Consider the following 72,089-nt stretch of genomic DNA (forward strand, 5'->3'; position numbering starts at 1 on the left):
CCCAGCTGATCGGCAATGGGGGAAGCACACACCCAGCTGATCGGCAATGGGGGAAGCACACACCCAGCTGATCGGCAATGGGGGGATGGACACACCCAGCTGATCGGCAATGGCGGGAAGCACACACCCAGCTGATCGGCAATGGGGGGAAGCACACTCCCAGCTGATCGGCAATGGCGGGAAGCACACACCCAGCTGATCGGCAATGGGGGGAAGGACACACACAGCTGATCAGCAATGGGGGGAAGGACACACCCAGCTGATCGGCAATGGGGGGAAGCACACACCCAGCTGATCGGCAAAGGGGGGAAGCACACACCCAGCTGATCGGCAATGCGGGGAAGCACACACCCAGATGATCGGCAAAGCGGGGAAGCACACACCCAGCTGATCGGCAATGGGGGGAAGCACACTTTCAGCTGATCGGCAATGGTTGGAAGGACACTCCCAGCTGATCGGCAATGCGGGGAAGCACACTCCCAGCTGATCAGCAATGGGAGCAAGCACACACCCAGCTGATCGGCAATGGGGGAAGCACACACCCAGCTGATCGGCAATGGGGGGAAGCACACACCCAGCTGATCGGCAATGGGGGGAAGCACACACCCTGCTGATCGGCAATGGGGGAAGCACACACCCAGCTGATCGGCAATGGGGGAAGCACACACCCAGCTGATCGGCAATGCGGGGAAGCACACACCCAGCTGATCGGCAATGCGGGGAAGCACACACCCAGCTGATCGGCAATGGGGGGAAGCACACACCCAGCTGATCGGCAATGCGGGGAAGCACACACCCAGCTGATCGGCATTGGGGGGAAGCACACACCCAGCTGATTGGCAATGGGGGGAAGCACACACCCAGCTGATCGACAATGCGGGGAAGGACAGACCCAGCTGATCGGCAATGGGGGGAAGCACACACCCAGCTGATCGGCAATGGGGGGAAGGACAGACCCAGCTGATCGGCAATGGGGGGAAGCACACACGCAGCTGATCGGCAATGGGGGGAGGCACACACCCAGCTGATCGGCAATGCGGGGAAGCACACACCCAACTGATCGGCAATGGGGGGAAGGACAGAACCAGCTGATCGGCAATGCGGGTAAAGACACACCCAGCTGATCGGCAATACGGGGAAAGCACACACCCAGCTGATCGGCAATGGGGGGAAGCACACTCCCAGCTGATCGGCAATGGGGGGCAGCACACACCCAGCTGATCGGCAATGGGGGGGATGCACACTCCCAGCTGATCGGCAATGGGGGGAGGCACATTCCCAGCTGATCGGCAATGGGGGGAAGCACACACCCAGCTGATCGGCAATGGGGGGAAGCACACACCCACCTGATCGGCAATGCGGGGAAGGACACACCCAGCTGATCGGCAATGGGGGAAAGGGCACACCCAGCTGATCGGCAATGGGGGGAAGCACACACCCAGCTGATCGGCAATGGGGGGAAGCACACACCCTGCTGATCGGCAATGGGGGGAAGCACACACCCAGCTGATCGGCAATGGGGGGAAGCACACAGCCAGCTGATCGGCAATGTGGGGAAGCACACTCCCGGCTGATCGGCAATGGGGGGAAGCAGACGCCCAGCTGATCGGCAATGGGGGGAAGCACACACCCAGCTGATCGGCAATGGGGGGAAGCACACACCCAGCTGATCGGCAATGGGGGAAGCACACACCCAGCTGATCGGCAATGCGGGGAAGCACACACCCAGCTGATCGGCAATGGGGGGAAGGACAGACCCAGCTGATCGGCAATGGGGAGAGGCACACTCCCGGCTGATCGGCAATGGGGGGAAGCACACACCCAGCTGATCGGCAATGGGGGAAGCACACACTCAGCTGATCGGCAATGGGGGGAGTCACACCCACCCACCGATAGTCCTGGTCATGCAGAATGGTAAATCAGGGTGAGGCTGGCTGGGGAGGGTCAGTTTTACCGGCAGTGTGAGGAGAGATATGCCGTGTGGGTGGGGTTTCCTCTCAGGGTTTAATGAATTGAAGAATTGAACTAAAGGGAACTTTCAGCACATTCTTCAGCTGCTGCCTGAACTGAGTCTGTGTCACAGCGTAAATCGCAGTGTTTGTGCAGCAACTCAGGAGCTGCAGCATGAAGCCCAATTCCTGAACATAAAAATCTAACCACACAGACCGATACCCCAGATTGTACATCCGGCTCCATATAGAATAAAGCATTAACGTTGACCATAACAGGATGATGTTGGCGGAGATAATGAAGAGTAAAATGATGGATTTTCTGCGACTCTCCATCTCTGGGTCTCTGGCACTGTGCCCACTGCTGTGAGCCCGGAGTCTCCTGCGGGCCCTGCTGCTCAGGACAATGTGTCTGACGGTGAGAACATTGAGCAGCAGAATCAGGGCGAATGGAACACCCGGGGTTAGAATGTGGTGGAGGAACTCGATTGTTGTCCAGACCGGAGATTCCATAACACCCTCTGTGACATCACAAAACCAGGGGGCGTTCCCCAGCCGATACCGACCGGCCAGCATCACCCCCCAGGAAATGTCCTTCAGACAGCTCAGCACAGCCACTGTTCCCAGAACCACAGCCGCAGTTTTCTCGCTGCAATATTTACTTTTCAGCCTCGGGCAACAAATGGCCACAAATCGATCAAAGGTGAAAGTGACGGTGAACCAGACAGAACAGTCAGTGGCTGCAAAAAGCAGGGCGGCGTGGATATTACACACGGGGATGGACATCAGGAAATAAAACTGTTCCTTAAAAACAATGGGAATGTGTCTGAATATCAGGTCGAGGATAACGACCAGTAGATCCCCCACTGCCATGGCCAACAGGTAACAAGTCACACATTTGGACAGCCCACAGTTTCTTCTCTTCAGGACCACAATTGTGATGAGGTTCACTGTGAGGAAGGGAAATACACAATGAAATTACACATCAGCCTGGGAAAGACATCACAAGTATGGTCGGTGTGGTGTTGAGGGAGTCAAATAAATATATACTAATACACACACTCACACATACAGAGACAGTAACACACTCACACACAGACAGTAATGCACTCACACACACACTCATATACTCACACTCACACACTGACACTGACAAACACACAGACACTAACACACACACACACACTCACAGACCACTCACACAGACACTAACACACTCACACGCACATACAGAGACAGTAATACACTCACACTTACACAGACACTAACACACACTGACACACACATACAGAGACAGTAATACCCTCACACTCACACAGACAGTAACAGACACACCGACACACATACAGTAATACACTCACACACACACACGGACAGAGACAGTTATGCATTCACACTCACACAGACACTGAACCACACACATGCATACAGTAACACACTCGCATACACACACAGACAGAGACAGTAATACACTCACATACTCTGACACACACTCACACACATCCAGAGGCAGTAATACACTCACACACACACAGACACTAACACACACATACACACATACAGAGACAGTAATACACTCACGAACACATACAGAGACAGTAATACACTCACACTCACACATACAGAGACAGCAATACACTCGCATACCCACACAGACACTAACATACTCTCACACACATACAGTAATACACTCACACACACACAAGCAGATACAGCAATACACTCACATTCACACAGATACTAACACACACACAGTAATGCACACACACGCACAGACAGAGACTGTAATGCACTCACACAGAGACTAACACACTCACACACTCATACAGAGACAGTAATACACACACACTCACACACACACATGCAGAGACAGTAATACACTCACACTCACACAGACACTAACACACTCACACACACATGCAGAGACAGCAATACACTCACACAGACACTAACACACTCACACACACACATACAAAGACAGTAATACACTCACACTCACACAGACACTAACACACTCACACAGAGACAGTAATATACTCAGGCACAAAGGCACTAATACACACTCACAGAGACACTAATGCACACACTCACGCAAACAGACACAAAGACGCACACTCACTGACACTGATACACTAATACAAACACTCACAGAAACAGAGACACTAATACACACGCTCAAAGACACACAGAGAAACTAATACACACACTCACGCAAACAGACACAAAGACGCACACTCACTGACACGCAGATACACTAATACAAACTCACAGACACACACAGACACTAATACACACACACACAGACAATAATTCACACACACAGACACATAGAGAAAGAAATATACACACTCACAGACACACACTGACACTAATACACACACACACACTGACACTGATAAACACACTCACAGGCACAGAGACAATAATACACATACTCACACACAGACTCTAATAAACACTCACAGACAGACTGCAACACTAATACACACACTCACACACAGATACACTAATACACACAATCACTGACTCACACAGACATTAATACATCCACACACAGACAGACAGAGACACGAATATACACACACAGAAACTAATAGACACACTCACAGCCGCACACAAAGACTCTAATACACACATTCACACACACACACAAATACACACACTCTCAGACACACAGATAGAACATAGAACACAGAACATTACAGTGCAGTCCAGGCCCTTCAGCCCTCGATGTTGCGCCGACCTGTAGATAGACTAATACACACACGCACTGACACGCAGATTCACTAATACATACGCACAGGCACACACACATGCACAGTAATACACACAAGCACTAATGCACACACACACAGACAGAAAGACACACACTCACAGACACACACAGGGACACAAATACACACTCACACAGAGACAGTAATACACACACACACACAGTCACACACGCAAACACAAATACACACACTCACAGACACACAGATAGACCCTAATACACACACTCACTCACACACACAAAGACACCAATGGGCACAATCTCACACACAGATGCACTAATACACATCCACTCACAGACCTAAACAGAGACTCTAATACACACACACACTCACACACAGACACTAATACACACACACAGATACACTAATGCACACACTCACAGACAAACACACAGACAGCAATACGCACACTCACACACAGAAACACTAATACACACACTCACACAAAACAGACACACACAGGGACACTAATTCACACTCACAGACACAGAGACACAAATACACACACACTCACACAGAGACAATAATACACACACTCACAGACACAAACACAGACATTAATACACCCACTCACACACATAGACACGAATACAGACACACAAAGACACAGGCAGAGGCACGAATACACAAACTCATAAACACACACAGCCACACACAGACACTAATACACACACTCAACGACACACAGAGACACTAATACACACACTCACTGACAAGCAGATACACTAATACATACTCAGACACACACACACAAAGACACACACAAACAGACACACACACATGCACACTAATACACACACTCTCACACACAAGCACTAATGCACACACTCACAGGCACACATAGACACTAATCCACATGCACACACAGACGCTATTACACACACTCACTGATACACAGAGACAGTAATATACACACTCAGAGACACAGACACAATAATACACATACTCACCCACAGGCACTAATACACACTCACAGACTCACAGATGCACTAATACACACACTCACAGACACACACAGACATGAATACACACACACACAGGCGCACTAATACACACACTCACAGTCACACACATACACTAATACACACACTCACAGACACCCAGAGACACTAATTCACACACTCACTGACACACAGAGACACTAATGTACACACTTACAGACCCAGAGACACAAAACTCACACACACAGAAATACACAGATACATTGATAGATAAATTGAAACACACAGGGACACTAATACACACAATCACACACACACACTAATGCACACACTCACAGACAAACAGAGGCACCAATACACACACTCACAGACACACTAATACATACACTCACAGACTCAAACAGACAGTAGCACACACACTCACAGACACACAGAAACACTAATACACACACTCACAAACACACAGAGGCACTAATACGCACACTCACAGACACACAAATACACACACTTACATACACACAGAGACACTAACGCACTCTCAGACACAGAGATACTAACGCACTCTCAGACACAGAGACACTAATACACACACTCACAGACACACATAGAGACACTAATACACACACACACACTTATTCACATTCTCACAGACACACAGAGACATACATCCACACACCCACAGGCACATGGAGACTCTAATGCACACACTCTCACACACACACACAGACACTGTCATGTGCGAGTACCTGTAAGAAATGGATGTTTATAAATGGGTGTGTATATAAATATCTATAGTGAAGTACCTTACAGAAATGGGTGTTTATTACTGCAGTGATGTCAGAGATTGGGTGGAGATGGGCTGTCTGTCCGCTTTTTCTTTCATTTTGGCTGTTTGCTCCAGGGTGTGTTTTAGATTTGTTTTCAGTGTTGGAGCTGAAGCCAGACAGAGCATTTGTACTGTTGATCTCTCTGCCATGAGAAACTATCCCTTGATCATTTGGTGAATTCAGAATTATAAATGTTCTCAGTAGTGAATGTAAACCTAATATCCCTCTGGTAAAATGTGTCTGAAGTCTTCTGGATGTCAAAAGGACAGCTTACGGAATACTTAGTGTTGTATTCTTTGGGGGTTGAATTTGAATTAATGGTTCCTAAGTTGTTCACTGTATGTTTTAAAAAGGTTAACTTGAGTTTATAGAATAAACATTGTTTTGCTTCGAAAAATACGTTTCCATTTCTGCTGTACCACACTGTAGTGTGGGCCATGTGCTCCCCATAACACAATCTATTAACATTTGTGGGTCAGGGGAACTCCAAGATACACTTTGTGGTTCTCTAAACCCTGGCCCATAACACAAATACACACACTCACAGACACACAGAGACACTAATACACACATTCACATACACACAGAGACACTAATACACACACTCACAGATACACCGAGACACTAATACACACACTCGCAGACACACAGAGACACTAATACACACACTCACATACACACAGAGACACTAACACACATTCACAGACACACAGAGACACTAATACACACACTCGCAGACACACAATTACACACACTCACATACACACAAAGACACACACTCACAGTCACACAGAGACACTAATACACACTCGCAAACACAGAGACGCTGACACACACACTCACAGTCACGCAGAGACACGAATATTCACACACGCTCCCAGACACTAAGACAGGCACTCACTGACACACAGAGACACTAATATACCCAGTCTCAGATACACACAGAGACACTAATCAACTCACTCACACAACTCAGAAACTAATGCACACACTCACATACACTAATACATACACACAGACACACACATGCACTAATGCACAAACTCAAAGATACACACAGAGACACTAATACACACACACAGAGAAACTAATACAACCACTCACACACAGACACTAATACACACACACACTGACATGCAGGTAAACTAATACACACACTCACACAAACACAGACACTAATAAACACACACAGACACACACAGACACACACATATACTAACGCACAAACTCATACACACACAGAGACACTAATACACACACACAGACACACAGAGTCACGCATACACCACTCACACACAGACACTAATACACTCACTCACTGGCACGCAGATGCATTAAAATACACACTCGCACAACACACAGAGACACTAATACACACACACGCACATATAGTAATACACACACTCAAAGACACAGACACTAACACACAAACTCACAAACACACACAGCCACACACATACACTAATGCACAAACCCAAAGACGCACACAGAGACACAGACACACACACACACACACAGACACTAAAACACACACACACAGACACACTAATACACTCACTCACCGACACATAGATACACTAATACACACTTACAGACACACATACAGTCACTAATACACACATTCACACACATAGACACTAATACACGGATTGGAAATTAGCAAACGTGACACCACTGTTTAAAAAAGGAGGTAGGCAGAAAGCGGGTAATTATAGGCCAGTGAGCTTAACTTCGGTAGGAGGGAAGATGCTGCAATCTATCATCAAGGAAGAAATAGCGAGGCATCTGGATGGAAATTGTCCCATTGGGCAGATGCAGCATGGGTTCATAATGGGCAGGTCGTGCCTAACTAATTTAGTGGAATTTTTGAGGACATGACCAGTGCGGTAGATAACGGGGAGCCAATGGATGTGGTATATCTGGATTTCCAGAATACCATTGACAAGGTGCCACACAAAAGGTTACTGCATAAGATAAAGATGCATGGCATTAAGGGGAAAGTAGTAGCATGGATAGAGGATTGGTTACTTGATGGAAAGCAAAGAGTGGGGATTAATGGGTGTTTCTCTGCTTGGCAATCAGTAGCTAGTGGTGTCCCTCAGGGATCAGTGTTGGGCCCACAATTGTTCACAATTTACATAGATGATTTGGAGTTGGGGACAAAGGGCAATGTGTCCAAGTTTGCAGACGACACTAAGATGAGTGGTAAAGCAAAAAGTGCAGAGGATACTGGAAGTCTGCAGAGGGATTTGGATAGGCTAAGTGAATGGGCTAGGGTCTGGCAGATGGAATACAATGTTGACAAATGTGAGGTTATCCATTTTGGTAGGAATAATAGCAAAAGGGATTATTATTTAAATGATAAAATATTAAAACATGCTGCTCTGCTGAGAGACCTGGGTGTGCTAGTGCATGAGTTGCAAATAGTTGGTTTACAGGTGCAACAGGTGATTAAGAAGGCAAATGGAATTTTGTCCTTCATTGCTAGAGGGATGGAGTTCAAGACTAGGGAGGTTATGCTGCAATTGTATAAGGTGTTAGTGAGGCCACACCTGGAGTATTGTGTTCAGTTTTGGTCTCCTTACTTGAGAAAGGCCGTACTGGCACTGGAGGGTGTGCAGAGGAGATTCACTAGGTTAATCCCAGAGCTGAAGGGGTTGGATTACGAGGAGAGGGTGAGTAGACTGGGACTGTACTCGTTGGAATTTAGAAGGATGAGGGGGGATCTTATAGAAACATATAAGATTATGAAGGGAATAGATAGGATAGATGCGGGCAGGTTGTTTCCACTGGCGGGTTAAAGCAGAACTAGGGGGCATAGCCTCAAAATAAGGGGAAGTAGATTTAGGACTGAGTTTAGGAGGAACGTCTTCACCCAAAGGGTTGTGAATCTATGGAATTCCTTGCCCAGTGAAGCAGTTGAGGCTCCTTCACTAAATGTTTTTAAGATAAAGATAGATAGTTTTTTGAAGAATAAAGGGATTAAGGGTTATGGTGTTCGGGCCGGAAAGTGGAGCTGAGTCCACAATAGATCAGCCATGATCTCATTGAATGGTGGAGCAGGCTCGAGGGGCCAGATGGCCTACTCCTGCTCCTAGTTCTTATGTTCTCACAGACACACGCTGGCACTAATACACACTCACAGGCTCAAAGAAACACTAATACACACTTGCAGACACACAGAGACACTAATACACACTCACAGAAACACACACAGACACTAAGACACACACACAGACCCTAATACACCCACTCACAGACACAAACTGGCACCAATACACACAGACATTAACACACACACACCAGATACTAATACACACTCTAACGATGCACAGAGACAGTAATATACACACTCACAGACACAGGTAGACTCGAATGCATACACTCACACACAGCGACACTAATACACACAGTCACACACACATGCACTAATACACGCACTAACACACACACACACACATAAACTAATACACGCACTCACTGATACACAGAGACAACAATATACACACTCACAGACACAGGGAGATTGTAATGCACACACACAGACACACAGAGACACTAATACACACACTCACAGACACGAATACACACACCACACATACACTAATACACAGACACTAATACACAGACTCACAGTCACACGCAGACACTAATACACACACTAACACACAGAGACACTAATACACATTCACAGACACACAGATACACTAATACACCAACTCACACACAGAGAGGCACTAGTACACAGCTCTAAGACTGACAGAGACACTAGTACACAGCTCACAGACTGACAGAGACACTAATACACAAACACACACACATTACACACATTAATAGAGACACTCACACACATAGCCACAAACGCACTCACACAAACAGACACTAATGCACACATTCTCACACACACTCAGACACACACAGACACTAACACGCACTCACACACACAGAGACACTAGTACACACACTCACTGACACATAGATACACTAATACACACTCACAGACACACATACAGACACTAATACACACACTCACATACACAGACAACAATACACGCACTAACAGACAGACAGACACTGGCACCAATACACACATACACACTCACACACATAGACACTAATACACACACTCACAAACTCACACTGGCACTAATACACACACACATACACTAACGCACAGACACAGATAGCAATACACACACAGTGATACACAGAGACAATAATATACACACTCACAGACACAGGGAGACTCTAATGCATACACTCACACACACACACAGCGACACTAATACACACACAGAGACACTAAGACACATTCACAGACACACAGATACACTAATACAGACACTCACACACAGAGAGACACTAGTACACAGCTCACGGACCGACAGAGACATTAATACACAAACACACACACACTAATAGAGACACTCACACACATAGACACTAATACACTCTCACACACAGTCTAATGCCCACATTCTCACACACACACCGACACTCACAGATACACTAATATACACAGAAATACAGACACACACAGACTCTAATACACGCACTCAAACGTCCCTCCACACACACACCACCCTCCACACACACACTACGTCCTCGACAGACACTACCCCCCCCACACACACTAACCCCCTCAACCACAGACATACTAACCCCCACAGACACTAACCCACCCCCACACACACGAACCCCCCACACACACACACTCCCCCACCCCAGACATACTAACCCTCCCACACACACACTAACCCCCACACACACACACTAACCCCCCCACACACACACACTAACCCCCCACACACACACTAATCCTCCCTCACACACACTAACCCCCCCACACGCACTAACCCCTCCATACACTGACCCCACACCACACACACTGACCCCCTTCCACACACACACTAACCCCCCCACACACACTAACACCCCCACTCATACTAACACCCACACACACTGTTCCCCCTCCCACCCACACACACTAAACCACACCCACACACCCTGACACACACTAATCCCACACATACACACTAACCCCCCACACACACTCCCCCACCCCACACACACTAACCCCCCACACACACACTCCCCCACCCCACACACACTAAACCACCCCCACACACCCCACACACACTAACCCCCCACACACACACTAACCCCCACCACACACACACTAACCCCCCCCCCCACACACACTCCCCCACCCCACACACACTAACCCTCCCACACACATTCCCCCACCCCACACACACTAACCCCCCAAACACATTCCCCCACCGCAGACACACTAACCTCCCACACACACACTAACCCCCACCACACACACTAACCCCCCCACACACACTAACCCTCCCACACACACACTAACCCCCACCACACACACACTAACCCCCACCACACACACACTAACCCCCACCACACACACACTAACCCCCAACACACACACACGAACCCCCCCCAGACACACTAACCCTCCCACACACACACTAACCCCCACCACACACACACTAACCCCCCCAGACATACTCACCCTCCCACACACACACTAACCCCCACCACACACACACTAACCCTCCCACACACACACACTAACCCTCCCTCACACACACTAACCCCCACCACACACACTAACCCCCCCCACACACACTAACCCTCCCTCACACACACTAACCCCCCACACACACACTAACCCCCACCACAAACACTAACCCCCACCACACTCACACTACCCCCCACTACACACACACACTGCCCCCCACTACACACACACACTAACCCCCACCACACACACACTAACCCTCCCACACACACACTAACCCCCACCACACACACACTAACCCCCCCCCAGACATACTAACCCTCCCACACACACACTAACCCCCACCACACTCACACTAACCCTCCCACACACACACTAACCCTCCCTCACACACACTAACCCCCACCACACACACACTAACCCCCCCACACACACACTAACCCTCCCTCACACACACTAACCCCCCACACACACTCACTAACCCCCCCACACACACACACTAACCCCCCCACACACACTAACCCTCCCACACACACACTAACCCTCCCTCACACACACTAACCCCCCCACACACACACACTAACCCTCCCACACACACACTAACCCCCACCACACACACACTAACCCTCCCACACACACACTAACCCTCCCACACACACACTAACCCTCCCTCACACACACTAACCCCCCACACACACACTAACCCCCCACACACACACTAACCCCCCACACACATACTAACACCCACCACACACACACTAACCCCCCACACACACTAACCCTCCCTCACACACACTAACCCTCCCTCACACACACTAACCCCCCACACACACACTAACCCCCACCACACACACTAACCCCCACCACACACACACTACCCCCCACTACACACACACACTACCCCCCACTACACACACACACTAACACCCACCACACACACACTAACCCTCCCACACACACACTAACCCCCACCACACACACACTAACCCCCACCACACTCACACTAACCCTCCCACACACACACTAACCCTCCCTCACACACACTAACCCCCACCACACACACACTAACCCCCCCACACACACACTAACCCTCCCTCACACACACTAACCCCCCACACACACTCACCCCCCCCCCCACACACACACTATCCCCCCCACACACACTAACCCTCCCACACACACACTAACCCTCCCTCACACACACTAACCCCCCCACAAACACACACTAACCCTCCCACACACACACTAACCCCCACCACACACACACTAACCGTCCCACACACACACTAACCCTCCCACACACACACTAACCCTCCCTCACACACACTAACCCCCCACACACACACTAACCCCCCACACACACACTAACCCCCCCCACACACACTAACACCCACCACACACACACTAACCCCCCCACACACACTAACCCTCCCTCACACACACTAATCGCCCTCACACACACACTAGCTACCCCACCCACACAAACACACATACTAACCCCCCACACACATTAATCCCCACCCCTCACACACACTAACCCTCCCACACACACACTAACCCTCCCACACACACACTAACCCTCCCTCACACACACTAACCCCCCACACACACACTAACCCCCCACACACACACTAACCCCCCACACACATACTAACACCCACCACACACACACTAACCCCCCACACACACTAACCCTCCCTCACACACACTAACCCTCCCTCACACACACTAACCCCCCACACACACACTAACCCCCACCACACACACTAACCCCCACCACACACACACTACCCCCCACTACACACACACACTACCCCCCACTACACACACACACTAACACCCACCACACACACACTAACCCTCCCACACACACACTAACCCCCACCACACACACACTAACCCCCACCACACTCACACTAACCCTCCCACACACACACTAACCCTCCCTCACACACACTAACCCCCACCACACACACACTAACCCCCCCACACACACACTAACCCTCCCTCACACACACTAACCCCCCACACACACTCACTAACCCCCCCCCACACACACACTATCCCCCCACACACACTAACCCTCCCACACACACACTAACCCTCCCTCACACACACTAACCCCCCCACACACACACACTAACCCTCCCACACACACACTAACCCCCACCACACACACACTAACCGTCCCACACACACACTAACCCTCCCACACACACACTAACCCTCCCTCACACACACTAACCCCCCACACACACACTAACCCCCCACACACACACTAACCCCCCCCACACACACTAACACCCACCACACACACACTAACCCCCCCACACACACTAACCCTCCCTCACACACACTAATCGCCCTCACACACACACTAGCTACCCCACCCACACAAACACACATACTAACCCCCCACACACATTAATCCCCACCCCTCACACACACTAGCCCCTTCACACACACTAAACCCCCCACACACTAAACCCCCCAAATAAACACACACACAAACACCCCCACACACACTATCCCCCACACACACAATAACCACCCCAACACACACTAACCCCCCACACACACACTAACACCCCCACACACACTAACACCCCCACACTCACTAACCACACCCAACACACACTAACACCCACCACACACACACTAACACCCCCACACACACTAACACACCCAACACACAATAACCACCCCAACACACAATAACCACCCCAACACACACTAACCCCCACCGCACACACACTAACCCCCCCACACACACTAACACACCCAACACACACTAACCACACCCAACACACAATAACCACCCCAACACACACTAACCCCCACCTCACACACACTAACCCCCCCACACACACACTAACACACCCAACACACACTAACCACAACCAACACACACTAACCACACCCAACACACACTAACCCCCACCACACACACTAACACCCCCACACACACTAACCCCCCCCACACACTAACCCCCACCACACACTAAACCCCCCACACACACTAACACCCCCAACACACACTAACCACACCCAACAAACACTAACCCCCACCACACACACACTAGCCCCCCCCCACACACACAATAAACTCCTCCCCAACACACACTGACCACACCCAACACACAATAACCACCCCAACACACACTAACCCCCACCACACACACACTAACCCCCCCACACACACACTAACACACCCAACACACACTAACCACAGCCAACACACACTAATAACACCCAACACACACTAACCCCCACCACACACACTAACACCCCCACACACACTAACCCCACCCCACAAACTAACCCCCACCACACACTAAACCCCCCACACACACTAACACCCCCAACACACACTAACCACACCCAACAAAAAATAACCCCCCCCCCACACACACAATAAACTCCTCCCCCACACACACTAACTCACCGCCCGCACACACTAACCCACTCCACACACACTATCCGTCCCCCACACACACACACACACACACACTAACACCCCCACACACAAACACCCCCTCACACACTAACATCCACACTACACACACACTAACCCCACACACACTAACCTCCGCAACAAATACACCCAATGAAAAAGCTGTTTCAGATACTCTGTGCTGCATATAGTTAACCATTTACTGCTCAATAATCCCTGGGAGCAGGGAGCAGGCAGTGTGGTCCGTAAGCCACCAATTAAAAGGCTGTTTCAAAGACCTCTGTGCTGTAGGTATTTAACCATTTACTGCTCAATAATCCCTGGGAGCAGGGGTCACGCAGTGTGGCCTCGAGAACCCCAATTAAAAAGCTGATTCAGAGACCTCTGTGCTGTATATGGTTAACCATTTAATTATCAATAATCCCTGGGAGCAGGGAACAGGCAGTGTGGTCTCGGGAGCCCCCAATTAAAAAGGTGTTTCAGATACTCTGTGCTGTATATAGTTAACCATTTACTGCTCAATAATCCCTGGGAGCAGGGGACAGGCAGTGTGGCCTCAGGAGCCCCCAGATAAAAAGGTGTTTCAGATACTCTGTGCTGTATATAGTTAACCATTTACTGCTCAATAATCCCTGGGAACAGGGGACAGGCAGTGTAGCCTCGGGGGCCGCCAATTAAAAAGGTGTTTCAGAGACCTCTGTGCTGTATGTATTTAACCATTTACTGCTCAATAATCCCTGGGAGCAGGGGTCAGGCAGTGTGGTCCGGGAGATCCCAAATAAAATGCTGTGTCAGAGACCTCTGTGCTGTATATAGTTAACCATTTACTTCTCAATAATCCCTGGGAGCAGTGTACAGGCAGTGTGCCCTCGGGAGCCCCCAATTAAAAAGCTGTTTCAGAGACCTGTGTGCTGTATATAGCTAACCATTTACAGCTCAATAATCCCTGGGAGTAGGGCTCAGGCAGTGTGGTCCGGGAGACCTAAATTAAAATGCTGTGTCAGATACCTCTGTGCTGTATATAGTTAACCATTTACTGCTCAATAATCCCTGGGAGCAGGGGACAGGCAGTGTGGCCTCGGGAGCCGCCAATTAAAAAGCTGTTTCAGAGACCTCTGTGCTGTATATAGTTAACCATTTACTGCTCAATAATCCCTGGGAGCAGGGTAGAGGCAGTGAGGCCTCGGGAGCCCCCCATTAAAAGGCTGTTTCAGAGACCTCTGTGCTGTACGTATTTAACCATTTACTGCTCAATAATCCCTGGGAGCAGGGGTCACGCAGTGTGGCCTCGAGAACTCCAATTAAAAAGCTGATTCATAGACCTCTGTGCTGCATAGGGTTAACCATTTAATTATCAATATTCCCTGGGAGCAGGGAACAGGCAGTGTGGCCTCAGGAGCCCCCAGTTAAAAAGCTGTTTCAGATACTCTGTGCTGTATATAGTTAACCATTTACTGCTCAATAATCCCTGGGAGCAGGGAGCAGGCAGTGTGGCCTCAGGAGCCCCCAGTTAAAAAGCTGTTTCAGATACTCTGTGCTGTATATAGTTAACCATTTACTGCTCAATAATCCATGGGAGCAGGGGCCAGGCAGTGTGGCCTCCGGAGCCCCCAATTAAAAGCTGTTTCAGAGACCTCTGTGCTGTACTTATTTAACCATTTACTGCTCAATAATCCCTGGGAGCAGGGGTCACGCAGTGTGGCCTCGAGAACCCCAATTAAAAAGCTGATTCAGAGACCTCTGTGCTGTATATGGTTAACCATTTAATTATCAATAATCCCTGGGAGCAGGGAACAGGCAGTGTGGCCTCAGGAGCCCCCAGTTAAAAAGCTGTTTCAGATACTCTGTGCTGTATATAGTTAACCATTTACTGCTCAATAATCCCTGGGAGCAGGGAGCAGGCAGTGTGGCCTCAGGAGCCCCCAGTTAAAAAGCTGTTTCAGATACTCTGTGCTGTATATAGTTAACCATTTACTGCTCAATAATCCATGGGAGCAGGGGCCAGGCAGTGTGGCCTCCGGAGCCCCCAATTAAAAGGCTGTTTCAGAGACCTCTGTGCTGTACTTATTTAACCATTTACTGCTCAATAATCCCTGGGAGCAGGGGTCACGCAGTGTGGCCTCGAGAACCCCAATTAAAAAGCTGATTCAGAGACCTCTGTGCTGTATATGGTTAACCATTTAATTATCAATAATCCCTGGGAGCAGGGAACAGGCAGTGTGGTCCGTGAGCCACAATTAAAAAGCTGTTCAGAGACGTCTTTGCTGTATATGGTTGACGATTTACTGCTCAATAATCCCTGGGAGCAGGGGTCAGGCAGTGTGGCCTCGGGAACCCCCAATTGAATAGCTGTTTCAGAGACCTCTGTGCTGTATATATTTAACCATTTACTGCTCAATAATCCCTGGGAGCAGGGGACAGGCAGTGTGGTCAGGGGCCCACCAGTTAAAATGCAGTGTCAGAGACCACTGCACCTGTATATATAGTTAACCATTTACTGCTCAATAATCCCTGGGAGCAGGGGACAGGCAGTGTGGCCTCGGGAGCCCCCAATGAAAAAGCTGTTTGGGAGACCTTTGTGCTGTACAGGGTTAAACATTTACTGCTCAATAATCCCTGGGAGCAGGGGACAGGCAGTGTGGCCTCGGGAGCCCCCAATTAAAAAGCTGAATCAGTGACCTCTGTGCAGTATATAGTTAACCATTTACTTCTCAATAATCCCTGGGAGCAGGGGACAGGCAGTGTGGCCTCGGGAGCCGCCAATTAAAAAGGTGTTTCAGATACTCTGTGCTGTATATAGTTAACCATTTACTGCTCAATAATCCCTGGGAGCAGGGTAGAGGCAGTGTGGCCTCGGGAGCCCCCAATTAAAAGGCTGTTTCAGAGATCTCTGTGCTCTATGTATTTAACCATTTACTGCTCAATAATCCCTGGGAGCAGGGGTCATGCAGTGTGGCCCGGGAGACCCCAATTAAAATGCTGTGTCAGGATCCTCTGTGCTGTATATAGTTAACCATTTACTTCTCAATAATCCCTGGGAGCAGTGGACAGGCCGTGTGGCTTCGGGAGCCGCCAATTAAAAAGCTGTTTCAGAGACCCCTGTGCTGTATATAGTTAACCATTTACTGCTCAATAATCACTGGGAGCAGGGTAGAGGCAGTGAGGCCTCGGGAGCCCCCAATTAAAAGGCTGTTTCAGAGACCTCTGTGCTGTACGTATTTAACCATTTACTGCTCAATAATCCCTGGGAGCAGGGGTCACGCAGTGTGGCCTCGAGAACCCCAATTAAAAAGCTGATTCAGAGACCTCTGTGCTGTATATGGTTAACCATTTAATTATCAATAATCCCTGGGAGCAGGGAACAGGCAGTGTGGCCTCAGGAGCCCCCAGTTAAAAAGCTGTTTCAGATACTCTGTGCTGTATATAGTTAACCATTTACTGCTCAATAATCCCTGGGAGCAGGGGCCAGGCAGTGTGGCCTCCGGAGCCCCCAATTAAAAGGCTGTTTCAGAGACCTCTCTGCTGTACTTATTTAACCATTTACTGCTCAATAATCCCTGGGAGCAGGGGTCACGCAGTGTGGCCTCGAGAACCCCAATTAAAAAGCTGATTCAGAGACCTCTGTGCTGTATATGGTTAACCATTTAATTATCAATAATCCCTGGGAGCAGGGAACAGGCAGTGTGGTCCGTGAGCCACAATTAAAAAGCTGTTTCAGAGACGTCTTTGCTGTATATGGTTGACGATTTACTGCTCAATAATCCCTGGGAGCAGGGGTCAGGCAGTGTGGCCTCGGGAACCCCCAATTGAATAGCTGTTTCAGAGACATCTGTGCTGTATATATTTAACCATTTACTGCTCAATAATCCCTGGGAGCAGGGGACAGGCAGTGTGGTCAGGGGCCCACCAGTTAAAATGCAGTGTCAGAGACCACTGCACCTGTATATATAGTTAACCATTTACTGCTCAATAATCCCTGGGAGCAGGGGACAGGCAGTGTGGCCTCGGGAGCCCCCAATGAAAAAGCTGTTTGGGAGACCTTTGTGCTGTACAGGGTTAAACATTTACTGCTCAATAATCCCTGGGAGCAGGGGACAGGCAGTGTGGCCTCGGGAGCCCCCAATTAAAAAGCTGAATCAGTGACCTCTGTGCAGTATATAGTTAACCATTTACTTCTCAATAATCCCTGGGAGCAGGGGACAGGCAGTGTGGCCTCGGGAGCCGCCAATTAAAAAGGTGTTTCAGATACTCTGTGCTGTATATAGTTAACCATTTACTGCTCAATAATCCCTGGGAGCAGGGTAGAGGCAGTGTGGCCTCGGGAGCCCCCAATTAAAAGGCTGTTTCAGAGATCTCTGTGCTGTATGTATTTAACCATTTACTGCTCAATAATCCCTGGGAGCAGGGGTCATGCAGTGTGGCCCGGGAGACCCCAATTAAAATGCTGTGTCAGAGACCTCTGTGCTGTATATAGTTAACCATTTACTTCTCAATAATCCCTGGGAGCAGGGGACAGGCCGTGTGGCTTCGGGAGCCGCCAATTAAAAAGCTGTTTCAGAGACCCCTGTGCTGTATATAGTTAACCATTTACTGCTCAATAATCACTGGGAGCAGGGTAGAGGCAGTGAGGCCTCGGGAGCCCCCAATTAAAAGGCTGTTTCAGAGACCTCTGTGCTGTACGTATTTAACCATTTACTGCTCAATAATCCCTGGGAGCAGGGGTCACGCAGTGTGGCCTCGAGAACCCCAATTAAAAAGCTGATTCAGAGACCTCTGTGCTGTATATGGTTAACCATTTAATTATCAATAATCCCTGGGAGCAGGGAACAGGCAGTGTGGCCTCAGGAGCCCCCAGTTAAAAAGCTGTTTCAGATACTCTGTGCTGTATATAGTTAACCATTTACTGCTCAATAATCCCTGGGAGCAGGGGCCAGGCAGTGTGGCCTCCGGAGCCCCCAATTAAAAGGCTGTTTTAGAGACCTCTCTGCTGTACTTATTTAACCATTTACTGCTCAATAATCCCTGGGAGCAGGGGTCACGCAGTGTGGCCTCGAGAACCCCAATTAAAAAGCTGATTCAGAGACCTCTGTGCTGTATATGGTTAACCATTTAATTATCAATAATCATTGGGAGCAGGGAACAGGCAGTGTGGTCCGTGAGCCACAATTAAAAAGCTGTTTCAGAGACGTCTTTGCTGTATATGGTTAACGATTTACTGCTCAATAATCCCTGGGAGCAGGGGTCAGGCAGTGTGGCCTCGGGAACCCCCAATTGAAAAGCTGTTTCAGAGACCTCTGTGCTGTATATATTTAACCATTTACTGCTCAATAATCCCTGAGAGCAGGGGACAGGCAGTGTGGTCAGGGGCCCACCAGTTAAAATGCAGTGTCAGAGACCACTGCACCTGTATATATAGTTAACCATTTACTGCTCAATAATCCCTGGGAGCAGGGGACAGGCAGTGTGGCCTCGGGAGCCCCCAATGAAAAAGCTGTTTGGGAGACCTTTGTGCTGTACAGGGTTAAACATTTACTGCTCAATAATCCCAGGGAGCAGGGGACAGGCAGTGTGGCCTCGGGAGCCCCCAATTAAAAAGCTGAATCAGTGACCTCTGTGCAGTATATAGTTAACCATTTACTTCTCAATAATCCCTGGGAGCAGGGGACAGGCAGTGTGGCCTCGGGAGACGCCAATTAAAAAGGTGTTTCAGATACTCTGTGCTGTATATGGTTAACCATTTACTGCTCAATAATCCCTGGGAGCAGGGTAGAGGCAGTGTGGCCTCGGGAGCCCCCAATTAAAAGGCTGTTTCAGAGATCTCTGTGCTGTATGTATTTAACCATTTACTGCTCAATAATCCCTGGGAGCAGGGGTCAGGCAGTGTGGTCCGGGAGACCCCAATTAAAATGCTGTGTCAGAGACCTCTGTGCTGTATATAGTTAACCATTTACTTCTCAATAATCCCTGGGAGCAGGGGACAGGCAGTGTGGCTTCGGGAGCCGCCAATTAAAAAGCTGTTTCAGAGACCCCTGTGCTGTATATAGTTAACCATTTACTGCTCAATAATCACTGGGAGCAGGGTAGAGGCAGTGAGGCCTCGGGAGCCCCCAATTAAAAGGCTGTTTCAGAGACCTCTGTGCTGTACGTATTTAACCATTTACTGCTCAATAATCCCTGGGAGCAGGGGTCACGCAGTGTGGCCTCGAGAACCCCAATTAAAAAGCTGATTCAGAGACCTCTGTGCTGTATATGGTTAACCATTTAATTATCAATAATCCCTGGGAGCAGGGAACAGGCAGTGTGGCCTCAGGAGCCCCGAGTTAAAAAGCTGTTTCAGATACTCTGTGCTGTATATAGTTAACCATTTACTGCTCAATAATCCCTGGGAGCAGGGGCCAGGCAGTGTGGCCTCCGGAGCCCCCAATTAAAAGGCTGTTTCAGAGACCTCTGTGCTGTACTTATTTAACCATTTATTGCTCAATAATCCCTGGGAGCAGGGGTCACGCAGTGCGGCCTTAAGAACCCCAATTAAAAAGCTGATTCAGAGACCTCTGTGCTGTATATGGTTAACCATTTAATTATCAATAATCCATGGGAGCAGGGAACAGGCAGTGTGGCCTCAGGAGCCCCCAGTTAAAAAGCTGTTTCAGATACTCTGTGCTGTATATAGTAAACCATTTACTGCTCAATAATCCCTGGGAGCGGGGGACAGGCAGTGTGGCCTCCGGAGCCCCCAATTAAAAAGCTGAATCAGTGACCTCTGTGCTGTATATAGTTAACCATTTACTGCTCAATAATCCCTGGGAGCAGGGGTCACGCAGTGTGGCCTCGAGAACCCCAATTAAAAAGCTGATTCAGAGACCTCTGTGCTGTATATGGTTAACCATTTAGTTATCAATAATCCCTGGGAGCAGGGAACAGGCAGTGTTGTCCGTGAGCCACAATTAAAAAGCTGTTCAAAGACGTCTTTGCTGTATATGGTTAACGATTTACTGCTCAATAATCCCTGGGAGCAGGGGTCAGGCAGTGTGGCCTCGGGAACCCCCAATTGAAAAGCTGTTTCAGAGACCTCTGTGCTGTATATATTTAACCATTTACTGCTCAATAATCCCTGGGAGCAGGGGACAGGCAGTGTGGTCAGGGGCCCACCAGTTAAAATGCAGTGTCAGAGACCACTGCACCTGTATATAGTTAACCATTTACTGCTCAATAATTCCTGGGAGCAGGGGACAGGCAGTGTGGCCTCAGGAGCCCCCAGTTAAAAAGCTGTTTCAGTGACCTCTGTGCTCTATTTAGTTAACCATCTCCTGCTCAATAATCCCTGGGAGCAGGGGACATGCAGTGTGGCCTCGGGAGCCCCCAATTAAAAAGGTGTTTCAGTGACCTCTGTGCTGTACGTAGTTAACCATCTCCTGCTCAATAATCTCTGGGAGCAGGGGACAGGCAGTGTGGTCCGGGAGCCCCCAATTAAAATGCTGTGTCAGAGGACACTGCGCTGTATATAGTTAACCATTTACTGCTCAATAATCCCTTGGAGCAGGGCACAGGCAGTGTGGCCTCTCAGCACCCAATGAAAAAGCTGTTTGGGAGACGTCTGTGCTGTATACAGTTAACAATTTACTTCCCAATAATCCCTGGCAGCAGGGAAAAGGCAGTGTGGCCTCAGGAGCCCCCAATTAAATGGCTGTTTCAGAGACCTCTGTGCTGTACGTATTTAACCATTTACTGCTCAATAATCCCTGGGAGCAGAGGTCAGGCAGTGTGGCCTCGGGAGCCCCCAGTTAAAAAGGTGTTTCAGATACTCTGTGCTGTATATAGTTAACCATTTACTGCTCAATAATCCCTGTGAGTAGGGGATAGGCAGTGTGGACTCGGGAGCCCCCAATTAAAAAGCTGTTTCAGAGACCTTTGTGCCTGTATATAGTTAAACATTTACTGCTCAATAAACCCTGGGAGCAGGGGACAGGCAGTGTGGTCCGGGAGCCCCCAATTAAAAAGCTGTTTCAGAGACCTCTGTGCAGTATATAATTAACCATTTACTTCTCAATAATCCCTGGGAGCAGGGAGCAGGCAGTGTGGCCTCGGAAGCCCCCAATTAAAAAGCTGTTTCAGAGACCTCTGTGCTGAATATAGTTAACCATTTACTTCTCAATAGTCCCTTGGAGCATGGGACAGGCAGTGTGGTCCGTGATCCCCCAATTAAAAAGCTGTTTCAGAGACGTCTTTGCTGTATATGGTTAACCATTTACTGCTCAGTAATCCCTGGGAGCAGGGGGCAGGCAGTGTGGTCCGGGAGACCCCAATTAAAATGATGTTTCAGAGACTTCTTTGCTGTATATGGTTAACCATTTACTGCTCAATAATCCCTGGGAGCAGGGGTCAGGCAGTGTGGCCTCGGGAGCCCCCAGTTAAAAAGGTGTTTCAGATACTCTGTGCTGTACATAGTTAACCATTTACTGCTCAATAATGCCTGGGAGTAGGGGATAGGCAGTGTGGACTCGGGAGCCCCCAATTAAAAAGCTGTTTCAGAGACCTATGTGCCTGTATATAGTTAACCATTTACTGCTCAATAAACCCTGGGAGCAGGGGACAGGCAGTGTGGTCCGGGAGCCCACAATTAAAAAGCTGTTTCAGAGACCTCTGTGCAGTATATAATTAACCATTTACTTCTCAATAATCCCTGGGAGCAGGGAGCAGGCAGTGTGGCCTCGGAAGCCCCCAATTAAAAAGCTGTTTCAGAGACCTCTGTGCTGTATATAGTTAACCATTTACTTCTCAATAGTCCCTTGGAGCAAGGGACAGGCAGTGTGGTCCGTGAGCCCCCAATTAAAAAGCTGTTTCAGAGACGTCTTTGAAGTATATGGTTAACCATTTACTGCTCAATAATCCCTGGGAGCAGGGGGCAGGCAGGGTGGCCTCGGGAGCCCCCAATTAAAAAGCTGTTTCAGAGACCTGTGTGCTGTATATAGCTAACCATTTACTGCTCAATAATCCCTCGGAGCAGGGGTCAGGCAGTGTGGTCCGGGAGACCCCAATTAAAATGCTGTGTCAGAGACCTCTGTGCTGTATATAGTTAACCATTTACTGCTCAATAATCCCTCGGAGCAGGGGTCAGGCAGTGTGGTCCGGGAGACCCCAATTAAAATGCTGTGTCAGAGACCTCTTTACTGTATATAGTTAACCATTTACTGCTCAATAATCCCTGGGAGCAGGGGACAGGCTGTGTGGCCGCTGGAGCCGCCAATTAAAAAGCTGTTTCAGAGACCTCTGTGCTGTATATAGTTAACCATTTACTGCTCAATAATCCCTGGGAGCAGGGTAGAGGCAGTGTGGCCTCGGTAGCCCACAGTTAAAACGGTGTTTCAGATACTCTGTGCTGTATATAGTTAACCATTTACTGCTCAATAATCCCTGGGAGCAGGGGACAGGCAGTGTGGCCTCGGTAGCCGCCAATTAAAAAGCTGTTTCAGAGACGTCTTTGCTGTATATGGTTAACCATTTACTGCTCAATAATCCCTGGGAGCAGGGGGCAGGCAGTGTGGACTCGGGAGCCCCCAATTAAAAAGCTGAGACCTCTGTGCCTGTATGTAGTTAACCATTTACTGCTCAATAAACCCTGGGAGCAGGGGACTGGCAGTGTGGTCCGGGAGCCCACAATTAAAAAGCTGTTTCAGAGGGCTCTGTGCAGTATATAATTAACCATTTACTTCTCAATAATCCCTGGGAGCAGGCAGCAGGCAGTGTGGCTCCAGCAGCCCCCAATTAAAAAGCTGTTTCAGAGACCTCTGTGCTGTACGTATTTAACCATTTACTGCTCAATAATCCCTGGGAGCAGGGGACAGGTAGTGTGGCCTCGGGAGCCCCCAGTTAAAAAGGTGTTTCAGATACTCTGTGCTGTATACAGTTAACCATTTACTGCTCAATAATCCCTGGGAGCAGGGGACAGGCAGTGTGGCCTCGGGAGCCCCCAGTTAAAAAGGTGTTTCAGATAGTCTGTGCTGTATAAAGTTAACCATTTCCTGCTCAATAATCCCTCTGAGCAGGGGACAGGCAGTGTGGACCTGGAGCTCCCAATTAAAAAGCTGTTTCAGGGACCTCTGTGCTGTATATAGTTAATCATTTACTGCTCAATAATCCCTGGGAGCAGGGGACAGACAGTGTGGCTTCGGGAGTCCCCAATTAACAAGCTGTTTCAGAGACCTTTGTGCTGTATATAGTTCACCAATTACTGCTCAATAATCCCTGGAAGCAGGGGGAAGGCAGTTTGGATTCGGGAGCCCCCAATTAAAAAGCTGTTTCAGAGACCTCTATGCTGTATATAGTTAACCGTGTACTTCCCAATAATCCCTGGGAGCAGGGGACAGGCAGTGTGGCCTTGGGAGCCCCCAATTAAAAAGCTGTTTCAGAGACCTCTGTGCTGTATATAATTAACCATTTACTTCTCAATAATCCCTGGGAGCAGGGGACAGGCAGTGTGGTCCGGGAGCCCTCAATTAAAAAGCTGTTTCAGAGTCCTCTGTGCTTTATATAGTTGACCATTTACTTCTCAATAAACCCTGGGAGAAGGGACAGGCAGGTTGGCCTCGGGAGCCACCAATTAAAAAGCTGTTTCAGACATCTCTGTGCCTGTATAGAGTTAACCATTTACTGCTCAGCAATCCCTGGGAACAGGGGTCAGGCAATGTGGCCTCGGGAGCCCCCAATTAAAAAGCTGTTTCAGAGACCTCTGTGCCTGTATAGAGTTAACCATTTACTGCTCAATAATCCCTTGGAGCAGGGAACAGGCAGTGTGGCCTCGGAGCCCCAATTAAAAGGCTGTTTCAGAGACTTCTGTGCTGTATATAGTTAACCATTTACTGCTCAATAATCCCTGGGAGCAGGGGACAAGCAGTGTGGGCTCGGGAGCCCCCAATTAAAAAGCTGTTTCAGAGACCTCTGTGCTGTATATAGTTAACCATTTAATGCTCAATAATCCCTGGGAGCAGGGGACAGGCAGTGTGGCCTCGGGAGCCCCCAATTAAAAAGCTGTTTCAGAGACCTCTGTGCCTGTATATAGTTAACCATTTACTGCTCAATAATCCCTGAGAGCAAGGGTCAGGCAGTGTGGCCTCGGGAGCCCCCATTTAAAAAGCTGTTTCAGTGACCTCTGCGCCTGTATATAGTTAACCATTTACTGCTCAATAATCCTTCGGAGCAGGGTACAGGCAGTATGGCCTCAGGCGCCCCCAATTAAAAAACTGGTTCAGAGACCTCTGTGCTGTATACAGTTAACCATTTACTGCTCAATAATCCCTGGGAGCAGGGGACAGGCGGTTTAGCCTTGGGAGCCCCCAATTAAAAAGCTGCTTCAGAGGCCTCTGTCCTGTATATACTTAACCATTTACTGCTCAAAAATCCCTGGGAGCAGGGGACAGGCAGTTGGGCCTCGGGGGCCCCCAATTAAAAAGCTGTTTCAGATACTCTCTGCTGTATATAGTTAACCATTTACCGCTCAATAGTCCCTGCGAGCAGTGGACAGGCAGTGTGGCCTCGGGAGTCCCCAGTTAAAAAGGTGTTTCAGATACTCTGTGCTGTATATAGTTAACCATTTACTGCTCAATAATCCCTGGGAGCAACGGACAGGCAGTGTGGCCTCGGGAGCCCCCAGTTAAAAAGGTGTTTCAGATACTCTGTGCTGTATATAGTTAACCATTTACTGCTCAATAATGCCTCTGAGCAGGGGACAGGCAGTGTGGTCCGGGAGCTCCCAATTAAAAAGCTGTTTCAGAGACCTCTGTGCTGTATATAGTTAATCATTTACTGCTCAATAATCCCTGGGAGCAGGGGACAGACAGTGTGGCTTCGGGAGCCCCCAATTAATAAAACTGTTTCAGAGGCCTCTGTGCTGTATATAGTTAACCAATTACTGCTCAATAATCCCTGGGAGCAGGGGTAGGCTGTTTGGCCTTGGGAGTCCCCAATTAAAAAGCTGTTTCAGAGACCTTTGTGCCTGGATATAGTTAACCAATTACTGCTCAATAATCCCTGGAAGCAGGGGGAAAGCAGTTTGGCCTCGGGAGCCCCCAATTAAAAAGCTGTTTCAGAGAACTCTATGCTGAATAAAGTGAACCGTGTACTTCCCAATAATCCCTGGGAGCAGGGGACAGGCAGTGTGGCCTCGGGAGCTCCCAATTATAAAGCTGTTTCAGAGACCTCTGTGCCTGTATATGGTTAACCATTTACTTCTCAATAACCCCTGGCAGCGGGGGACAGCCAGTGAGGCCTTGGGAGACCCCAATTAAAAAGCTGTTTCAGAGACCTCTGTGCTGCATATAATTAACCATTTACTTCTCAATAATCCCTAGGAGCAGGGGACAGGCAGTGTGGTCCGGGAGCCCTCAATTAAAAAGCTGTTTCAGTGATCTCTGCGCCTGTATACAGTTAACCATTTACTGCTCAATAATCCCTGGGAGAAGGGACAGGCAGGTTGGCCTCGGGAGCCCCCAATTAAAAAGCTGTTTCAGACATCTCTGTGCCTGTATAGAGTTAACCATTTACTGCTCAGCAATCCCTGGGAACAGGGGTCAGGCAGTGTGGCCTCGGGAGCCCCCAATTAAAAAGCTGTTTCAGAGACCTCTGTGCCTGTATAGAGTTAACCATTTACTGCTCAATAATCCCTTGGAGCAGGGGACAGGCAGTGTGGCCTCGGGAGCCCCAATTAAAAGGCCGTTTCAGAGACTTTTGTGCTGTACATAGTTAACCATTTTCTGCACAATAATCCCTGGGAGCAGGGGACAGGCAGTGTGGCCTCTGGAGCCCCCAATTAAAAGGTTGTTTCAGAGACCTCTATGCTGTATATAGTTAACCATTTACTGCTCAATAATCCCTGGGAACAGGGGACAGGCAGTGTGGCCTCGGGAGCCCCCAATTAAAAAGCTGTTTCAGAGACATCTGTGCCTGTATATAGTTAACCATTTACTGCTCAATAATCCCTGAGAGCAAGGGTCAGGCAGTGTGGCCTCGGGAGCTCCCAAATAATAAGCTGTTTCAGTGACCTCTGCGCCTGTATATAGTTAACCATTTACTGCTCAATAATCCCTGGGAGCAAGGGACAGGCAGTGTGGTCCGGGAGCACCCATTTAAAAAAACTGTTTCAGAGGCCTCTGTGCTGTATATAGTTCACCATTTACTGCTCAATAATCCCTGGTTGCAGGGGACAGGCAGTGTGGTCTCGAGAGCCTCCAATTAAAAAGATGTTTCAGAGACATATGTGCAGTATATAGTTAACCATTTAATGCTCAATAATCCCTGGGAGCAGGGGACAGGCAGTGTGGCCTCGGGACCCCCCAGTTAAAAAGGTGTTTCAGAGACCTCTGTGCTGTATATAGTTAACCATTTACTGCTCAATAATCCCTGGGAGCAGGGGACAGGCAGTGTGGCTTCGGGAGCCCCCAATTAAAAAAACTGTTTCAGAGGCCTCTGTGCTGTATATAGTTAACCAATTACTGCTCAATAATCCCTGGGAGCAGGGGTAGGCTGTTTGGCCTTGGGAGTCCCCAATTAAAAAGCTGTTTCAGAGACCTCTGTGCTGTATATAGTTAACCGTGTACTTCCCAATAATCCCTGGGAGCAGGGGACAGGCAGTGTGGCCTCGGGAACTCCCAATTAAAAAGCTGTTTCAGAGACCTCTGTGCCTGTATATAGTTAACCATTTACTTCTCAATAACCCCTGGCAGCGGGGGACAGCCAGTGAGGCCTTGGGAGCCCCCAATTAAAAAGCTGTTTCAGAGACCTCTGTGCTGTATATAATTAACCATTTACTTCTCAATAATCGCTGGGAGCAGGGGACAGGCAGTGTGGTCTGGGAGCCCCCAATTAAAAAGCTGTTTCAGTGATCTCTGCGCCTCTATACAGTTAACAATTTACTGCTCAATAATCCCTGGGAGAAGGGACAGGCAGGTTGGCCTCGGGAGCCCCCAATTAAAAAGCTGTTTCAGACATCTCTGTGCCTGTATAGAGTTAACCATTTACTGCTCAGCAATCCCTGGGAACAGGGGTCAGGCAGTGTGGCCACGGGAGCCCCCAATTAAAAAGCTGTTTCGGAGACCTCTGTGCCTGTATAGAGTTAACCATTTACTGCTCAATAATGCCTTGGAGCAGGGTACAGGCAGTGTGGCCAAGGGAGCCCCCAATTAAAAGGCTGTTTCAGAGACCTCTGTGCTGTATATAGTTAACCATTTACTGCTCAATAATCCCTGGGAGCAGGGGACAGGCAGTGTGGCCTCGGGAGCCCCCAATTAAAAAGCTGTTTCAGAGACATCTGTGCCTGTATATAGTTAACCATTTACTGCTCAATAATCCCTGAGAGCAAGGGTCAGGCAGTGTGGCCTCGGGAGCTCCCAATTAAAAAGCTGTTTCAGTCACCTCTGCCCCTGTATATAGTTAACCATTTACTGCTCAATAATCCCTAGGAGCAAGGGACAGGAAGTGTGGTCCGGGAGCACCCATTTAAAAAGCTGTTTCAGAGACTTCTGCGCCTGTATATAGTTAACCATTTACTGCTCAATAATCCTTCGGAGCAGGGGACAGGCAGTGTAGCCTCGGGTGCCCCCAATTAAAAAACTGTTTCAGAGACCTCTGTGCTGTACAGAGTTAACCATTTACTGCTCAATAATCCCTGGGAGCAGGGGTCAGGCAGTGTGGCCTCGGGAGCCCCCAGTTAAAAAGCTGTTTCAGTGACCTCTGTGCAGTATATAGTTAACCATTTACTGCTCAACAATCCCTGGGAGCAGGGGACAGGCAGTGTGGCCTGGGGAGCCCCCAATTAAAAAGCTGTTTCAGAGGCCACTGTGCATTGTATAGTTAACCATTTACTGCTCAATAATCCCTGGGAGCAGGGGACAGGCAGTTTGGCCTTATGAGTCACCAATTAAAAAGCTGTTTCAGAGACCTATGTGCCTGTATATAGTTAACCATTTACTGCTCAATAATCCCTGGGAGCAGGGGACAGGCAGTTTGGCCTCAGGGGCCCCCAATTAAGAAGCTGTTTCAGATACGCTGTGCTGTATAGAATTAATCATTTACTGCTCAATAATCCCTTGTAGCAGGGGACAGGCAGTGTGGCCTCGGGAGCCCCCAATTAAAAAGCTGTTTCAGATACTCTGTGCTGTATATAGTTAACCATTTACTGCTCAATAATCCCTGGGAGCAGGGGACAGGTAGTGTGGCCTCGGGAGCCCCCAGTTAAAAAGGTGTTTCAGAGACCTCTGTGCTGTATATAGTTAACCAATTACTGCTCAATAATCCCTGGGAGCAGGGGTAGGCTGTTTGGCCTTGGGAGTCCCCAATTAAAAAGCTGTTTCAGAGACCTCTGTGCTGTATATAGTTAACCGTGTACTTCCCAATAATCCCTGGGAGCAGGGGACAGGCAGTGTGGCCTCGGGAACTCCCAATTAAAAAGCTGTTTCAGAGACCTCTGTGCCTGTATATAGTTAACCATTTACTTCTCAATAACCCCTGGCAGCGGGGGACAGCCAGTGAGGCCTTGGGAGCCCCCAATTAAAAAGCTGTTTCAGAGACCTCTGTGCTGTATATAATTAACCATTTACTTCTCAATAATCGCTGGGAGCAGGGGACAGGCAGTGTGGTCTGGGAGCCCCCAATTAAAAAGCTGTTTCAGTGATCTCTGCGCCTCTATACAGTTAACAATTTACTGCTCAATAATCCCTGGGAGAAGGGACAGGCAGGTTGGCCTCGGGAGCCCCCAATTAAAAAGCTGTTTCAGACATCTCTGTGCCTGTATAGAGTTAACCATTTACTGCTCAGCAATCCCTGGGAACAGGGGTCAGGCAGTGTGGCCACGGGAGCCCCCAATTAAAAAGCTGTTTCGGAGACCTCTGTGCCTGTATAGAGTTAACCATTTACTGCTCAATAATGCCTTGGAGCAGGGGACAGGCAGTGTGGCCAAGGGAGCCCCCAATTAAAAGGCTGTTTCAGAGACCTCTGTGCTGTATATAGTTAACCATTTACTGCTCAATAATCCCTGGGAGCAGGGGACAGGCAGTGTGGCCTCGGGAGCCCCCAATTAAAAAGCTGTTTCAGAGACATCTGTGCCTGTATATAGTTAACCATTTACTGCTCAATAATCCCTGAGAGCAAGGGTCAGGCAGTGTGGCCTCGGGAGCTCCAAATTAAAAAGCTGTTTCAGTCACCTCTGCCCCTGTATATAGTTAACCATTTACTGCTCAATAATCCCTGGGAGCAAGGGACAGGCAGTGTGGTCCGGGAGCACCCATTTAAAAAGCTGTTTCAGAGACTTCTGCGCCTGTATATAGTTAACCATTTACTGCTCAATAATCCTTCGGAGAAGGGGACAGGCAGTGTAGCCTCGGGTGCCCCCAATTAAAAAACTGTTTCAGAGACCTCTGTGCTGTACAGAGTTAACCATTTACTGCTCAATAATCCCTGGGAGCAGAGGTCAGGCAGTGTGGCCTCGGGAGCCCCCAGTTAAAAAGCTGTTTCAGTGACCTCTGTGCAGTATATAGTTAACCATTTACTGCTCAACAATCCCTGGGAGCAGGGGACAGGCAGTGTGGCCTGGGGAGCCCCCAATTAAAAAGCTGTTTCAGAGGCCACTGTGCATTGTATAGTTAACCATTTACTGCTCAATAATCCCTGGGAGCAGGGGACAGGCAGTTTGGCCTTATGAGTCACCAATTAAAAAGCTGTTTCAGAGACCTATGTGCCTGTATATAGTTAACCATTTACTGCTCAATAATCCCTGGGAGCAGGGGACAGGCAGTTTGGCCTCAGGGGCCCCCAATTAAGAAGCTGTTTCAGATACGCTGTGCTGTATATAATTAATCATTTACTGCTCAATAATCCCTGGGAGCAGGGGACAGGCAGTGTGGCCTCGGGAGCCCCCAATTAAAAAGCTGTTTCAGATACTCTGTGCTGTATATAGTTAACCATTTACTGCTCAATAATCCCTGGGAGCAGGGGACAGGCAGTGTGGCCTCGGGAGCCCCCAGTTAAAAAGGTGTTTCAGAGACCTCTGTGCTGTATATAGTTAACCATTTACTGCTCAATAATCCCTGGGAGCAGGGGACAGGCAGTGAGGCCTCGGGAGCCCCCAATTAAAAAGCTGTTTCAGAGACATCTGTGCCTGTATATAGTTAACCATTTACTGCTCAATAATACCTGGGAGGAGGGGACAGGCAGTGTGGCCTCGGGAGCCCCAATTAAAAGGCTGTTTCAGAGACTTCTGTGCTGTATATAATTAACCATTTACTGCTCAATAATCCCTCTGAGCAGGGGACAGGCAGTGTGGCCCTGGAGCTCCCAATTAAAAAGCTGTTTCAGAGACCTCTGTGCTGTATATAGTTAACCATTTACTGCTCAATAATCCCTGGGAGCAGGGGACAGGCAGTGTGGTTACGGGAGCCCCCAATTAAAAAGCTGTTTCAGAGACCTCTGTGCCTGTATATAGTTAACCATTTACTGCTCAATAATCCCTGAGAGCAAGGGCCAGGCAGCGTGGCCTGGGGTGCCTCCAATTAAAAAGCTGTTTCAGTGACCTCTGCGCCTGTATATAGTTAACCAATTACTTCTCAATAATCCCTGGGAGCAGGGCACAGGCAGTGTGGCCTCGGGAGCCCCCAATTAAAAAGCTGTTTCAGAGACCTCTGTGCCTGTGTAGAGTTAACCATTTACTGCTCAATAATCCCTTGGAGCAGGGGACAGGCAGTGTGGCCTCGGGAGCCCCAATTATAAGGCCGTTTCAGAGACTTCTGTGCTGTACATAGTTAACCATTTACTGCTCAATAATCCCTGGGAGCAGGGGACAGGCAGTGTGGCCTCGGGAGCGCCCAATTAAAAAGCTGATTCAGTGACCTCTGCGCCTGTATATAGTTAACCATTTACTGCTCAATAATCCCTGGGAGCAAGGGAGAGGCAGTGAGGTCCGGGAGCACCCATTTAAAAAGCTGTTTCAGAGACTTCTGCGCCTGTATATAGTTAACCATTTACTGCTCAATAATCCTTCGGAGCAGGGGACAGGCAGTGTGGCTCCGAGAGCCCCCAATTAAAAAGCTGTTTCAGATACTCTGTGCTGTATATAGTTCACCATTTACTGCTCAATAATCCCTGGTTGCAGAGGACAGGCAGTGTGGTCTCGAGAGCCTCCAATTAAAAAGATGTTTCAGAGACATATGTGCAGTATATAGTTAACCATTTACTACTCAATAATCCCTGGGAGCAGGGGACAGGCAGTGTGGCCTCGGGACCCCCCAGTTAAAAAGGTTTTTAGAGACCTCTGTGCTGTATATAGTTAACCATTTACTGCTCAATAATCCCTGGGAGCAGGGGACAGGCAGTGTGGCTTCGGGAGCCCCCAATTAAAAAAACTGTTTCAGAGGCCTCTGTGCTGTATATAGTTAACCAATTACTGCTCAATAATCCCTGGGAGCAGGGGTAGGCTGTTTGGCCTTGGGAGTCCCCAATTAAAAAGCTGTTTCAGAGACCTCTGTGCTGTATATAGTTAACCGTGTACTTCCCAATAACCCCTTGGAGCAGGGGACAGGCAGTGTGGCCTCGGGAACTCCCAATTAAAAAGTTGTTTCAGAGACCTCTGTGCCTGTATATAGTTAACTATTTACTTCTCAATAACCCCTGGCAGCGGGGGACAGCCAGTGAGGCCTTGGGAGCCCCCAATTAATAAGCTGTTTCAGAGACCTCTGTGCTGTATATAATTAACCATTTACTTCTCAATAATCCCTGGGAGCAGGGGACAGGCAGTGTGGTCTGGGAGCCCCCAATTAAAAAGCTGTTTCAGTGATCTCTGCGCCTCTATACAGTTAACCATTTACTGCTCAATAATCCCTGGGAGAAGGGACAGGCAGGTTGGCCTCGGGAGCCCCCAATTAAAAAGCTGTTTCAGACATCTCTGTGCCTGTATAGAGTTAACCATTTGCTGCTCAGCAATCCCTGGGAACAGGGGTCAGGCAGTGTGGCCACGGGAGCCCCCAATTAAAAAGCTGTTTCGGAGACCTCTGTGCCTGTATAGAGTTAACCATTTACTGCTCAATAATCCCTTGGAGCAGCGGACAGGCAGTGTGGCCAAGGGAGCCCCCAATTAAAAGGCTGTTTCAGAGACCTCTGTGCTGTATATAGTTAACCATTTACTGCTCAATAATCCCTGGGAGCAGGGGACAGGCAGTGTGGCCTCGGGAGCCCCCAATTAAAAAGCTGTTTCAGAGACATCTGTGCCTGTATATAGTTAACCATTTACTGCTCAATAATCCCTGAGAGCAAGGGTCAGGCAGTTTGGCCTCGGGAGCTCCCAATTAAAAAGCTGTTTCAGTGACCTCTGCCCCTGTATATAGTTAACCATTTACTGCTCAATAATCCCTGGGAGCAAGGGACAGGCAGTGTGGTCCGGCAGCACCCATTTAAAAAGCTGTTTCAGAGACTTCTGCGCCTGTATATAGTTAACCATTTACTGCTCAATAATCCTTCGGAGCAGGGGACAGGCAGTGTAGCCTCGGGTGCCCCCAATTAAAAAACTGTTTCAGAGACCTCTGTGCTGTACAGAGTTAACCATTGACTGCTCAATAATCCCTGGGAGCAGGGGTCAGGCAGTGTGGCCTCGGGAGCCCCCAGTTAAAAAGCTGTTTCAGTGACCTCTGTGCAGTATATAGTTAACCATTTACTGCTCAATAATCCCTGGGAGCAGGGGACAGGCAGTGTGGCCTGGGGAGCCCCCAATTAAAAAGCTGTTTCAGAGGCCACTGTGCATTATATAGTTAACCATTTACTGCTCAATAATCCCTGGGAGCAGGGGTAGGCTGTTTGGCCTTGGGAGTCCCCAATTAAAATGCTGTTTCAGAGACCTCTGTGCTGTATATAGTTAACCGTGTACTTCCCAATAATCCCTGGGAGCAGGGGACAGGCAGTGTGGCCTCGGGAGCTCCCAATTAAAAAGCTGTTTCAGAGACCTCTGTGCCTGTATATAGTTAACCATTTACTTCTCAATAACCCCTGGCAGCGTGGGACAGCCAGTGAGGCCTTGGGAGCCCCCAATTAAAAAGCTGTTTCAGAGACCTCTGTGCTGTATATAATTAACCATTTACTTCTCAATAATCCCTGGGAGCAGGGGACAGGCAGTGTGGTCTTGGAGCCCCCAATTAAAAAGCTGTTTCAGTGATCTCTGCGCCTCTATACAGATAACCATTTACTGCTCAATAATCCCTTGGAGCAGGGGACAGGCAGTGTGGCCAAGGGAGCCCCCAATTAAAAGGCTGTTTCAGAGACCTCTGCGCCTGTATATAGTTCACCATTTACTGCTCAATAATCCCTGGGAGCAAGGGACAGGCAGTGTGGTCCGGGAGCACCCATTTAAAAAGCCGTTTCAGAGACTTCTGCGCCTGTATATAGTTAACCATTTACTGCTCAATAATCCTTCGGAGCAGGGGACAGGCAGTGTAGCCTCGGGTGCCCCCAATTAAAAAACTGTTTCAGAGACGTCTGTGCTGTACAGAGTTAACCATTTACTGCTCAATAATCCATGGGAGCAGGGGTCAGGCAGTGTGGCCTCGGGAGCCCCCAGTTAAAAAGCTGTTTCAGTGACCTCTGTGCAGTATATAGTTAACCATTTACTGCTCAACAATCCCTGGGAGCAGGGGACAGGCAGTGTGGCCTGGGGAGCCCCCAATTAAAAAGCTGTTTCAGAGGCCACTGTGCATTGTATAGTTAACCATTTACTGCTCAATAATCCCTGGGAGCAGGGGACAGGCAGTTTGGCCTTATGAGTCACCAATTAAAAAGCTGTTTCAGAGACCTTTGTGCCTGTATATAGTTAACCATTTACTGCTCAATAATCCCTGGGAGCAGGGGACAGGCAGTTTGGCCTCAGGGGCCCCCAATTAAGAAGCTGTTTCAGATACTCTGTGCTGTATATAGTTAACCATTTACTGCTCAATAATCCCTGGGAGCAGGGGACAGGCAGTGTGGCCTCGGGAGCCCCCAGTTAAAAAGGTGTTTCAGAGACCTTTGTGCTGTATATAGTTAACCATTTACTGCTCAATAATCCCTGGGAGCAGGGGACAGGCAGTGTGGTTACGGGAGCCCCCAATTAAAAAGCTGTTTCAGAGACCTCTGTGCCTGTATATAGTTAACCATTTACTGCTCAATAATCAATGAGAGCAGGGGCCAGGCAGCGTGGCCTCGCGTGCCTCCAATTAAAAAGCTGTTTCAGTGACCTCTGCGCCTGTATATAGTTAACCATTTACTTCTCAATAATCCCTGGGAGCAGGGCACAGGCAGTGTGGCCTCGGGAGCCCCCAATTAAAAAGCTGTTTCAGAGACCTCTGTGCTGTATATAGTTAACCATTTACTGCTCAATAATCCCTGGGAGCAAGGGACAGGCAGTGTGGTCCGGGAGCACGCATTTAAAAAGCTGTTTCAGAGACCTCTTTGCTGTATATAGTTAACCATTTACTGCTCATTAATCCTTCGGAGCAGGGGACAGGCAGTGTAGCCTCGGGTACTCCCAATTAAAAAGCTGTTTCAGAGACCTCTGTACTGTACAGAGTTATCCATTTACTTCTCAATAATCCCTGGGAGAAGGGGGCAGGCAGGTTGGCCTCGGGATCCCCCAATTAAAAAGCTGTTTCCGAGATCTCTGTGCATTTTATAGTTAACCATTTACTGCTCAATAATCCCTGGGAGCAGGGGACAGGCAGTGTGGCCTGGGGAGCCCCCAATTAAAAAGCTGTTTCAGAGGCCACTGTGCATTATATAGTTAACCATTTACTGCTCAATAATCCCTGGGAGCAGGGGACAGGCAGTTTGGCCTTATGAGTCACCAATTAAAAAGCTGTTTCAGAGACCTTTGTGCCTGTATATAGTTAACCATTTACTGCTCAATAATCCCTGGGAGCAGGGGACAGGCAGTTTGGCCTCAGGGGCCCCCAATTAAAAAGCTGTTTCAGATACTCTGTGCTGTATATAGTTAACCATTTACTGCTCTATAATCCCTGGGAGCAGGGGACAGGCAGTGTGGCCTCGGGAGCCCCCAATTAAAAAGCTGTTTCAGATACTCTGTGCTGTATATAGTTAACCATTTACTGCTCAATAATCCCTGGGAGCAGGGGACAGGCAGTGTGGCCTCGGGAGCCCTCAATTAAAAAGCTGTTTCAGAGACATCTGTGCCTGTACATAGTTAACCATTTACTGCTCAATAATCCCTGGGAGGAGGGGACAGGCAGTGTGGCCACGGGAGCCCCAATTAAAAGGCCGTTTCAGAGACTTCTGTGCTGTATATAATTAACCATTTACTGCTCAATAATCCCTCTGAGCAGGGGACAGGCAGTGTGGTCCGGGAGCTCCCAATTAAAAAGCTGTTTCAGAGACCTCTGTGCTGTATATAGTTAACCATTTACTGCTCAATAATCCCTGGGAGCAGGGGACAGGCAGTGTGGTTACGGGAGCCCCCAATTAAAAAGCTGTTTCAGAGACCTCTGTGCCTGTATATAGTTAACCATTTACTGCTCAATAATCCCTGAGAGCAAGGGCCAGTCAGCGTGGCCTCGGGAGCCTCCAATTAAAAAACTGTTTCAGTGACCTCTGCGCCTGTATATAGTTAACCATTTACTGCTCAATAATCCCTGGGAGCAGGGGACAGGCAGCGTGGCCTCGGGAGCCTCCAATTAAAAAGCTGTTTCAGTGACCTCTGCGCCTGTATATAGTTAACCATTTACTTCTCAATAATCCCTGGGAGCAGGGCACAGGCAGTGTGGCCTCGGGAGCCCCCAATTAAAAAGCTGTTTCAGAGACCTCTGTGCTGTATATAGTTAACCATTTACTTCTCAATAATCCCTGGGAGCAGGGCACAGGCAGTGTGGCCTCGGGAGCCCCCATTTAAAAAGCTGTTTCAGAGACCTCTTTGCTGTATATAGTTAACCATTTACTGCTCATTAATCCTTCGGAGCAGGGGACAGGCAGTGTAGTCTCGGGTGCTCCCAATTAAAAAGCTGTTTCAGAGACCTCTGTACTGTACAGAGTTATCCATTTACTTCTCAATAATCCCTGGGAGAAGGGGGCAGGCAGGTTGGCCTCGGGAGCCACCAATTAAAAAGCTGTTTCAGAGACCTCTGTGCTGTATATAGTTAACCATTTACTGCTCAATAATCCCTGTGAGCAAGGGACAGGCAGTGTGGTCCGGGAGCACCCATTTAAAAAGCTGTTTCAGAGACCTCTTTGCTGTATATAGTTAACCATTTACTGCTCAATAATCCCTGGGAGCAGGGGACAGGCAGTGTGGCTCCGGGAGCCCCCAATTAAAAAGCTGTTTCAGAGACCTCTGTGCTGTACAGAGTTATCCATTTACTTCTCAATAATCCCTGGGAGAAGGGGGCAGGCAGGTTGGCCTCGGGATCCCCCAATTAAAAAGCTGTTTCCGAGATCTCTGTGCTGTATACAGTTAACCATTTACTGCTCAATAATCCCTGGGAGCAGGGGACAGGCAGTGTGGCCTTGGGAGCCCCCAATTAAAAAGCTGTTTCAGACGCCTCTGTGCTGTATATAGTTAATCATTTACTGCTCAATAATCCCTGGGAGCAGGGGACAGGCAGTGTGGCCTCGGGAGCCCCCAATTAAAAAAACTGTTTCAGAGGCCTCTGTGCTGTATATAGTTAACCAATTACTGCTCAATAATCCCTGGGAGCAGGGGTAGGCTGTTTGGCCTTGGGAGTCCCCAATTAAAAAGCTGTTTCAGAGACCTTTGTGCCTGTATATAGTTAACCAATTACTGCTCAATAATCCCTGGAAGCAGGGGGAAAGCAGTTTGGCCTCGGGAGCCCCCAATTAAAAAGCTGTTTCAGAGACCTCTATGCTGTATAAAGTGAACCGTGTACTTCCCAATAATCCCTGGGAGCAGGGGACAGGCAGTGTGGCCTCGGGAGCTCCCAATTAAAAAGCTGTTTCCGAGACCTCTGTGCCTGTATATGGTTAACCATTTACTTCTCAATAACCCCTGGCAGCGGGGGACAGCCAGTGAGGCCTTGGGAGCCCCCAATTAAAAAGCTGTTTCAGAGACCTCTGTGCTGTATATAATTAACCATTTACGTCTCAATAATCCCTGGGAGCAGGGGACAGGCAGTGTGGTCCGGGAGCCCCCAATTAAAAAGCTGTTTCAGTGATCTCTACGCCTGTATACAGTTAACCATTTACTGCTCAATAATCCCTGGGAGAAGGGACAGGCAGGTTGGCCTCGGGAACCCCCAATTAAAAAGCTGTTTCAGACATCTCTGTGCCTGTATAGAGTTAACCATTTACTGCTCAGCAATCCCTGGGAACAGGGGTCAGGCAGTGTGGCCTCGGGAGCCCCCAATTAAAAGGCCGTTTCAGAGACTTCTGTGCTGTACATAGTTAACCATTTACTGCTCAATAATCCCTGGGAGCAGGGGACAGGCAGTGTGGCCTCGGGAGCCCCCAATTAAAAGGTTGTTTCAGAGACCTCTGTGCTGTATATAGTTAACCATTTACTGCTCAATAATCCCTGGGAGCAGGGGACAGGCAGTGTGGCCTCGGGAGCCCCCAATTAGAAAACTGTTTCAGAGACATCTGTGCCTGTATATAGTTAACCATTTACTGCTCAATAATCCCTGAGAGCAAGGGTCAGGCAGTGTGGCCTCGGGAGCTCCCAATTAATAAGCTGTTTCAGTGACCTCTGCGCCTGTATATAGTTAACCATTTACTGCTCAATAATCCCTGGGAGCAAGGGACAGGCAGTGTGGTCCGGGAGCACCCATTTAAAAAAACTGTTTCAGAGGCCTCTGTGCTGTATATAGTTAACCAATTACTGCTCAATAATCCCTGGGAGCAGGGGAAAGGCAGTTTGGCCTCGGGAGCCTCGAATTAAAAAGCTGTTTCAGAGACCTCTATGCTGTATATAGTGAACCGTGTACTTCCCAATAATCCCTGGGAGCAGGGGACAGGCAGTGTGGCCTCGGGAGCCCTCAATTAAAAAGCTGTTTCAGAGACATCTGTGCCTGTACATAGTTAACCATTTACTGCTCAATAATCCCTCTGAGCAGGGGACAGGCAGTGTGGTCCGGGAGCTCCCAATTAAAAAGCTGTTTCAGAGACCTCTGTGCTGTATATAGTTAACCATTTACTGCTCAATAATCCCTGGGAGCAGGGGACAGGCAGTGTGGTTACGGGAGCCCCCAATTAAAAAGCTGTTTCAGAGACCTCTGTGCCTGTATATAGTTAACCATTTACTGCTCAATAATCCCTGAGAGCAAGGGCCAGTCAGCGTGGCCTCGGGAGCCTCCAATTAAAAAGCTGTTTCAGTGACCTCTGCGCCTGTATATAGTTAACCATTTACTGCTCAATAATCCCTGGGAGCAGGGGACAGGCAGCGTGGCCTCGGGAGCCTCCAATTAAAAAGCTGTTTCAGTGACCTCTGCGCCTGTATATAGTTAACCATTTACTTCTCAATAATCCCTGGGAGCAGGGCACAGGCAGTGTGGCCTCGGGAGCCCCCAATTAAAAAGCTGTTTCAGAGACCTCTGTGCTGTATATAGTTAACCATTTACTTCTCAATAATCCCTGGGAGCAGGGCACAGGCAGTGTGGCCTCGGGAGCCCCCATTTAAAAAGCTGTTTCAGAGACCTCTTTGCTGTATATAGTTAACCATTTACTGCTCATTAATCCTTCGGAGCAGGGGACAGGCAGTGTAGTCTCGGGTGCTCCCAATTAAAAAGCTGTTTCAGAGACCTCTGTACTGTACAGAGTTATCCATTTACTTCTCAATAATCCCTGGGAGAAGGGGGCAGGCAGGTTGGCCTCGGGAGCCACCAATTAAAAAGCTGTTTCAGAGACCTCTGTGCTGTATATAGTTAACCATTTACTGCTCAATAATCCCTGGGAGCAAGGGACAGGCAGTGTGGTCCGGGAGCACCCATTTAAAAAGCTGTTTCAGAGACCTCTTTGCTGTATATAGTTAACCATTTACTGCTCAATAATCCCTGGGAGCAGGGGACAGGCAGTGTGGCTCCGGGAGCCCCCAATTAAAAAGCTGTTTCAGAGACCTCTGTGCTGTACAGAGTTATCCATTTACTTCTCAATAATCCCTGGGAGAAGGGGGCAGGCAGGTTGGCCTCGGGATCCCCCAATTAAAAAGCTGTTTCCGAGATCTCTGTGCTGTATACAGTTAACCATTTACTGCTCAATAATCCCTGGGAGCAGGGGACAGGCAGTGTGGCCTTGGGAGCCCCCAATTAAAAAGCTGTTTCAGAGGCCTCTGTGCTGTATATAGTTAATCATTTACTGCTCAATAATCCCTGGGAGCAGGGGACAGGCAGTGTGGCCTCGGGAGCCGCCAATTTAAAAAACTGTTTCAGAGGCCTCTGTGCTGTATATAGTTAACCAATTACTGCTCAATAATCCCTGGGAGCAGGGGTAGGCTGTTTGGCCTTGGGAGTCCCCAATTAAAAAGCTGTTTCAGAGACCTTTGTGCCTGTATATAGTTAACCAATTACTGCTCAATAATCCCTGGAAGCAGGGGGAAAGCAGTTTGGCCTCGGGAGCCCCCAATTAAAAAGCTGTTTCAGAGACCTCTATGCTGTATAAAGTGAACCGTGTACTTCCCAATAATCCCTGGGAGCAGGGGACAGGCAGTGTGGCCTCGGGAGCTCCCAATTAAAAAGCTGTTTCCGAGACCTCTGTGCCTGTATATGGTTAACCATTTACTTCTCAATAACACCTGGCAGCGGGGGACAGCCAGTGAGGCCTTGGGAGCCCCCAATTAAAAAGCTGTTTCAGAGACCTCTGTGCTGTATATAATTAACCATTTACGTCTCAATAATCCCTGGGAGCAGGGGACAGGCAGTGTGGTCCGGGAGCCCCCAATTAAAAAGCTGTTTCAGTGATCTCTGCGCCTGTATACAGTTAACCATTTACTGCTCAATAATCCCTGGGAGAAGGGACAGGCAGTGTGGCCTCGGGAGCCCCCAATTAAAAAGCTGTTTCAGAGACCTCTGTGCCTGTATAGAGTTAACCATTTACTGCTCAATAATCCCTTGGAGCAGGGGACAGGCAGTGTGGCCTCGGGAGCCCCAATTAAAAGGCCGTTTCAGAGACTTCTGTGCTGTACATAGTTAACCATTTACTGCTCAATAATCCCTGGGAGCAGGGGACAGGCAGTGTGGCCTCGGGAGCCCCCAATTAAAAGGTTGTTTCAGAGACCTCTGTGCTGTATATAGTTAACCATTTACTGCTCAATAATCCCTGGGAGCAGGGGACAGGCAGTGTGGCCTCGGGAGCCCCCAATTAAAAAGCTGTTTCAGAGACATCTGTCCCTGTATATAGTTAACCATTTACTGCTCAATAATCCCTGAGAGCAAGGGTCAGGCAGTGTGGCCTCGGGAGCTCCCAATTAATAAGCTGTTTCAGTGACCTCTGCGCCTGTATAAAGTTAACCATTTACTGCTCAATAATCCCTGGGAGCAAGGGACAGGCAGTGTGGTCCGGGAGCACCCATTTAAAAAAACTGTTTCAGAGGCCTCTGTGCTGTATATAGTTAACCAATTACTGCTCAATAATCCCTGGGAGCAGGGGACAAGCAGTTTGGCCTCGGCAGCCTCGAATTAAAAAGCTGTTTCAGAAACCTCTATGCTGTATATAGTGAACCGTGTACTTCCCAATAATCCCTGGGAGCAGGGGACAGGCAGTGTGGCCTCGGGAGCTCCCAATTAAAAAGCTGTTTCAGAGACCTCTGTGCCTGTATATGGTTAACCATTTACTTCTCAATAACCCCTGGCAGCGGGGGACAGCCAGTGAGGCCTTGGGAGCCCCCAATTAAAAAGCTGTTTCAGAGACCTCTGTGCTGTATATAATTAACCATTTACGTCTCAATAATCCCTGGGAGCAGGGGACAGGCAGTGTGGTCCGGGAGCCCCCAATTAAAAAGCTGTTTCAGTGATCTCTGCGCCTGTATACAGTTAACCATTTACTGCTCAATAATCCCTGGGAGAAGGGACAGGCAGGTTGGCCTCGGGAACCCCCAATTAAAAAGCTGTTTCAGACATCTCTGTGCCTGTATAGAGTTAACCATTTACTGCTCAGCAATCCCTGGGAACAGGGGTCAGGCAGTGTGGCCTCGGGAGCCCCCAATTAAAAAGCTGTTTCAGAGACCTCTGTGCCTGTATAGAGTTAACCATTTACTGCTCAATAATCCCTTGGAGCAGGGGACAGGCAGTGTGGCCTCGGGAGCCCCAATTAAAAGGCCGTTTCAGAGACTTCTGTGCTGTACATAGTTAACCATTTACTGCTCAATAATCCCTGGGAGCAGGGGACAGGCAGTGTGGCCTCGGGAGCCCCCAATTAAAAGGTTGTTTCAGAGACCTCTGTGCTGTATATAGTTAACCATTTACTGCTCAATAATCCCTGGGAGCAGGGGACAGGCAGTGTGGCCTCGGGAGCCCCCAATTAAAAAGCTGTTTCAGAGACATCTGTGCCTGTATATAGTTAACCATTTACTGCTCAATAATCCCTGAGAGCAAGGGTCAGGCAGTGTGGCCTCGGGAGCTCCCAATTAATAAGCTGTTTCAGTGACCTCTGCGCCTGTATATAGTTAACCATTTACTGCTCAATAATCCCTGGGAGCAAGGGACAGGCAGTGTGGTCCGGGAGCACCCATTTAAAAAAACTGTTTCAGAGGCCTCTGTGCTGTATATAGTTAACCAATTACTGCTCAATAATCCCTGGGAGCAGGGGAAAGGCAGTTTGGCCTCGGGAGCCTCGAATTAAAAAGCTGTTTCAGAGACCTCTATGCTGTATATAGTGAACCGTGTACTTCCCAATAATCCCTGGGAGCAGGGGACAGGCAGTGTGGCCTCGGGAGCCCTCAATTAAAAAGCTGTTTCAGAGACATCTGTGCCTGTACATAGTTAACCATTTACTTACATAAAAAGCAAGAGGGTAGCCAGGGAAAGGGTTGGCCCACTGAAGGATAGGCAAGGGAATCTATGTGTGGAGCCAGAGGAAATGGGCGAGGTACTAAATGAATACTTTGCATCAGTATTCACCAAAGAGAAGGAATTGGTAGATGTTGAGTCTGGAGAAGGGGGTGTAGATAGCCTGGGTCACATTGTGATCCAAAAAGACGAGGTGTTGGGTGTCTTAAAAAATATTAAGGTAGATAAGTCCCCAGGGCCGGATGGGATCTACCCCAGAATACTGAAGGAGGCTGGAGAGGAAATTGCTGAGGCCTTGACAGAAATCTTTGGATCCTCGCTGTCTTCAGGGGATGTCCCGGAGGACTGGAGAATAGCCAATGTTGTTCCTCTGTTTAAGAAGGGTGGCAGGGATAATCCCGGGAACTACAGGCCGGTGAGCCTTACTTCAGTGGTAGGGAAATTACTGGAGAGAATTCTTCGAGACAGGATCTACTCCCATTTGGAAGCAAATGGACGTATTAGTGAGAGGCAGCACGGTTTTGTGAAGGGGAGGTCGTGTCTCACTAACTTGATCGAGTTTTTCGAGGAGGTCACTAAGATGATTGATGCAGGTAGGGCAGTAGATGTTGTCTATATGGACTTCAGTAAGGCCTTTGACAAGGTCCCTCATGGTAGACTAGTACAAAAGGTGAAGTCACACGGGATCAGGGGTGAACTGGCAAGGTGGATACAGAACTGGCTAGGCCATAGAAGGCAGAGGGTAGCAATGGAGGGATGCTTTTCTAATTGGAGGGCTGTGACCAGTGGTGTTCCACAGGGATCAGTGCTGGGACCTTTGCTCTTTGTAGTATATATAAATGATTTGGAGGAAAATGTAACTGGTCTGATTAGTAAGTTTGCAGACGACACAAAGGTTGGTGGAATTGCGGATAGCGATGAGGACTGTCTGAGGATACAGCAGGATTTAGATTGTCTGGAGACTTGGGCGGAGAGATGGCAGATGGAGTTTAACCTGGACAAATGTGAGGTAATGCATTTTGGAAGGGCTAATGCAGGTAGGGAATATACAGTGAATGGTAGAACCCTCAAGAGTATTGAAAGTCAAAGAGATCTAGGAGTACAGGTCCACAGATCACTGAAAGGGGCTACACAGGTGGAGAAGGTAGTCAAGAAGGCATACGGCATGCTTGCCTTCATTGGCCGGGGCATTGAGTATAAGAATTGGCAAGTCATGTTGCAGCTGTATAGAACCTTAGTTAGGCCACACTTGGAGTATAGTGTTCAATTCTGGTCGCCACACTACCAGAAGGATGTGGAGGCTTTAGAGAGGGTGCAGAAGAGATTTACCAGAATGTTGCCTGGTATGGAGGGCATAAGCTATGAGGAGCGATTGAATAAACTCGGTTTGTTCTCACTGGAACGAAGGAGGTTGAGGGGCGACCTGATAGAGGTATACAAAATTATGAGGGGCATAGACAGAGTGGATAGTCAGAGGCTTTTCCCCAGGGTAGAGGGGTCAATTACTAGGGGGCATAGGTTTAAGGTGAGAGGGGCAAAGTTTAGAGTAGATGTACGAGGCAAGTTTTTTACGCAGAGGGTAGTGGGTGCCTGGAACTCACTACCGGAGGAGGTAGTGGAGGCAGGGACGATAGGGACATTTAAGGGGCATCTTGACAAATATATGAATAGGATGGGAATAGAAGGATACGGACCCAGGAAGTGTAGAAGATTGTAGTTTAGTCGGGCAGTATGGTCGGCACGGGCTTGGAGGGCCGAAGGGCCTGTTCCTGTGCTGTACATTTCTTTGTTCTTTGTTCTTTGTTGCTCAATAATCCCTCTGAGCAGGGGACAGGCAGTGTGGTCCGGGAGCTCCCAATTAAAAAGCTGTTTCAGAGACCTCTGTGCTGTATATAGTTAACCATTTACTGCTCAATAATCCCTGGGAGCAGGGGACAGGCAGTGTGGTTACGGGAGCCCCCAATTAAAAAGCTGTTTCAGAGACCTCTGTGCCTGTATATAGTTAACCATTTACTGCTCAATAATCCCTGAGAGCAAGGGCCAGTCAGCGTGGCCTCGGGAGCCTCCAATTAAAAAGCTGTTTCAGTGACCTCTGCGCCTGTATATAGTTAACCATTTACTGCTCAATAATCCCTGGGAGCAGGGGACAGGCAGCGTGGCCTCGGGAGCCTCCAATTAAAAAGCTGTTTCAGTGACCTCTGCGCCTGTATATAGTTAACCATTTACTTCTCAATAATCCCTGGGAGCAGGGCACAGGCAGTGTGGCCTCGGGAGCCCCCAATTAAAAAGCTGTTTCAGAGACCTCTGTGCTGTATATAGTTAACCATTTACTTCTCAATAATCCCTGGGAGCAGGGCACAGGCAGTGTGGCCTCGGGAGCCCCCATTTAAAAAGCTGTTTCAGAGACCTCTTTGCTGTATATAGTTAACCATTTACTGCTCATTAATCCTTCGGAGCAGGGGACAGGCAGTGTAGTCTCGGGTGCTCCCAATTAAAAAGCTGTTTCAGAGACCTCTGTACTGTACAGAGTTATCCATTTACTTCTCAATAATCCCTGGGAGAAGGGGGCAGGCAGGTTGGCCTCGGGAGCCACCAATTAAAAAGCTGTTTCAGAGACCTCTGTGCTGTATATAGTTAACCATTTACTGCTCAATAATCCCTGGGAGCAAGGGACAGGCAGTGTGGTCCGGGAGCACCCATTTAAAAAGCTGTTTCAGAGACCTCTTTGCTGTATATAGTTAACCATTTACTGCTCAATAATCCCTGGGAGCAGGGGACAGGCAGTGTGGCTCCGGGAGCCCCCAATTAAAAAGCTGTTTCAGAGACCTCTGTGCTGTACAGAGTTATCCATTTACTTCTCAATAATCCCTGGGAGAAGGGGGCAGGCAGGTTGGCCTCGGGATCCCCCAATTAAAAAGCTGTTTCCGAGATCTCTGTGCTGTATACAGTTAACCATTTACTGCTCAATAATCCCTGGGAGCAGGGGACAGGCAGTGTGGCCTTGGGAGCCCCCAATTAAAAAGCTGTTTCAGAGGCCTCTGTGCTGTATATAGTTAATCATTTACTGCTCAATAATCCCTGGGAGCAGGGGACAGGCAGTGTGGCCTCGGGAGCCGCCAATTTAAAAAACTGTTTCAGAGGCCTCTGTGCTGTATATAGTTAACCAATTACTGCTCAATAATCCCTGGGAGCAGGGGTAGGCTGTTTGGCCTTGGGAGTCCCCAATTAAAAAGCTGTTTCAGAGACCTTTGTGCCTGTATATAGTTAACCAATTACTGCTCAATAATCCCTGGAAGCAGGGGGAAAGCAGTTTGGCCTCGGGAGCCCCCAATTAAAAAGCTGTTTCAGAGACCTCTATGCTGTATAAAGTGAACCGTGTACTTCCCAATAATCCCTGGGAGCAGGGGACAGGCAGTGTGGCCTCGGGAGCTCCCAATTAAAAAGCTGTTTCCGAGACCTCTGTGCCTGTATATGGTTAACCATTTACTAATCAATAACACCTGGCAGCGGGGGACAGCCAGTGAGGCCTTGGGAGCCCCCAATTAAAAAGCTGTTTCAGAGACCTCTGTGCTGTATATAATTAACCATTTACGTCTCAATAATCCCTGGGAGCAGGGGACAGGCAGTGTGGTCCGGGAGCCCCCAATTAAAAAGCTGTTTCAGTGATCTCTGCGCCTGTATACAGTTAACCATTTACTGCTCAATAATCCCTGGGAGAAGGGACAGGCAGGTTGGCCTCGGGAACCCCCAATTAAAAAGCTGTTTCAGACATCTCTGTGCCTGTATAGAGTTAACCATTTACTGCTCAGCAATCCCTGGGAACAGGGGTCAGGCAGTGTGGCCTCGGGAGCCCCCAATTAAAAAGCTGTTTCAGAGACCTCTGTGCCTGTATAGAGTTAACCATTTACTGCTCAATAATCCCTTGGAGCAGGGGACAGGCAGTGTGGCCTCGGGAGCCCCAATTAAAAGGCCGTTTCAGAGACTTCTGTGCTGTACATAGTTAACCATTTACTGCTCAATAATCCCTGGGAGCAGGGGACAGGCAGTGTGGCCTCGGGAGCCCCCAATTAAAAGGTTGTTTCAGAGACCTCTGTGCTGTATATAGTTAACCATTTACTGCTCAATAATCCCTGGGAGCAGGGGACAGGCAGTGTGGCCTCGGGAGCCCCCAATTAAAAAGCTGTTTCAGAGACATCTGTCCCTGTATATAGTTAACCATTTACTGCTCAATAATCCCTGAGAGCAAGGGTCAGGCAGTGTGGCCTCGGGAGCTCCCAATTAATAAGCTGTTTCAGTGACCTCTGCGCCTGTATATAGTTAACCATTTACTGCTCAATAATCCCTGGGAGCAAGGGACAGGCAGTGTGGTCCGGGAGCACCCATTTAAAAAAACTGTTTCAGAGGCCTCTGTGCTGTATATAGTTAACCAATTACTGCTCAATAATCCCTGGGAGCAGGGGACAGGCAGTTTGGCCTCGGCAGCCTCGAATTAAAAAGCTGTTTCAGAAACCTCTATGCTGTATATAGTGAACCGTGTACTTCCCAATAATCCCTGGGAGCAGGGGACAGGCAGTGTGGCCTCGGGAGCTCCCAATTAAAAAGCTGTTTCAGAGACCTCTGTGCCTGTATATAGTTAACCATTTACTTCTCAATAACCCCTGGCAGCGGGGGACAGCCAGTGAGGCCTTGGGAGCCCCCAATTAAAAAGCTGTTTCAGAGACCTCTGTGCTGTATATAATTAACCATTTACTTCTCAATAATCTCTGGGAGCAGAGGACAGGCAATGGGTTCCGGGAGCCCCCAATTAAAAAGCTGTTTCAGTGATCTCTGCGCCTGTATACAGTTAACCATTTACTGCTCAATAATCCCTGGAAGAAGGCACAGGCAGCTTGGCCTTGGGAGCCCCCAATTAAAAAGCTGTTTCAGACATCTCTGTGCCTGTATAGAGTTAACCATTTACTGCTCAGCAATCCCTGGGAACAGGGGTCAGGCAGTGTGGCCTCGGGAGCCCCCAATTAAAAAGCTGTTTCAGAGACCTCTGTGCCTGTATAGAGTTAACCATTTACTGCTCAATAATCCCTTGGAGCAGGGGACAGGCAGTGTGGCCTCGGGAGCCCCAATTATAAGGCCGTTTCAGAGACTTCTGTGCTGTACATAGTTCACCATTTACTGCTCAATAATCCCTGGGAGCAGGGGACAGGCAGTGTGGCCTCGGGAGCCCCCAATTAAAAAGCTGTTTCAGTGACCTCTGCGCCTGTGTATAGTTAACCATTTACTGCTCAATAATCCCTGGGAGCAAGGGACAGGCAGTGAGGTCCGGGAGCACCCATTTAAAAAGATGTTTCAGAGACTTCTGCGCCTGTATATAGTTAACCATTTACTGCTCAATAATCCTTCGGAGCAGGGGACAGGCAGTGTGGCTCCGGGAGCCCCCAATTAAAAAGCTGTTTCAGATACTCTGTGCTGTATATAGTTCACCATTTACTGCTCAATAATCCCTCGTTGCAGGGGACAGGCAGTGTGGTCACGAGAGCCTCCAATTAAAAAGATGTTTCAGAGACATATGTGCAGTATATAGTTAACCATTTACTGCTCAATAATCCCTGGGAGCAGGGGACAGGCAGTGTGGCCTCGGGGCCCCCCAGTTAAAAAGGTGTTTCAGAGACCTCTGTGCTGTATATAGTTAACCATTTACTGCTCAATAATCCCTGGGAGCAGGGGACAGGCAGTGTGGCTTCGGGAGCCCCCAATTAAAAAAACTGTTTCAGAGGCCTCTGTGCTGTATATAGTTAACCAATTACTGCTCAATAATCCCTGGGAGCAGGGGTAGGCTGTTTGGCCTTGGGAGTCCCCAATTAAAAAGCTGTTTCAGAGACCTCTGTGCTGTATATAGTTAACCATTTACTGCTCAATAATCCCTGGGAGCAGGGGACAGGCAGTGTGGCCTCGGGACCCCCCAGTTAAAAAGGTGTTTCAGAGACCTCTGTGCTGTATATAGTTAACCATTTACTGCTCAATAATCCCTGGGAGCAGGGGACAGGCAGTGTGGCTTCGGGAGCCCCCAATTAAAAAAACTGTTTCAGAGGCCTCTGTGCTGTATATAGTTAACCAATTACTGCTCAATAATCCCTGGGCGCAGGGGTAGGCTGTTTGGCCTTGGGAGTCGCCAATTAAAAAGCTGTTTCAGAGACCTTTGTGCCTGTATATAGTTAACCAATTACTGCTCAATAATCCCTGGAAGCAGGGGGAAAGCAGTTTGGCCTCGGGAGCCCCCAATTAAAAAGCTGTTTCAGAGACCTCTATGCTGTATAAAGTGAACCGTGTACTTCCCAATAATCCCTGGGAGCAGGGGACAGGCAGTGTGGCCTCGGGAGCTCCCAATTAAAAAGCTGTTTCCGAGACCTCTGTGCCTGTATATGGTTAACCATTTACTTCTCAATAACCCCTGGCAGCGGGGGACAGCCAGTGAGGCCTTGGGAGCCCCCAATTAAAAAGCTGTTTCAGAGACCTCTGTGCTGTATATAATTAACCATATACGTCTCAATAATCCCTGGGAGCAGGGGACAGGCAGTGTGGTCCGGGAGCCCCCAATTAAAAAGCTGTTTCAGTGATCTCTGCGCCTGTATACAGTTAACCATTTACTGCTCAATAATCCCTGGGAGAAGGGACAGGCAGGTTGGCCTCGGGAACCCCCAATTAAAAAGCTGTTTCAGACATCTCTGTGCCTGTATAGAGTTAACCATTTACTGCTCAGCAATCCCTGGGAACAGGGGTCAGGCAGTGTGGCCTCGGGAGCCCCCAATTAAAAAGCTGTTTCAGAGACCTCTGTGCCTGTATAGAGTTAACCATTTACTGCTCAATAATCCCTTGGAGCAGGGGACAGGCAGTGTGGCCTCGGGAGCCCCAATTAAAAGGCCGTTTCAGAGACTTCTGTGCTGTACATAGTTAACCATTTACTGCTCAATAATCCCTGGGAGCAGGGGACAGGCAGTGTGGCCTCGGGAGCCCCCAATTAAAAGGTTGTTTCAGAGACCTCTGTGCTGTATATAGTTAACCATTTACTGCTCAATAATCCCTGGGAGCAGGGGACAGGCAGTGTGGCCTCGGGAGCCCCCAATTAAAAAGCTGTTTCAGAGACATCTGTGCCTGTATATAGTTAACCATTTACTGCTCAATAATCCCTGAGAGCAAGGGTCAGGCAGTGTGGCCTCGGGAGCTCCCAATTAATAAGCTGTTTCAGTGACTTCTGCGCCTGTATATAGTTAACCATTTACTGCTCAATAATCCCTGGGAGCAAGGGACAGGCAGTGTGGTCCGGGAGCACCCATTTAAAAAAACTGTTTCAGAGGCCTCTGTGCTGTATATAGTTAACCAATTACTGCTCAATAATACCTGGGAGCAGGGGACAGGCAGTTTGGCCTCGGGAGCCTCGAATTAAAAACCTGTTTCAGAGACCTCTATGCTGTATATAGTGAACCGTGTACTTCGCAATAATCCCTGGGAGCAGGGGACAGGCAGTGTGGCCTCGGGAGCTCCCAATTAAAAAGCTGTTTCAGAGACCTCTGTGCCTGTACAGAGTTATCCATTTACTGCTCAATAATCCCTGGGAGAAGGGGGCAGGCAGGTTGGCCTCGGGATCCCCCAATTAAAAAGCTGTTTCCGAGATCTCTGTGCTGTATACAGTTAACCATTTACTGCTCAATAATCCCTGGGAGCAGGGGACAGGCAGTGTGGCCTTGGGAGCCCCCAATTAAAAAGCTGTTTCAGAGGCCTCTGTGCTGTATATAGTTAATCATTTACTGCTCAATAATCCCTGGGAGCAGGGGACAGGCAGTGTGGCCTCGGGAGCCCCCAATTAAAAAAACTGTTTCAGAGGCCTCTGTGCTGTATATAGTTAACCAATTACTGCTCAATAATCCCTGGGAGCAGGGGTAGGCTGTTTGGCCTTGGGAGTCCCCAATTAAAAAGCTGTTTCAGAGACCTTTGTGCCTGTATATAGCTAACCAATTACTGCTCAATAATCCCTGGAAGCAGGGGGAAAGCAGTTTGGCCTCGGGAGCCCCCAATTAAAAAGCTGTTTCAGAGACCTCTATGCTGTATAAAGTGAACCGTGTACTTCCCAATAATCCCTGGGAGCAGGGGACAGGCAGTGTGGCCTCGGGAGCTCCCAATTAAAAAGCTGTTTCCGAGACCTCTGTGCCTGTATATGGTTAACCATTTACTTCTCAATAACCCCTGGCAGCGGGGGACAGCCAGTGAGGCCTTGGGAGCCCCCAATTAAAAAGCTGTTTCAGAGACCTCTGTGCTGTATATAATTAACCATTTACGTCTCAATAATCCCTGGGAGCAGGGGACAGGCAGTGTGGTCCGGGAGCCCCCAATTAAAAAGCTGTTTCAGTGATCTCTGCGCCTGTATACAGTTAACCATTTACTGCTCAATAATCCCTGGGAGAAGGGACAGGCAGGTTGGCCTCGGGAACCCCCAATTAAAAAGCTGTTTCAGACATCTCTGTGCCTGTATAGAGTTAACCATTTACTGCTCAGCAATCCCTGGGAACAGGGGTCAGGCAGTGTGGCCTCGGGAGCCCCCAATTAAAAAGCTGTTTCAGAGACCTCTGTGCCTGTATAGAGTTAACCATTTACTGCTCAATAATCCCTTGGAGCAGGGGACAGGCAGTGTGGCCTCGGGAGCCCCAATTAAAAGGCCGTTTCAGAGACTTCTGTGCTGTACATATTTAACCATTTACTGCTCAATAATCCCTGGGAGCAGGGGACAGGCAGTGTGGCCTCGGGAGCCCCAAGTAAAAGGCCGTTTCAGAGACTTCTGTGCTGTACATAGTTAACCATTTACTGCTCAATAATCCCTGGGAGCAGGGGACAGGCAGTGTGGCCTCGGGAGCCCCCAATTAAAAGGTTGTTTCAGAGACCTCTGTGCTGTATATAGTTAACCATTTACTGCTCAATAATCCCTGGGAGCAGGGGACAGGCAGTGTGGCCTCGGGAGCCCCCAATTAAAAAGCTGTTTCAGAGACATCTGTGGCTGTATATAGTTAACCATTTACTGCTCAATAATCCCTGAGAGCAAGGGTCAGGCAGTGTGGCCTCGGGAGCTCCCAATTAATAAGCTGTTTCAGTGACCTCTGCGCCTGTATATAGTTAACCATTTACTGTTCAATAATCCCTGGGAGCAAGGGACAGGCAGTGTGGTCCGGGAGCACCCATTTAAAAAAACTGTTTCAGAGGCCTCTGTGCTGTATATAGTTAACCAATTACTGCTCAATAATCCCTGGGAGCAGGGGACAGGCAGTTTGGCCTCGGGAGCCTCGAATTAAAAAGCTGTTTCAGAGACCTCTATGCTGTATATAGTGAACCGTGTACTTCCCAATAATCCCTGGGAGCAGGGGACAGGCAGTGTGGCCTCGGGAGCTCCCAATTAAAAAGCTGTTTCAGAGACCTCTGTGCCTGTATATAGTTAACCATTTACTTCTCAATAACCCCTGGCAGCGGGGGACAGCCAGTGAGGCCTTGGGAGCCCCCAATTAAAAAGCTGTTTCAGAGACCTCTGTGCTGTATATAATTAACCATTTACTTCTCAATAATCTCTGGGAGCAGGGGACAGGCAATGGGTTCCGGGAGCCTCCAATTAAAAAGCTGTTTCAGTGATCTCTGCGCCTGTATACAGTTAACCATTTACTGCTCAATAATCCCTGGGAGAAGGCACAGGCAGCTTGGCCTTGGGAGCCCCCAATTAAAAAGCTGTTTCAGACATCTCTGTGCCTGTATAGAGTTAACCATTTACTGCTCAGCAATCCCTGGGAACAGGGGTCAGGCAGTGTGGCCTTGGGAGCCCCCAATTAAAAAGCTGTTTCAGACATCTCTGTGCCTGTATAGAGTTAACCATTTACTGCTCAGCAATCCCTGGGAACAGGGGTCAGGCAGTGTGGCCTCGGGAGCCCCAATTATAAGGCCGTTTCAGAGACTTCTGTGCTGTACATAGTTAACCATTTACTGCTCAATAATCCCTGGGAGCAGGGGACAGGCAGTGTGGCCTCGGGAGCCCCAATTAAAAAGCTGTTTCAGTGACCTCTGCGCCTGTGTATAGTTAACCATTTACTGCTCAATAATCCCTGGGAGCAAGGGACAGGCAGTGAGGTCCGGGAGCACCCATTTAAAAAGATGTTTCAGAGACTTCTGCGCCTGTATATAGTTAACCATTTACTGCTCAATAATCCTTCGGAGCAGGGGACAGGCAGTGTGGCTCCGGGAGCCCCCAATTAAAAAGCTGTTTCAGATACTCTGTGCTGTATATAGTTCACCATTTACTGCTCAATAATCCCTCGTTGCAGGGGACAGGCAGTGTGGTCTCGAGAGCCTCCAATTAAAAAGATGTTTCAGAGACATATGTGCAGTATATAGTTAACCATTTACTGCTCAATAATCCCTGGGAGCAGGGGACAGGCAGTGTGGCCTCGGGACCCCCCAGTTAAAAAGGTGTTTCAGAGACCTCTGTGCTGTATATAGTTAACCATTTACTGCTCAATAATCCCTGGGAGCAGGGGACAGGCAGTGTGGCTTCGGGAGCCCCCAATTAAAAAAACTTTTTCAGAGGCCTCTGTGCTGTATATAGTTAACCATTTACTGCTCAATAATCCCTGGGAGCAGGGGTAGGCTGTTTGGCCTTGGGAGTCCCCAATTAAAAAGCTGTTTCAGAGACCTCTGTGCTGTATATAGTTAACCATTTACTGCTCAATAATCCCTGGGAGCAGGGGACAGGCAGTGTGGCCTCGGGACCCCCCAGTTAAAAAGGTGTTTCAGAGACCTCTGTGCTGTATATAGTTAACCATTTACTGCTCAATAATCCCTGGGAGCAGGGGACAGGCAGTGTGGCTTCGGGAGCCCCCAATTAAAAAAACTGTTTCAGAGGCCTCTGTGCTGTATATAGTTAACCAATTACTGCTCAATAATCCCTGGGCGCAGGGGTAGGCTGTTTGGCCTTGGGAGTCCCCAATTAAAAAGCTGTTTCAGAGACCTTTGTGCCTGTATATAGTTAACCAATTACTGCTCAATAATCCCTGGAAGCAGGGGGAAAGCAGTTTGGCCTCGGGAGCCCCCAATTAAAAAGCTGCTTCAGAGACCTCTATGCTGTATAAAGTGAACCGTGTACTTCCCAATAATCCCTGGGAGCAGGGGACAGGCAGTGTGGCCTCGGGAGCTCCCAATTAAAAAGCTGTTTCCGAGACCTCTGTGCCTGTATATGGTTAACCATTTACTTCTCAATAACCCCTGGCAGCGGGGGACAGCCAGTGAGGCCTTGGGAGCCCCCAATTAAAAAGCTGTTTCAGAGACCTCTGTGCTGTATATAATTAACCATTTACGTCTCAATAATCCCTGGGAGCAGGGGACAGGCAGTGTGGTCCGGGAGCCCCCAATTAAAAAGCTGTTTCAGTGATCTCTGCGCCTGTATACAGTTAACCATTTACTGCTCAATAATCCCTGGGAGAAGGGACAGGCAGGTTGGCCTCGGGAACCCCCAATTAAAAAGCTGTTTCAGACATCTCTGTGCCTGTATAGAGTTAACCATTTACTGCTCAGCAATCCCTGGGAACAGGGGTCAGGCAGTGTGGCCTCGGGAGCCCCCAATTAAAAAGCTGTTTCAGAGACCTCTGTGCCTGTATAGAGTTAACCATTTACTGCTCAATAATCCCTTGGAGCAGGGGACAGGCAGTGTGGCCTCGGGAGCCCCAATTAAAAGGCCGTTTCAGAGACTTCTGTGCTGTACATAGTTAACCATTTACTGCTCAATAATCCCTGGGAGCAGGGGACAGGCAGTGTGGCCTCGGGAGCCCCCAATTAAAAGGTTGTTTCAGAGACCTCTGTGCTGTATATAGTTAACCATTTACTGCTCAATAATCCCTGGGAGCAGGGGACAGGCAGTGTGGCCTCGGGAGCCCCCAATTAAAAAGCTGTTTCAGAGACATCTGTGCCTGTATATAGTTAACCATTTACTGCTCAATAATCCCTGAGAGCAAGGGTCAGGCAGTGTGGCCTCGGGAGCTCCCAATTAATAAGCTGTTTCAGTGACCTCTGCGCCTGTATATAGTTAACCATTTACTGCTCAATAATCCCTGGGAGCAAGGGACAGGCAGTGTGGTCCGGGAGCACCCATTTAAAAAAACTGTTTCAGAGGCCTCTGTGCTGTATATAGTTAACCAATTACTGCTCAATAATCCCTGGGAGCAGGGGACAGGCAGTTTGGCCTCGGGAGCCTCGAATTAAAAACCTGTTTCAGAGACCTCTATGCTGTATATAGTGAACCGTGTACTTCCCAATAATCCCTGGGAGCAGGGGACAGGCAGTGTGGCCTCGGGAGCTCCCAATTAAAAAGCTGTTTCAGAGACCTCTGTGCCTGTATATAGTTAACCATTTACTTCTCAATAACCCCTGGCAGCGGGGGACAGCCAGTGAGGCCTTGGGAGCCCCCAATTAAAAAGCTGTTTCAGAGACCTCTGTGCTGTATATAATTAACCATTTACTTCTCAATAATCTCTGGGAGCAGGGGACAGGCAATGGGGTCCGGGAGCCCCCAATTAAAAAGCTGTTTCAGTGATCTCTGCGCCTGTATACAGTTAACCATTTACTGCTCAATAATCCCTGGGAGAAGGCACAGGCAGCTTGGCCTTGGGAGCCCCCAATTAAAAAGCTGTTTCAGACATCTCTGTGCCTGTATAGAGTTAACCATTTACTGCTCAGCAATCCCTGGGAACAGGGGTCAGGCAGTGTGGCCTCGGGAGCCCCCAATTAAAAAGCTGTTTCAGAGACCTCTGTGCCTGTATAGAGTTAACCATTTACTGCTCAATAATCCCTTGGAGCAGGGGACAGGCAGTGTGGCCTCGGGAGCCCCAATTATAAGGCCGTTTCAGAGACTTCTGTGCTGTACATAGTTAACCATTTACTGCTCAATAATCCCTGGGAGCAGGGGACAGGCAGTGTGGCCTCGGGAGCCCCCAATTAAAAAGCTGTTTCAGTGACCTCTGCGCCTGTGTATAGTTAACCATTTACTGCTCAATAATCCCTGGGAGCAAGGGACAGGCAGTGAGGTCCGGGAGCACCCATTTAAAAAGATGTTTCAGAGACTTCTGCGCCTGTATATAGTTAACCATTTACTGCTCAATAATCCCTCGTTGCAGGGGACAGGCAGTGTGGTCTCGAGAGCCTCCAATTAAAAAGATGTTTCAGAGACATATGTGCAGTATATAGTTAACCATTTACTGCTCAATAATCCCTTGGAGCAGGGGACAGGGAGTGTGGCCTCGGGACCCCCCAGTTAAAAAGGTGTTACAGAGACCTCTGTGCTGTATATAGTTAACCATTTACTGCTCAATAATCCCTGGGAGCAGGGGACAGGCAGTGTGGCTTCGGGAGACCCCAATTAAAAAAACTGTTTCAGAGGCCTCTGTGCTGTATATAGTTAACCAATTACTGCTCAATAATCCCTGGGAGCAGGGGTAGGCTCTTTGGCCTTGGGAGTCCCCAATGAAAAAACTGTTTCAGAGACCTCTGTGCTGTATATAGTTAACCGTGTACTTCCCAATAATCCCTGGGAGCAGGGGACAGGCAGTGTGGCCTCGGGAGCTCCCAATTAAAAAGCTGTTTCAGAGACCTCTGTGCCTGTATATAGTTAACCATTTACTTCTCAATAACCCCTGGCAGCGGGGGACAGCCAGTGAGGCCTTGGGAGCCCCCAATTAAAAAGCTGTTTCAGAGACCTCTGTGCTGTATATAATTAACCATTTACTTCTCAATAATCCCTGGGAGCAGGGGACAGGCAGTGTGGTCTGGGAGCCCCCAATTAAAAAGCTGTTTCAGAGACCTCTGTGCCTGTATAGAGTTAACCATTTACTGCTCAATAATCCCTTGGAGCAGGGGACAGGCAGTGTGGCCTCGGGAGCCCCAATTATAAGGCCGTTTCAGAGACTTCTGTGCTGTACATAGTTAACCATTTACTGCTCAATAATCCCTGGGAGCAGGGGACAGGCAGTGTGGCCTCGGGAGCCCCCAATTAAAAAGCTGTTTCAGTGACCTCTGCGCCTGTGTATAGTTAACCATTTACTGCTCAATAATCCCTGGGAGCAAGGGACAGGCAGTGAGGTCCGGGAGCACCCATTTAAAAAGATGTTTCAGAGACTTCTGCGCCTGTATATAGTTAACCATTTACTGCTCAATAATCCTTCGGAGCAGGGGACAGGCAGTGTGGCTCCGGGAGCCCCCAATTAAAAAGCTGTTTCAGATACTCTGTGCTGTATATAGTTCACCATTTACTGCTCAATAATCCCTCGTTGCAGGGGACAGGCAGTGTGGTCTCGAGAGCCTCCAATTAAAAAGATGTTTCAGAGACATATGTGCAGTATATAGTTAACCATTTACTGCTCAATAATCCCTGGGAGCAGGGGACAGGCAGTGTGGCCTCGGGACCCCCCAGTTAAAAAGGTGTTTCAGAGACCTCTGTGCTGTATATAGTTAACCATTTACTGCTCAATAATCCCTGGGAGCAGGGGACAGGCAGTGTGGCTTCGGGAGCCCCCAATTAAAAAAACTTTTTCAGAGGCCTCTGTGCTGTATATAGTTAACCATTTACTGCTCAATAATCCCTGGGAGCAGGGGTAGGCTGTTTGGCCTTGGGAGTCCCCAATTAAAAAGCTGTTTCAGAGACCTCTGTGCTGTATATAGTTAACCATTTACTGCTCAATAATCCCTGGGAGCAGGGGACAGGCAGTGTGGCCTCGGGACCCCCCAGTTAAAAAGGTGTTTCAGAGACCTCTGTGCTGTATATAGTTAACCATTTACTGCTCAATAATCCCTGGGAGCAGGGGACACGCAGTGTGGCTTCGGGAGCCCCCAATTAAAAAAACTGTTTCAGAGGCCTCTGTGCTGTATATAGTTAACCAATTACTGCTCAATAATCCCTGGGCGCAGGGGTAGGCTGTTTGGCCTTGGGAGTCCCCAATTAAAAAGCTGTTTCAGAGACCTTTGTGCCTGTATATAGTTAACCAATTACTGCTCAATAATCCCTGGAAGCAGGGGGAAAGCAGTTTGGCCTCGGGAGCCCCCAATTAAAAAGCTGTTTCAGAGACCTCTATGCTGTATAAAGTGAGCCGTGTACTTCCCAATAATCCCTGGGAGCAGGGGACAGGCAGTGTGGCCTCGGGAGCTCCCAATTAAAAAGCTGTTTCCGAGACCTCTGTGCCTGTATATGGTTAACCATTTACTTCTCAATAACCCCTGGCAGCGGGGGACAGCCAGTGAGGCCTTGGGAGCCCCCAATTAAAAAGCTGTTTCAGAGACCTCTGTGCTGTATATAATTAACCATTTACGTCTCAATAATCCCTGGGAGCAGGGGACAGGCAGTGTGGTCCGGGAGCCCCCAATTAAAAAGCTGTTTCAGTGATCTCTGCGCCTGTATACAGTTAACCATTTACTGCTCAATAATCCCTGGGAGAAGGGACAGGCAGGTTGGCCTCGGGAACCCCCAATTAAAAAGCTGTTTCAGACATCTCTGTGCCTGTATAGAGTTAACCATTTACTGCTCAGCAATCCCTGGGAACAGGGGTCAGGCAGTGTGGCCTCGGGAGCCCCCAATTAAAAAGCTGTTTCAGAGACCTCTGTGCCTGTATAGAGTTAACCATTTACTGCTCAATAATCCCTTGGAGCAGGGGACAGGCAATGTGGCCTCGGGAGCCCCAATTAAAAGGCCGTTTCAGAGACTTCTGTGCTGTACATAGTTAACCATTTACTGCTCAATAATCCCTGGGAGCAGGGGACAGGCAGTGTGGCCTCGGGAGCCCCCAATTAAAAGGTTGTTTCAGAGACCTCTGTGCTGTATATAGTTAACCATTTACTGCTCAATAATCCCTGGGAGCAGGGGACAGGCAGTGTGGCCTCGGGAGCCCCCAATTAAAAAGCTGTTTCAGAGACATCTGTGCCTGTATATAGTTAACCATTTACTGCTCAATAATCCCTGAGAGCAAGGGTCAGGCAGTGTGGCCTCGGGAGCTCCCAATTAATAAGCTGTTTCAGTGACCTCTGCGCCTGTATATAGTTAACCATTTACTCCTCAATAATCCCTGGGAGCAAGGGACAGGCAGTGTGGTCCGGGAGCACCCATTTAAAAAAACTGTTTCAGAGGCCTCTGTGCTGTATATAGTTAACCAATTACTGCTCAATAATCCCTGGGAGCAGGGGACAGGCAGTTTGGCCTCGGGAGCCTCGAATTAAAAACCTGTTTCAGAGACCTCTATGCTGTATATAGTGAACCGTGTACTTCCCAATAATCCCTGGGAGCAGGGGACAGGCAGTGTGGCCTCGGGAGCCCCCAATTAAAAAGCTGTTTCAGAGACCTCTGTGCCTGTATATAGTTAACCATTTACTTCTCAATAACCCCTGGCAGCGGGGGACAGCCAGTGAGGCCTTGGGAGCCCCCAATTAAAAAGCTGTTTCAGAGACCTCTGTGCTGTATATAATTAACCATTTACTTCTCAATAATCTCTGGGAGCAGGGGACAGGCAATGGGGTCCGGGAGCCCCCTATTAAAAAGCTGTTTCAGTGATCTCTGCGCCTGTATACAGTTAACCATTTACTGCTCAATAATCCCTGGGAGAAGGCACAGGCAGCTTGGCCTTGGGAGCCCCCAATTAAAAAGCTGTTTCAGACATCTCTGTGCCTGTATAGAGTTAACCATTTACTGCTCAGCAATCCCTGGGAACAGGGGTCAGGCAGCGTGGCCTCGGGAGCCCCCAATTAAAAAGCTGTTTCAGAGACCTCTGTGCCTGTATAGAGTTAACCATTTACTGCTCAATAATCCCTTGGAGCAGGGGACAGGCAGTGTGGCCTCGGGAGCCCCAATTATAAGGCCGTTTCAGAGACTTCTGTGCTGTACATAGTTAACCATTTACTGCTCAATAATCCCTGGGAGCAGGGGACAGGCAGTGTGGCCTCGGGAGCCCCCAATTAAAAAGCTGTTTCAGTGACCTCTGCGCCTGTGTATAGTTAACCATTTACTGCTCAATAATCCCTGGGAGCAAGGGACAGGCAGTGAGGTCCGGGAGCACCCATTTAAAAAGATGTTTCAGAGACTTCTGCGCCTGTATATAGTTAACCATTTACTGCTCAATAATCCCTCGTTGCAGGGGACAGGCAGTGTGGTCTCGAGAGCCTCCAATTAAAAAGATGTTTCAGAGACATATGTGCAGTATATAGTTAACCATTTACTGCTCAATAATCCCTTGGAGCAGGGGACAGGGAGTGTGGCCTCGGGACCCCCCAGTTAAAAAGGTGTTTCAGAGACCTCTGTGCTGTATATAGTTAACCATTTACTGCTCAATAATCCCTGGGAGCAGGGGACAGGCAGTGTGGCTTCGGGAGACCCCAATTAAAAAAACTGTTTCAGAGGCCTCTGTGCTGTATATAGTTAACCAATTACTGCTCAATAATCCCTGGGAGCAGGGGTAGGCTGTTTGGCCTTGGGAGTCCCCAATGAAAAAACTGTTTCAGAGACCTCTGTGCTGTATATAGTTAACCGTGTACTTCCCAATAATCCCTGGGAGCAGGGGACAGGCAGTGTGGCCTCGGGAGCTCCCAATTAAAAAGCTGTTTCAGAGACCTCTGTGCCTGTATATAGTTAACCATTTACTTCTCAATAAACCCTGGCAGCGGGGGACAGCCAGTGAGGCCTTGGGAGCCCCCAATTAAAAAGCTGTTTCAGAGACCTCTGTGCTGTATATAATTAACCATTTACTTCTCAATAATCCCTGGGAGCAGGGGACAGGCAGTGTGGTCTGGGAGCCCCCAATTAAAAAGCTGTTTCAGTGATCTCTGCGCCTCTATACAGTTAACCATTTACTGCTCAATAATCCCTGGGAGAAGGGACAGGCAGGTTGGCCTCGGGAGCCCCCAATTAAAAAGCTGTTTCAGACATCTCTGTGCCTGTATAGAGTTAACCATTTACTGCTCAGCAATCCCTGGGAACAGGGGTCAGGCAGTGTGGCCTCGGGAGCCCCCAATTAAAAAGCTGTTTCGGAGACCTCTGTGCCTGTATAGAGTTAACCATTTACTGCTCAATAATCCCTTGGAGCAGGGGACAGGCAGTGTGGCCAAGGGAGCCCCCAATTAAAAGGCTGTTTCAGAGACCTCTGTGCTGTATATAGTTAAACATTTACTGCTCAATAATCGCTGGGAGCAGGGGACAGGCAGTGTGGCCTCGGGAGCCCCCAATTAAAAAGCTGTTTCAGAGACATCTGTGCCTGTATATAGTTAACCATTTACTGCTCAATAATCCCTGAGAGCAAGGGTCAGGCAGTGTGGCCTCGGGAGCTCCCAATTAAAAAGATGTTTCAGTGACCTCTGCGCCTGTGTATAGTTAACCATTTACTGCTCAATAATCCCTGGGAGCAAGGGACAGGCAGTGTGGTCCGGGAGCACCCATTTAAAAAGCTGTTTCAGAGACTTCTGCGCCTGTATATAGTTAACCATTTACTGCTCAATAATCCTTCGGAGCAGGGGACAGGCAGTGTAGCCTCGGATGCCCCCAATTAAAAAACTGTTTCAGAGACCTCTGTGCTGTACAGAGTTAACCATTTACTGCTCAATAATCCCTGGGAGCAGGGGTCAGGCAGTGTGGCCTCGGGAGCCCCCAGTTAAAAAGCTGTTTCAGTGACCTCTGTGCTGTATACAGTTAACCATTTACTGCTCAATAATCCCTGGGAGCAGGGGTCAGGCAGTGTGGCCTCGGGAGCCCCCAATTAAAAAGCTGAATCAGTGACCTCTGTGCAGTATATAGTTAACCATTTACTGCTCAACAATCCCTGGGAGCAGGGGACAGGCAGTGTGGCCTGGGGAGCACCCAATTAAAAAGCTGTTTCAGAGGCCACTATGCATTGTATAGTTAACCATTTACTGCTCAATAATCCCTGGGAGCAGGGGACAGGCAGTTTGGCCTTATGAGTCACCAATTAAAAAGCTGTTTCAGAGACCTTTGTGCCTGTATATAGTTAACCATTTGCTGCTCAATAATCCCTGGGAGCAGGGGACAGGCAGTTTGGCCTCAGGGGCCCCCAATTAAGAAGCTGTTTCAGATACTCTGTGCTGTATATAGTTAACCATTTACTGCTCAATAATCCCTGGGAGCAGGGGACAGGCAGTGTGGCCTCGGGAGCCCCCAATTAAAAAGCTGTTTCAGATACTCTGTGCTGTATATAGTTAACCATTTACTGCTCAATAATCCCTGGGAGCAGGGGACAGGCAGTGTAGCCTCGGGAGCCCCCAGTTAAAAAGGTGTTTCAGAGACCTCTGTGCTGTATATAGTTAACCATTTACTGCTCAATAATCCCTGGGAGCAGGGGACAGGCAGTGAGGCCTCGGGAGCCCCCAACTAAAAAGCTGTTTCAGAGACATCTGTGCCTGTATATAGTTAACCATTTACTGCTCAATAATCCCTGGGAGGAGGGGACAGGCAGTGTGGCCTCGGGAGCCCCAATTAAAAGGCTGTTTCAGAGACTTCTGTGCTGTATATAATTAACCATTTACTGCTCAATAATCCCTCTGAGCATGGGACAGGCAGTGTGGTCCGGTAGCTCCCAATTAAAAAGCTGTTTCAGAGACCTCTGTGCCTGTATATAGTTAACCATTTACTGCTCAATAATCCCTGAGAGCAAGGGCCAGGCAGCGTGGCCTCGGGTGCCTCCAATTAAAAAGCTGTTTCAGTGACCTCTGCGCCTGTATATAGTTCACCATTTACTTCTCAATAATCCCTGGGAGCAGGGCACAGGCAGTGTGGCCTCGGCAGCCCCCGATTAAAAAGCTGTTTCAGAGGCCTCTGTGCTGTATATAGTTAACCATTTACTGCTCAATAATCCCTGGGAGCAGGGGTAGGCTGTTTGGCCTTGGGAGTCCCCAATTAAAAAGCTGTTTCAGAGACCTCTGTGCTGTATATAGTTAACCATTTACTGCTCAATAATCCCTGGGAGCAGGGGACAGGCAGTGTGGCCTCGGGACCCCCCAGTTAAAAAGGTGTTTCAGAGACCTCTGTGCTGTATATAGTTAACCATTTACTGCTCAATAATCCCTGGGAGCAGGGGACAGGCAGTGTGGCTTCGGGAGCCCCCAATTAAAAAAACTGTTTCAGAGGCCTCTGTGCTGTATATAGTTAACCAATTACTGCTCAATAATCCCTGGGCGCAGGGGTAGGCTGTTTGGCCTTGGGAGTCCCCAATTAAAAAGCTGTTTCAGAGACCTTTGTGCCTGTATATAGTTAACCAATTACTGCTCAATAATCCCTGGAAGCAGGGGGAAAGCAGTTTGGCCTCGGGAGCCCCCAATTAAAAAGCTGTTTCAGAGACCTCTATGCTGTATAAAGTGAACCGTGTACTTCCCAATAATCCCTGGGAGCAGGGGACAGGCAGTGTGGCCTCGGGAGCTCCCAATTAAAAAGCTGTTTCCGAGACCTCTGTGCCTGTATATGGTTAACCATTTACTTCTCAATAACCCCTGGCAGCGGGGGACAGCCAGTGAGGCCTTGGGAGCCCCCAATTAAAAAGCTGTTTCAGAGACCTCTGTGCTGTATATAATTAACCATTTACGTCTCAATAATCCCTGGGAGCAGGGGACAGGCAGTGTGGTCCGGGAGCCCCCAATTAAAAAGCTGTTTCAGTGATCTCTGCGCCTGTATACAGTTAACCATTTACTGCTCAATAATCCCTGGGAGAAGGGACAGGCAGGTTGGCCTCGGGAACCCCCAATTAAAAAGCTGTTTCAGACATCTCTGTGCCTGTATAGAGTTAACCATTTACTGCTCAGCAATCCCTGGGAACAGGGGTCAGGCAGTGTGGCCTCGGGAGCCCCCAATTAAAAAGCTGTTTCAGAGACCTCTGTGCCTGTATAGAGTTAACCATTTACTGCTCAATAATCCCTTGGAGCAGGGGACAGGCAGTGTGGCCTCGGGAGCCCCAATTAAAAGGCCGTTTCAGAGACTTCTGTGCTGTACATAGTTAACCATTTACTGCTCAATAATCCCTGGGAGCAGGGGACAGGCAGTGTGGCCTCGGGAGCCCCCAATTAAAAGGTTGTTTCAGAGACCTCTGTGCTGTATATAGTTAACCATTTACTGCTCAATAATCCCTGGGAGCAGGGGACAGGCAGTGTGGCCTCGGGAGCCCCCAATTAAAAAGCTGTTTCAGAGACATCTGTGCCTGTATATAGTTAACCATTTACTGCTCAATAATCCCTGAGAGCAAGGGTCAGGCAGTGTGGCCTCGGGAGCTCCCAATTAATAAGCTGTTTCAGTGACCTCTGCGCCTGTATATAGTTAACCATTTACTCCTCAATAATCCCTGGGAGCAAGGGACAGGCAGTGTGGTCCGGGAGCACCCATTTAAAAAAACTGTTTCAGAGGCCTCTGTGCTGTATATAGTTAACCAATTACTGCTCAATAATCCCTGGGAGCAGGGGACAGGCAGTTTGGCCTCGGGAGCCTCGAATTAAAAACCTGTTTCAGAGACCTCTATGCTGTATATAGTGAACCGTGTACTTCCCAATAATCCCTGGGAGCAGGGGACAGGCAGTGTGGCCTCGGGAGCTCCCAATTAAAAAGCTGTTTCAGAGACCTCTGTGCCTGTATATAGTTAACCATTTACTTCTCAATAACCCCTGGCAGCGGGGGACAGCCAGTGAGGCCTTGGGAGCCCCCAATTAAAAAGCTGTTTCAGAGACCTCTGTGCTGTATATAATTAACCATTTACTTCTCAATAATCTCTGGGAGCAGGGGACAGGCAATGGGGTCCGGGAGCCCCCTATTAAAAAGCTGTTTCAGTGATCTCTGCGCCTGTATACAGTTAACCATTTACTGCTCAATAATCCCTGGGAGAAGGCACAGGCAGCTTGGCCTTGGGAGCCCCCAATTAAAAAGCTGTTTCAGACATCTCTGTGCCTGTATAGAGTTAACCATTTACTGCTCAGCAATCCCTGGGAACAGGGGTCAGGCAGCGTGGCCTCGGGAGCCCCCAATTAAAAAGCTGTTTCAGAGACCTCTGTGCCTGTATAGAGTTAACCATTTACTGCTCAATAATCCCTTGGAGCAGGGGACAGGCAGTGTGGCCTCGGGAGCCCCAATTATAAGGCCGTTTCAGAGACTTCTGTGCTGTACATAGTTAACCATTTACTGCTCAATAATCCCTGGGAGCAGGGGACAGGCAGTGTGGCCTCGGGAGCCCCCAATTAAAAAGCTGTTTCAGTGACCTCTGCGCCTGTGTATAGTTAACCATTTACTGCTCAATAATCCCTGGGAGCAAGGGACAGGCAGTGAGGTCCGGGAGCACCCATTTAAAAAGATGTTTCAGAGACTTCTGCGCCTGTATATAGTTAACCATTTACTGCTCAATAATCCCTCGTTGCAGGGGACAGGCAGTGTGGTCTCGAGAGCCTCCAATTAAAAAGATGTTTCAGAGACATATGTGCAGTATATAGTTAACCATTTACTGCTCAATAATCCCTTGGAGCAGGGGACAGGGAGTGTGGCCTCGGGACCCCCCAGTTAAAAAGGTGTTTCAGAGACCTCTGTGCTGTATATAGTTAACCATTTACTGCTCAATAATCCCTGGGAGCAGGGGACAGGCAGTGTGGCTTCGGGAGACCCCAATTAAAAAAACTGTTTCAGAGGCCTCTGTGCTGTATATAGTTAACCAATTACTGCTCAATAATCCCTGGGAGCAGGGGTAGGCTGTTTGGCCTTGGGAGTCCCCAATGAAAAAACTGTTTCAGAGACCTCTGTGCTGTATATAGTTAACCGTGTACTTCCCAATAATCCCTGGGAGCAGGGGACAGGCAGTGTGGCCTCGGGAGCTCCCAATTAAAAAGCTGTTTCAGAGACCTCTGTGCCTGTATATAGTTAACCATTTACTTCTCAATAACCCCTGGCAGCGGGGGACAGCCAGTGAGGCCTTGGGAGCCCCCAATTAAAAAGCTGTTTCAGAGACCTCTGTGCTGTATATAATTAACCATTTACTTCTCAATAATCCCTGGGAGCAGGGGACAGGCAGTGTGGTCTGGGAGCCCCCAATTAAAAAGCTGTTTCAGTGATCTCTGCGCCTCTATACAGTTAACCATTTACTGCTCAATAATCCCTGGGAGAAGGGACAGGCAGGTTGGCCTCGGGAGCCCCCAATTAAAAAGCTGTTTCAGACATCTCTGTGCCTGTATAGAGTTAACCATTTACTGCTCAGCAATCCCTGGGAACAGGGGTCAGGCAGTGTGGCCTCGGGAGCCCCCAATTAAAAAGCTGTTTCGGAGACCTCTGTGCCTGTATAGAGTTAACCATTTACTGCTCAATAATCCCTTGGAGCAGGGGACAGGCAGTGTGGCCAAGGGAGCCCCCAATTAAAAGGCTGTTTCAGAGACCTCTGTGCTGTATATAGTTAAACATTTACTGCTCAATAATCCCTGGGAGCAGGGGACAGGCAGTGTGGCCTCGGGAGCCCCCAATTAAAAAGCTGTTTCAGAGACATCTGTGCCTGTATATAGTTAACCATTTACTGCTCAATAATCCCTGAGAGCAAGGGTCAGGCAGTGTGGCCTCGGGAGCTCCCAATTAAAAAGATGTTTCAGTGACCTCTGCGCCTGTGTATAGTTAACCATTTACTGCTCAATAATCCCTGGGAGCAAGGGACAGGCAGTGTGGTCCGGGAGCACCCATTTAAAAAGCTGTTTCAGAGACTTCTGCGCCTGTATATAGTTAACCATTTACTGCTCAATAATCCTTCGGAGCAGGGGACAGGCAGTGTAGCCTCGGATGCCCCCAATTAAAAAACTGTTTCAGAGACCTCTGTGCTGTACAGAGTTAACCATTTACTGCTCAATAATCCCTGGGAGCAGGGGTCAGGCAGTGTGGCCTCGGGAGCCCCCAGTTAAAAAGCTGTTTCAGTGACCTCTGTGCTGTATACAGTTAACCATTTACTGCTCAATAATCCCTGGGAGCAGGGGTCAGGCAGTGTGGCCTCGGGAGCCCCCAATTAAAAAGCTGAATCAGTGACCTCTGTGCAGTATATAGTTAACCATTTACTGCTCAACAATCCCTGGGAGCAGGGGACAGGCAGTGTGGCCTGGGGAGCACCCAATTAAAAAGCTGTTTCAGAGGCCACTATGCATTGTATAGTTAACCATTTACTGCTCAATAATCCCTGGGAGCAGGGGACAGGCAGTTTGGCCTTATGAGTCACCAATTAAAAAGCTGTTTCAGAGACCTTTGTGCCTGTATATAGTTAACCATTTGCTGCTCAATAATCCCTGGGAGCAGGGGACAGGCAGTTTGGCCTCAGGGGCCCCCAATTAAGAAGCTGTTTCAGATACTCTGTGCTGTATATAGTTAACCATTTACTGCTCAATAATCCCTGGGAGCAGGGGACAGGCAGTGTGGCCTCGGGAGCCCCCAATTAAAAAGCTGTTTCAGATACTCTGTGCTGTATATAGTTAACCATTTACTGCTCAATAATCCCTGGGAGCAGGGGACAGGCAGTGTAGCCTCGGGAGCCCCCAGTTAAAAAGGTGTTTCAGAGACCTCTGTGCTGTATATAGTTAACCATTTACTGCTCAATAATCCCTGGGAGCAGGGGACAGGCAGTGAGGCCTCGGGAGCCCCCAACTAAAAAGCTGTTTCAGAGACATCTGTGCCTGTATATAGTTAACCATTTACTGCTCAATAATCCCTGGGAGGAGGGGACAGGCAGTGTGGCCTCGGGAGCCCCAATTAAAAGGCTGTTTCAGAGACTTCTGTGCTGTATATAATTAACCATTTACTGCTCAATAATCCCTCTGAGCATGGGACAGGCAGTGTGGTCCGGGAGCTCCCAATTAAAAAGCTGTTTCAGAGACCTCTGTGCCTGTATATAGTTAACCATTTACTGCTCAATAATCCCTGAGAGCAAGGGCCAGGCAGCGTGGCCTCGGGTGCCTCCAATTAAAAAGCTGTTTCAGTGACCTCTGCGCCTGTATATAGTTCACCATTTACTTCTCAATAATCCCTGGGAGCAGGGCACAGGCAGTGTGGCCTCGGCAGCCCCCGATTAAAAAGCTGTTTCAGAGACCTCTGTGCTGTATATAGTTAACCATTTACTGCTCAATAATCCCTGGGAGCAAGGGACAGGCAGTGTGGTCCGGGAGCACCCATTTAAAAAGCTGTTTCAGAGACCTCGTTGCTGTATATAGTTAACCATTTACTGCTCATTAATCCTTCGGAGCAGGGAACAGGCAGTGTAGCCTCGGGTGCTCCCAATTAAAAAGCTGTTTCAGAGACCTCTGTACTGTACAGAGTTATCCATTTACTTCTCAATAATCCCTGGGAGAAGGGGGCAGGCAGGTTGGCCTCGGGATCCCCCAATTAAAAAGCTGTTTCCGAGATCTCTGTGCATTTTGTAGTTAACCATTTACTGCTCAATAATCCTTGGGAGCAGGGGACAGGCAGTGTGGCTCTGGGAGCCCCCAATTAAAAAGCTGAATCAGTGACCTCTGTGCTGTATATAGTTAACCATTTACTGCTCAACAATCCCTGGGAGCAGGGGACAGGCAGTGTGGCCTGGGGAGCCCCCAATTAAAAAGCTGTTTCAGAGGCCACTGTGCATTATATAGTTAACCATTTACTGCTCAATAATCCCTGGGAGCAGGGGACAGGCAGTTTGGCCTCATGAGTCACCAATTAAAAAGCTGTTTCAGAGACCTTTGTGCCTGTATATAGTTAACCATTTACTGCTCAATAATCCCTGGGAGCAGGGGACAGGCAGTTTGGCCTCAGGGCCCCCCAATTAAAAAGCTGTTTCAGATACTCTGTGCTGTATATAGTTAACCATTTACTGCTCAATAATCCCTGGGAGCAGGGGACAGGCAGTGTGGCCTCGGGAGCCCCCAATTAAAAAGCTGTTTCAGATACTCTGTGCTGTATATAGTTAACCATTTACTGCTCAATAATCCCTGGGAGCAGGGGACAGACAGTGTGGCCTCGGGAGCCCCCAGTTAAAAAGGTGTTTCAGAGACCTCTGTGCTGTATATAGTTAACCATTTACTGCTCAATAATCCCTGGGAGCAGGGGACAGGCAGTGTGGCCTCGGGAGCCCGCAATTAAAAAGCAGTTTCAGAGACATCTGTGCCTGTATATAGTTAACCATTTACTGCTTAATAATCCCTGGGAGGAGGGGACAGGCAGTGTGGCCTCGGGAGCCCCAAGTAAAAGGCTGTTTCAGAGACTTCTGTGCTGTATATAATTAACCATTTACTGCTCAATAATCCCTCTGAGCAGGGGACAGGCAGTGTGGACCGGGAGCTCCCAATTAAAAAGCTGTTTCAGAGACCTCTGTGCTGTATATAGTTAACCATTTACTGCTTAATAATCCCTGGGAGCAGGGGACAGGCAGTGTGGTTACGGGAGCCCCCAATTAAAAAGCTGTTTCAGAGACCTCTGTGCCTGTATATAGTTAACATTTACTGCTCAATAATCCCTGAGAGCAAGGGCCAGTAAGCGTGGCCTCGGGAGCCCCCAATTAAAAAGCTGTTTCAAAGACCTCTGCGGCTGTATATAGTTAACCATTTACTGCTCAATAATCCCTGGGAGCAGGGCACAGGCAGTGTGGCCTCGGGAGCCCCCAATTAAAAAGCTGTTTCAGAGACCTCTGTGCTGTATATAGTTCACCATTTACTTCTCAATAATCCCTGGGAGCAGGGGACAGGCAGTGTGGTTACGGGAGCCCCCAATTAAAAAGCTGTTTCAGAGACCTCTGTGCCTGTATATAGTTAACATTTACTGCTCAATAATCCCTGAGAGCAAGGGCCAGTAAGCGTGGCCTCGGGAGCCCCCAATTAAAAAGCTGTTTCAAAGACCTCTGCGCCTGTATATAGTTAACCATTTACTGCTCAATAATCCCTGGGAGCAGGGGAGATGCAGCGTGGCCTCGGGAGCCCACAATTAAAAAGCGTGTTTCAGTGAGCTCTGCGCCTGTATATAGTTAACCATTTACTTCTCAATAATCCCTGGGAGCAGGGCACAGGCAGTGTGGCCTCAGGAGCCCCCAATTAAATGGCTGTTTCAGAGACCTCTGTGCTGTACGTATTTAACCATTTACTGCTGAATAATCCCTGGGAGCAGGGGTCAGGCAGTGTGGCCTCGGGAGCCCCCAGTTAAAAAGGTGTTTCAGATACTCTGTGCTGTACGTATTTAACCATTTACTGCTCAACAATCCCTGAGAGCAGGGCACAGGCAGTGTGGTTACGGGAGCCCCCAATTAACAAGCTGTTTCAGAGACCTCTGTGCCTGTATATAGTTAACCATTTACTGCTCAATAATCCCTGGGAGCAGGGGACAGGCAGTTTGGCCTCAGGGGCCCCCAATTAAAAAGCTGTTTCAGATACTCTGTGCTGTATATAGTTAACCATTTACTGCTCAATAATCCCTGGGAGCAGGGGACAGGCAGTGTGGCCTCGGGAGCCCCCAATTAAAAAGCTGTTTCAGAGACCTCTGTGCTGTATATAGTTAACCATTTACTGCTCAATAATCCCTGGGAGCAGGGGACAGGCAGTGTGGCCTCGGGAGCCCCCAATTAAAAAGCTGTTTCAGA

This window comes from Scyliorhinus torazame, chromosome 5 (assembly GCF_047496885.1).
Source record: "Scyliorhinus torazame isolate Kashiwa2021f chromosome 5, sScyTor2.1, whole genome shotgun sequence".
In the NCBI taxonomy this organism is placed as follows: Eukaryota; Metazoa; Chordata; class Chondrichthyes; order Carcharhiniformes; family Scyliorhinidae; genus Scyliorhinus; species Scyliorhinus torazame.